Here is a 72,089-nt window from a genome sequence, read left to right on the forward strand (position 1 = left end):
ATTTCGTTTGGTTCATATACCTTTGTTTTATTTATTTTAATTACTTTTGGAAGGTAGTTTGAATTTGTTTTTTATTTTCCTGTTATTTCTTTCAATGTTCTCCAAGTATTTTTTGAGTCGTTTTTAAATTTACTAATTAAATTTGAATATTAATTTTTTTTTAGTTTTTTTATGAATTTTTTTAAATAAATGTTGGTAATTTTTATATTTTTGTTGGTTTACATCTGATTTTATTTTTAAATATTTTATATATAGTTTCTGTTTGATTTTAGAGGATTTTCTAAGTCTTTTGGTAATCCAAGGACTATTCAAGGTTTTTTTTGTGTCATTTGTTCACAAAGTGGAAAGTTTGCATTGTATATTGAGAAGAAAGTATCAAAGAACTTATTATATATTGTATTTGCGTTTTCACTAAAGTTAATATGTTTCCAATGCAGAAGTGATAATCCCACCCAGTGATAAGTGATAATACTACCACTATAGTGCCCCTTCGTGTATTTCTTGACACTGAGATTTTAGAGAGTTATAAGCGCTTTTAGAGATTTATAAGTTTATTTTTTTGTTTTGCTGGGATACAGCAAACTTTAAATAGAGCAACACAGCAATACAGCAACCTTTAAAAAGACGTGCATTAAATAAACAATAAATTGTTCTTTATAAATTTATTCTTTGTATTTGGAAATTTATACTTTATAATTTGTATTTGTAGCATATTTAAACATACTTGCTATAACTGTTTACAATTTCACTTTTTTTCTTGTTTTTGGTGAATGGAAACCATCTAGACCTTTATTACTTTATTTACACTAAGTATAGCTTGTGTGCTGAGTGAGTATAGTTTGTGTGCTGACTAAGTATAGTTTGTGTATTTACATTAAGTATAGTTTGTGTGCTGTTTGTGTATAGTTTCTGCACGGGAAACAGCTTGTAAATTTGTTTACTTAGTTAAATAAACGTTTAATTATAACTTAAGTTATAGTTAAATATTTATTTATAAGTTGTAGTTAATTAATTATAACTTTATTTATTTATTACGATATTTAATTATAACTTTATAAATATTATTAGATTATTATAATATATTATTTTTAGTTATATGACAAATTCACTCATGGGCAAATTCAATATGGCAAGTGGAAAGGGCAAGAGATTCTTTCGCCAAACCAAACTGTACAAGTTAATAAAAGGTAAGTTTATGTATATATATACATACATATATATATATGCATATATATATATATATATATATATATATATATATATATATATATATATATATATATATATATATATATATATATATATATATGCATGTATGTATATATATATATGTATATATATATATATATATATATATATATATATATATATATATGTATATATATAAATATATATATATATATATAAGTTTATATATATATATATATATATATATATATATATATATATATACATACATTCATATATATGTGTGTATATATATATATATATATATATATATATATATATATATATATATATATATATATATATATATATATATATATATATATATATATATATATATATATATATATATAGACACATTTTACGATATAATTTTTACAGTTCAAATAAATAAATATATAATATACTACTTTAGTTTGTGCATCGATGCCTTACGAATCCTATACTGAGTCTGGTGTAGATGCAATAGTTGCTGATGCATTGAAGCGGGCACCGTTTACGCATGTAAATGTGCCTTAAATTCAGAGATTTTCTTTTTTTATTAACATTTTGTAAATTTTAATTTGCAAAAAAATAACATGTTAGTAACTTTTTTATCTTTTTCATTTCTTTACCCAACAGATTATTTCAAACAATAAAGAAACTTTTGTTTATTAAATAATAATATTATTAAAAGTTCAAAAAAAGTCAAAGTTTATTAAATTAATTGTTTGTTAATCATTGTAATTTTTTTCTGAGAAAATCTTTTTAACGTTTAATTTTGGGTTTTTTTAAAACGTTTTTTAAACGTTTTTTAAAAAACGTTTTTTCGGTGTTGCCGTTCCGAACGTTTAAAAAACGTTTTTTTTATCAGTTAAAAAAAACGTTTATAAAACGTTCTTGTGCTTACAGGGATTGATATTGAAAGGATTTTATATTGTTTTCGTTGAAGACACGTTTTTTTATTATATTTAGTCTCTCAAGGTTATTAGAGGATACAGTATGAATTGTAAGAAAAATGGGGAAATGATCGGATATGTCGGTTTTTATAATTCCTTTTTGTAATTTCTTATTATAAATATCTGTTGTAAAAATATTATCAATGAACGTCGTTGAAGTTTTGGTTATTCTAGTAGGGCGATTAATTAAAGGAAGAGCTCCTGCCATAAATATTTCATCATAAAAACTTTTTACTTTTTTATCTTTACTATAAATTAGACAGTTCATGTTGAAATCTCCAATTATAAAAGTAATCTTGTTTTCTTTGCTAACTTTGTGAATGATATTACGCTGTAAAAAGAAACTAAGATTTTCAGACGCACCATCTGGTGGGCTATAACAGCAGCTTAAGAGAATTTTTTTTTTTTATTGTTTAAAATTTCAATAGTTGCGATTTCTTTATCACCGTCAGAAACGCACATGTCATTCCTAATGTAATAAACAATGTGTTCCTTAACGTAAATCAGAACTCCTCCACCCCGTTTATTTGTTTGTCTTTCTAACAAAATTGTTTCAAATCCTGGAAGATGTAAAATAGAATTATTTTTAAACTCATTCGAAGAAATCCATGTTTCTGTTAAGCAAATTATATAAAAAATATTTTCAGTTTCATCTAAAAAATCACAAAATATTTCAAAATTTTTATTTAGACTTCTAATAATAATGTGAAGGATTCTGATTTTTTGATTTTCAGTGCCGTTTTTATTAAGAAATTCTTTTAACTTATTGGGATAAAGATAAGAACAACGTGTGTTCACATCATTAAAACAGTTGACATCTGGATCTGAATTAAGATCTGATTTTAAGTATTTATCATGAAAATTAAAAGTAAAGGATTCGTAGTCATCCATTTTTGTTTTAAAATTTGATTATAGAATATTAAAAGAATTCCTTTATAATTATAGGTCACGCGTAATTAATTTATTGTAAGTTACATTAGCAAACTTACCTTTCGCTCTCAATTCTTTCACTTCTTTGAAAAGCTTTCTTCATAAATTTATTGTAAAATCGCTAAAGTTTTCGTTAACGTACAACCGCTCGTTCCAAAGCTTCATCGTCGTATATTTGTTTAACACTAGGGGTTTGTCTTTGTAGTTTTGAAATCGAACAACTATTGATCTGTTTTTTCCTGCTTCTTTTCCAACTCGATGGGTTCTATCTATTAAAATTTTTTCTTGTATTTTAAGCTTCGTATTGAGGAATTCTTTGATTTTTTGCTCACTTTCTTCCCAAGTTTGATTAGCTTTATCTTTAATCCCAACAAATCTCAAGTTGTTTCTACGGCTTCTGTCTTCTAGTTCTGCTATTTTCTCTTTTATGTTATTGTTTCCATTTTCAATATTACTTATATCTGGTGATTTTTTCGACTCTTTTTTTAATTCTGTAAGTTCAATTATTATTTTATCATAGCTTTTGCTTATAAATTCAACAGCTGTACCTCAGCTGTACCAACAGCTGTACCAACAGTACCAACAGCTGTACAGCTGTACAGCAGTACCAACAGCTGTACCTGTACCTTCTGTACCTCAGATAATTCTTTTTTTAACGTAAAGTTTTCATCTTTTAAGTTATTAAATTTAATTTCCATTTTTCTATCCGATCATTAAAAATTTTCATCATAGTATTCTCATGATTTTCAAGAATTTCTTTAAGTTGTGCTGGTGTAAAGTTTTTCGCCATTATTATGAGTTTTTTAAAACGCTCTTAAAAAAACACGTCCGTTTGCGGTGAAATTTGCGGTGGGAACTCTATCATAACTATGTATTACTCTTTATTCCTATGTGCCCAGCCAAATAATAATTTAGCTAGTTTTTGTCAAGTAGTCACTAAATATTAGTGTAACTTAGTGGTTAAAGAAAGCTAAGATAAAGCAGGAGCTGGACATGCTAAAAGAAGAGACTGAGTACAAGGCTGAACGCCATCTGATGGAAAAAACTCGATTAAAGGCCGAAATGAAAAAAATTATCCTTTAGCAACAACTTCTCTAGGCTCAGATCCAGTCTGTAACGCCTCAAAGTGTTGAAACATGCGAGCCGAATAATCTTTGTCAGTTAGAACCATAGATAAAATAGTATAGTATAGAAACGTAATCTTTGTTTAAAAGTTTAATTGTCGCTGCAAAATTGTTTGAAAAATTTTTATATTTTTATTATAAAATTCTATGTGTTAACTTAACATTAAATAAATCTGCAGAATTTCAGAGCTGCTAATGAGTTGACGGTTAGAGAATATTTTATATTTATTTCAATATAAGTTACTATCATTAGCGTCAGGTAAAAATTAAGCAAATGTCAACATCCAATAATTTTCCAGCATATCTCATTTATCTAAAGAGTACAATATAAGTAAATACAAAATTTTTTATTCGATTCAAGCAAACTATACAAAATTTATTTGAACGAAGCAGAATATAATAAACTAGAAAAAAATACAAAATTTTAGTTTCACTGAAATACTTTTTTTAAATTTACATTAGTTGAACAACTGCAAAATTTGATCGCGACGTGCACTTGTTTGAACTTCATCTTTATTGTCGTCTTTAACTTGAAAGGACAAGGCTGTGGAAGGTATTACTGGAAGATTTTCTCCCTCATCTCCCACTTTAATGCACATGTTGCGAATTATACAATTAGTTTAATTAGTTAATAAAAAACTTATTAATTAGTTAATAAGTTTTTTATTAACTAATTAATAAGTTATAAATTATATTATAAATTAATTAATAAGTTTTTAATTAATCATACGATTAGTTTTGCTGCATTTTCCACTTTACGAAATCGAATAGAAATTTGTAGAGAGTAAAACCTGTGTTTCAAAATCCCAAAACATCGCTCGATCACATTTCTAGTTTTTCGATGTGCATCATTGAACCGACGCTTGGAAGTTGTTTGGTTGTCACTGTTAGGTGCGATGAGCCAACTATTACAGGGACAGCCGTAGTTATCTAAGATAACTGCTTCTGGAAAAATTTGCTCACCATGAACTTCAAAAGCGTTCGAAATTAAAAATTATTATAATTTACAAAATGCTTAATAATTTGTTTTTTTAATTAATTCATATTTTGACGTGATTTTAATAAATCTAATTAAAAATTTAATTTGTTTTTGACAAAAACAAATTAAATTTTTAATTAGATTTTTTAATCAGATTTTTTTTTTAAATCTAATTAAAAAATTTTAATTAGATTTTAAATATTTTTAATTAGATTTTAAATACAAAAACTTTTTGTATAAAATAGTGCACTTTCGATTTAATTTCATTAGTTTACCAGTGGAATTCAACTTGACACATTTTGTTCGTATTGAAAAGAAATATTCTTGCCTCATTTCAACGATCAAAAATGTCACCAAGAAAAAACAAAACCTGGAGATATTTTCAAAAAACAAGTGACGGTGCTGAATGCAAGGCGTCCAAAAAGTCTTTGAAAACAAAAGATGGAAACACAAGCGGACTTCATCGTCACCTCGAAAAAAACAAAGCCAAGATTACGTTGAGTATTCTGAAAAAACTGACGACTCTCTTCTTCCTCCTCCTTAGAAGAAACAACGAACCATGGTCGAAATGCTTGAAACAAAGTCCAAATATGACAAAGACAATTCCATTCAAAAACAGTTTGACTCTTACTTCTGACCTTTGGACTTCTAGAGCTCAGGACAGCTACATCTCTTGGCCTTTTCATGCTATTGACGAAAATTGGAGACTACATCACTGGACACCCCATGTCTAACAGTTCCCAGGCAGACACACAGGTATCTTAATTGAAGGAAAGCTGGATTCATTCTTAGAAGAACTAAATTTGCCTTATGATTTGCCAATGTACTGCGTGAACGACCATCAAGGAATCAATTTTAGACGGTTACGTTAATCTGTTGACACAAGATGGAATAGTGAACTCGATTGCATGGCTTCTGTCCTACATCTAAAGGATGCAATTATCAGCTTATGTGCAAATGAAGATATTTTTTCTTCAAAGACCATCAGTGCATCACAGTGGAAATCAATCGAGGGAGCAGTAGAAACTTTGACACCACTTAAAGAAGCTACAGAAACGTGGTCGGCTGAGTCTATTCCAACAATTAACACTGTGGCCGATTCTCTTTATTTAATCCATGACAAAATTGATCAATTTATTGAGACGGATGGAAAAAATGGCTACGGTGTCTTGTATGCAAAAAGCTTGAAAAGCTGCATTGAGAAAAGATTTCCTCTTTGTCACACTGGAAACTTATTGAGTGCTGCAGCAAACTACTTAAATCCTGCTTTAAAAGGACATCACTTGAAGCTCTTCAAAAAATTTCAAACAACAAAAGAATGGTTAGCCTCACAGGTTAAGGAAAATGTTGAGTGCCAACCTGTCCGTTCAGCAGATTTGTCCTCTATTTCAAAACTGAAGCGCAAGTTAAACGTCAGACTTGAAACACAAGAGCCAAAATCTGAACTGAATCTTATTTTGAGCGAAATGTGCCAGTATGAATATCTCCCTGATGCCAAAAAAGACTTTCCGATTCTTGATTGGTGGAAATTGCATTCAAATACATTGCCAGAACTCTCTTCATTAGCTAGACAAATTTTAGCTATTCCAGCAAGTTCAACTAAATCAGAGAGAGTTTTTAGCTCAGTTAGAAATGTCGTCCGATCATCCAGACACAACTTACACCCAGAAAAAGTAGAACAAATTATCGTAATCAGAGAAAACATTGTCTTGTTGGAAAAGTTTGGCAAAAAAGTTCTGAACTAATATTTGAAAAAGTTGTTTACATTTGACAAATGTCATTTGAGTGTATTTGTCAAAACCATGTTTACATTTTTTTTTTTACTTGGGTTTTAATAAATTTGTTTTCAAAAATTGATATATTTCTTGTCTCGTCTCGTTCTCGGTCTCACGAGAAGTACTAACTTCTCGTCTCGGTGTTGTCTCGTTTTGAAAAAACCTAGTCTCGCTCATGGTATTAGAATTATGAAACTTTAATTTTACATGGATTTCTTTGAGTTAAAATTTTATTTATTATGAATTTATTGTTGTTAAAAATTTGCTTGTATTTTGGACATCAAGTATATATCGAAGGAATGCTGGTTCATTTTTCTAATATGTTCATTCAACTTTAAAAACCATTTTTCTTACTTCCTACCCAATTTCATTGAAAAAAAAGCATACTCAGGCACCTTAATACTACACTCCAATTAGGTAAAAATTAGTTGTTGTTTTGACATCAAGTATATATCAAAAGAAAGCTGGTTCATTTTTCTAATATATTCTCTCAACGTTAAAAACCTTTTTTCTTTCTACCTGCTAAATTTCATTGAGAAAAAAGCATACTCAGACACCTAAATATTATACTCCGATTAGGTAAAGATTTGTTGTTGTTTGGACATCAAGTATATATAAAAGGAATGCTGGTTCATTTTTTAAATGTATTCTCTCACCCTTGATAACTTTTTTTCTTACTACCTGCTGAATTTCATTTAAAAAAAGCATACTCAGACACCTCAATGCTATATTCCAATTAGGTAAAGATTTGCTGTTGTTTGGACATCAAGTATATATCAAAGTAATGTTGGTTTATTTTTCTAATATATTCTTTCACTTTTAAAAACCTTTTTTTTTACTACCTGCCTAATTTCATTGGGAAAAAAAGCATACTCAGACACCTTAACATTATACTCCAATTAGATAACTGTTTTAAGCTTCAATAATGCGATACACTCGCATATAGATTATTTAATTGTAATACCATTATATTTACCATTATTTAAATATTTTGATTTTAAATTATAAAAATTTTTTTTTCTCCTATCATAGGGCCAAAATAAAGTTTGTGTATTATGGTAAACGCAAAAAGTATTTAACTGCTAATTTTGAATTGTCGCAAATAGGCATTGACTCTAATACAGAGTGTAATTCAGTTTGTAGAAATGGACAGTTTTTTAATATTTACAAAAAATAGTAATTCGTTTCTCAAAACATCTTAACAAGTCACTAAACATTTTGAGATAGAAACATGTGAAAATCAGGTTAAGAGTCTCATAAATAAATCATCGTATTGGGTTAGAAATTTTAACAGGGCTGAGGACAGTGTTTTTTTCAATTTTGCAATAAACCTTTTTTAAGCCATATATCAAGTTTGCCTCATATTATATTATCATCAGGCTCCTCAGATGTTTTATATACCAATATGAAACGAGTGGAACATCAACATCTGCAAGTTATAGCGAATGAGATGTAATTAAACATATATTTAGAGAGAAATTAGGCCCTATAAAACAATCTTACTTATCTTCTCGGTTTGCTAACTCTTACAAAGAACGTCGGAACAATATAGCACTACTAAAAGATGAATTAAACAGCATGCTAAATCAATTATGTGTTCTAAGACAAAATGTTAAACAAAACAAAAAAAAATTAAAGCTTTAAGGGCAGAAATACCAGATCTTAAAAAACACACACAAAAAAATACAATTACGGTGAGCAGATTCATCACCTTAAATTAAATGAAAAGCATAAGTTAAGGTAACTCAAAACTAAGCATAATGCTGCTGTTTTGACAAGTAACAGGGTAATTTCTAGTTTGGAGAATGATTTGTTCCAGATTTAGGAGGAAAGAAGTGTAATTATGCCAGAAGATGAAAAAGCATATTTATTATAAATAAGAATAATAATTTATAATATGTTGTTGTGTAATATACCAACAGGTAACATTCCATATCTTATGTGCAAAATAGGGAATTATATGGGTGTTTTTTTTAATAATATTCCTCATCGAAGTACTGTTGAGCAAAGGGCTTGTGAACTTGGCAGTATTTCAGATTTGCAAGCAGCAGAGTGGGCTATGGATAATAATAATCTTACTCTTGAGTTTGATGCTACAACACAAGAAAGTGTCCACATTAATAGCATTAACTTAACATCTAAAGATAAATGTCTTGTTATTGCTCTAGATCAGTTGCCAGGAGGAACAGCATTCGATTATGAAAGTCATATATGCACTTCAATTGATTATATGGCATTTGTTTATTCAGATTTTAACCTAAGTAGCTTTGATGAATGTCGTAACTCGATTATTGAAAGTATATCTAACACAATGTCAGACAGAATTGCAGTCAACCATCTTACTATAAGCAAATTTTGTGCAACCTGGGGCAAGAATTTGAATGAGATGAACTGCCATTTGAACACATTTGAACTTCTTGACACAATTGCATTTTCATGTTGTTCAGCATTACAGTCTCTTGAGAGTGAGAGTTGCTAATTATTCGGAAATGATTGTATGGCAGTTAAAATTATTTTAGCGATGAACAAAATGAGGTTTATAGACATCAAAGGTGATCTACAAAATATTATTCCTAGATATCGTGGAAATTGGCTTCATATATTTTTTTCATACTTGTTTCATTTTTATGAAGCGTTATAGTAAGTTTAAAGATCTCCTCTCTGTTGGAACAGTAAAATGTAAAAGTTTGCTAGCAATTTTAAGAGGGGCATTTTGTAATAAAACTGCCATAAAAGAAATGTGCGTGCTTGCATTGTTTGGAAAACTCCTTACTGAGTCTTGGATGAAAAAGTTTTATGTTTTAGCTGAGGATGCAACTTTTGATCATGTTTCTAGTATTCAGTTTGTGAAAAAAGTTTTGCTAATAATTACAAATTGTAAATCTTATCCAGCTGCTCAGTTTTGCAGAAGAACATATTTCTTTGGGAATATTCTTTCCCCTAACATTTAAAAATCATTTTATGCTCCATAGCTAACCACTAAAACTCGTATAAGCTTTATTGATAACCAGCTTAAAAAAATGACTTCTGCTTGTCTTGATGCTGTGCAAGTTGTTTTGAAGCGACAATATAAAAGGTACTTCTCACTTTCTATTACAGAGACACTAAAGGAGGTAAGAGACGCAAAAGGGAGGAATAGTAGATAAATCTTAATAATGTTGTAAATTTGTTTTTTTAAATGGTTTTTTACTAAATAAACACTATTTTTTATAATTTTTATTAAACTTATTTCATATTAAAAGTTTAAAAAATTAAATTTACTAGCTTTATCCACGTCATCACTGCCATCTGGCACCCAGAGTGAAAACCAAAACCTCCTTGGTAAGTTTTTCACTGTGTTTTAATTTTTGTTTTTCATTTTAATTTTTCGAACACTCATTTAATTTTTTTTTTTTTTTATATAGGCTTGTCTAGGAGTGATTTCTTGGTTTGGCGCCAAAGCCACCCTGGGCCTAAATCAAAAAGAGTCTTGTGCATATGGGCCCAGAATGGAGGTAAAGACCTGCCTTATTTAAAATACAAATCTCCTGGTGGCAGACGGGATGGCAGAGGGTTCAGGAATGTAGTTATTAACAACTATAAATTTACTTATTAATAAGTTAATATAGATTCACTTAGCTGAATCTATCTACACTTATTGATAGGTGTATGTAAATATTTATTAAGTTGATACTTGTATATAATCCTTTGATAAGTTTGATTTTTTTAAGAAAAATTTGTGTTTTTATATAAATACTATTTATTATTACAAAAAAATAATATTTAAGTTTAAACCACCCTACCTAAGGTTTAAGAGGTGCAGAGCTTTCTAATAATACCCTCTTGCACCCTTTTCACGCGTTTATCTCTAAAACCTATCTTTTTTTGATACTAAATTGCATGCATTTAGATATGAAGATACTAAGTAATAATCTTGATATTGGGTCAGAGGGTGTGCCCGAAGCCAAAAAGATTTCTGGCCTATCAACCTAAAGAATCCAAATCATGTTTGATGGTCCCCTGTTTGAATATAAATTAATACAAATAAAAATTATAAATTTTAATTAAATAATAATATTTTCTTTAAAAAAATCTACATTTTTCAATATAATGAAAAGTTTTACGCTCTTTGTAAATACATATTGGCCTTTGTAAGACCTATCTTTTAATACCAAGTTGTATGTGTTTCGGTAAGAATTGACCAAGTTATGACGTTTTAAGTTTAAAAAACCTCAAATTTGATCACAGTTTCTTTAAGAAATCCATATATCAAAAATTCGGTACTCAAAATGCCATAATTAGAATTGTTCAAATTTGACAGTTTTTCACCTTTAAAATACTGAATTAAAAGCCTTTCTAATAATATATAACAATCTACTGTTTGATTGATATAAAAATTTCATGTCACGTACCTATTGTAACTGAAACAGTTTTGGCTATATCGAAATGTTCTTTTAGATGTTGCTGATTACTGTTTCTGTTTTTTTAATAGTTTTATTATTTAGAAATGTTTATAATATTGTAAAATTGAAGTTAGAATGCTCATTAAAGATGTAAAATTTTAATCCTGAACAACCATGACCCCATGAACACATTGAATGAACTATAGATTTTTCATGCATCTTTTTTAGGGATAATAAATAATAGTATATTGATAAAATGGAATCTTGTGGATTTGGAAATATTTTAAATGATGGATGTCACAAAATATGTTTCGTTCGAAAACAAAGATTAAAAAGCTTTTGTAATCTAGAAAAGCATTTTCAAGATACTTATATTTAGACGTCTGGCTTGCTTGAGACTACATCATACGAACAGATAAAGACTATTTGTTATCATCATGAGCAGGTTTTAGGACCAATATTTCTACTAAAAAATGATAAGTTTTGTGATGTTTTAAAAAGACACTAAAATAATATTAAAAGTAATCAATATATATATATATACATATATATATATATATACATATATATATATATGTATATATATATATATATATATATACATATATATATATATGTATATATATATATATATATATATATATATATATATACATATATATATATATATATATATATATATATATATATATATATATATATATATATATATATATATATATATATATATATATATAAATTTAGAAGAAGAGTATAATGTTTATTAAAAATTATTGATTTTATTTTAGGTCAAACAACAATATCTCTTGAAATGGCTTGTAACCTTAAATCCAAAAACCTAGACTGTAAACCAGGATGGAAATTTTGTTGCTCATGTATTCAGTTTTTGTCAAATTGTGATGAATTTTCTGATAATGAAACGTGTGAAATTGATAATGGTGTACCATCTGTTAAAGGTAAATCTTGTAATAAGCAACAGTTAGACAATTCTTTAATATCAATTGGAGTCTCACCAATTAAAGTTATGGAGTTCAAAGCATCAGTGAGTTGTAACAGCAAAAAGAAAATTAGTCAAAACCAACTCAAAAATGGAAGAAGGAGTAGCAAGTGCTTATGGAGTAAATATAGAAAACTTAAGTGCAGCCACAACTTTTCCCAGTCATCCTACAGATAAAAAAAAAAGCAAATGATCTTGATCATTTAACAATTTTAATGAAAGAAAAACTTAAAGTTGAACCATTTAAAAAAAAAATTCAAATATTAACACTTACACCTGAATCTTGGTCTAAAAAATACGCTTCAGAATATTTTGAAGTTTCTGAATATCTTATACGACGTGCTAGGAAACTTAAAAGTGAAAATGGAATTTTTGCTATAACTGATAAGAAAATAGGCAAAAAAATACCTGACTTTCTTGGAGCTTTGAGTTCAAGAGTTTTTTCAACAAGATAAACATTCTAGAAATATGCCTGGTAAAAAAGATTGTGTTAAGGTTAAAAGTGGTCCTCCACAACAAAAAAGATTATTGTTGAGCAACTTTCATGAGCTTTATATTGATTTTAAAGTAAATACCCTAATTTTAAAATAGGATTTTCAAAGTTTTGTAGTTTGCGTCCAAAATGGTGTATTAGTGTGGGACCAAACGGTACACACTGTCTCTGTGTTTGTATTTACCATCAAAACTCAATATTGCTTGTAAATGCTGCCCATTGGAATGTTACATATAAAGATTTAATGTCAAAATTAATTTGTGATACAAGCAATAATGAATGCATGGTTCATAAATGTGCCAAATGCCCAGGTTATGATAACTTAAAGGCATTTTTAGATAAGGAATTAATTGAGATTGACGAAGAAGAAATTCAATTTAATCAATGGCAAAGTACTGATAGATCACAATTAATTGAGATTGACGAAGAAGAAATTCAATTTAATCAATGGCAAAGTACTGATAGATCACAATTAATTACTCAGACAGTTAACTTATTTGAATATAAAGAACTAGTTGTTTTTCACATTAATCAACTAACTTCACATTCATATATTGCTAAATGCCTAACTCGCTATTTGAAAGAGCTAAAAAATAATTTAGGTTACAATGAATGTATTATACAGGCACATTTTGCAGAGAACTATTAATTTGTTATACAGGATGAAATACAAAGTTATCATTGGAATAAATAACAATATGCACTACATCCTGTTGTTATATATTTAAAGAAAATTTTTAAAACAAATATTCAGCATAAGTGGCTCTGTTTTTTAAGTGATGGCAATGATCATGATACATGCTTTGTGTATGAATTTCAAAAGAAAATTGTATAGTACATTAAAGAATACTTAGTTGGTATCAATGAAATTTATTATTTTTCTAATGGATGTTGTGCTCATTATAAAATCTATAAAAACTTTATAAATCTATGCCACCATAAGGAAGATTTCGAGATTACAGCTGAAGGAGTATTTTTTGTAACTAGCCATGGAAAATCCACTTGTGATGGCATAGGTGGTACCGTTAAAAGAATAACAGCAAGAACAAGTTTGCAAAGATCATTAGAAAACCGAATATTGACAGTTAATGATTTGCTTAAGTTTTGCATCACCAATATATTCACAATCATATTCTATAAAATTACCAAAGAAACAGTTAATTCAAGGCGACAACGACTAAAGAAGCGATTTGAAATAGTAAAAACTGTTCCAGGCACCATAAGTCATCATCATTACATACCCATTTCAAAATTTGAAATTAGTTTTAAAAGAACAAGCAAACATCAATGTGTTGACAGATTTATACTGTCAAAAGCAGTAATGTCTGATGTTGTAATTGTACCAAATCTAAATGATTTTGTTGCATGCAAGTACGATTCCTTTTGGTGGATAGGCATGGTTATAGAGATAGATATTACAACAAATGATATTCAAATTAAGTTTATGCACCCTTGCGGTCCTTCTCAAAACTTCATTTGGCCACAGAGAGATGATATCTTTTGGGTACCATTGTTTAGTTTAATTGCAGTAATCAAAGTCCCAACAACAAAATCAGTGAACATATAACATTGATATAAATGATTATAACACTATAACTAATAAATTTTAATTTTTTTGAGTTTTTAATTTGTAAATTTTGTATATTACTTTTATTTCTTAAACTTCTTTCCAAGTGCTCTATTTGTTTTGGAGCCTTTTTTTTTAAGTTTATTTGTCTTAGTTTGATAAATATGAAACTAATATTTTGTAAGTAATAAATTTAAGCATATTTGAAGATGTTTTTATTTTTGTTTTATGGCCGCAATCTGGTTATTTGTAAGAATTCTAACTAAACTATCTAACACAACCTCTGAAAAAAACAACTAAATTTGTGATATACATTTGCATTTATATAATTCTCCCCCTTTGAAACTATAATTTTTTAGGATCAGATTCTATAAAAATACAAAGTAAACAGAAATAGCTATTCAGCAACAACTAAAAGAACAGTTTGACGTTGCCAAAACAGTTTCAGTTACAAAACTGTCCAATTACACCCTTTTTTCTCATTTAATTTATCAAAATACCTTTTTTTTAAGCACTAAAAATTAAGTAGATTTGACCATGTTTTTATTTCTGTTTTAAAAAAGACCACTCTCCAATTCTTTTTAATAGCTATAACTTAACTATTCAGGACAAATTCTAAAAAAAAAAAAAAAAATCGAGCTACATCGGCACTTTTGTGATTAGACTCGCCCCGGTAAAATAGTGGTAAACATTTAAATTTTATGTGTTATGTTCATTTTTAAATATTTTAAGTTGCTACATTGAATTTGTTGGCCCAAAATATGTAAAGGTATAGATTTTTTGCTTTCCAACACACATATAACAGAAACTAGGACCAAAACCATTTTTAAAAATGGTGGATTTCTGTTGGTTGGAGGTAAACTTAAAATAGCTATATCTTAGGAACCGATTGAAATTAGACGATAAATTTTTAGGATGTTTACAATTTACTAAATTCTTTATGTGGTTTACAAATCAGCAAAATCTGAGACTTAAGGTTGCATGCCCTGAATGTTTTCACACAGAATCGCCCATAAGAAAGTCTTAATATGACTTGATTTGCTACACTAGTTTTTTACTAGTTTATTTTTTAAAATATTTTTATTTAGATAATTGATGAATTAGCTCTAATTCATTTTTTACAAAATCAGTAAAATTTTAACGTACCCTAGAATCAGGCCATCACCCAGGGCCATTAGCGTAAACGTAATAAATAAACAAATAAGGGTCACAAATGCAAAGAACATTCAAGGAATGGAATCGGTGGCGATTAAAGAATGCACCTTCCTCTTTTGATGGAGGGATGATTGGTATGTGACTACCGCCAATGCAACTGCACACACTTGGAATCTGTGCAACAGTGTAGAACTTATTGGGTAGGCTGCAACAGGATTAGGCCAATAAACAACTTCCTCTTGTCGACAAAACAAACTGTCCAGGACTGCATGAACTGCTCAATGGCCAGTGTCTTTTCTAACACCATGTCAATCTCACTCAACATGATAGAATGATGCAGTTCCTGAAATTTAGGAAGTCAATTTTTAAACTATTTTAAATACTATTGGGAAAAGAGCATATTTGAATTATACAAATGAGGAATATTTTAACCACACAAAAATCCACCAGAGTAAAACACTGGTTTTACAGAAACTAAAAACAAAAATTAAAATTGTAGGAATGTTTGCAGCATTTTCAGAAATATTAAATTAAATTTATATAAGCACCTTGAAACTTACTTATTCAGTACAAAAAATTAAACCGGTAAAGTCAAGTCATCATTTATACCTAGAAAATGTAGAAATATTTTAATTTGATCTCGTGGGGATAACTTTTTGTTTCTTTGAGTTGGATGATGCAGGTCATCTTTGAGCGTTTCTTCAAGATTATCTAAAACTGCAACAAGGACTCGGTACCGCTCGCAAAAGGTTTAGAGATATTCTCTTGAAACTATTTTATATATATATATATATATATATATATATATATATATATATATATATATATATATATATATATATATATATATTATATCACTACATTTTTACTAAAGAATTAAACTTTGTAATTAACAATTTGAAATCTAAGAACATACTGTTAAGAAAATACTGTTGGTTTTTACCTGTCAAGGTGGTCTGTCAGTAAATCTTTTTTGAAAATCTAAGAAATCTTCAAGTTCTGACTCTGACTCAGAACTATTCATTTTATAGGGTTAATAAAAAAAAAATTAGTGTATTTCAACAACAAAAATATTTTTTATAGTGTCATTTTTGATTGTAATTACTGCTAAACTTACTTTTGCATTTTAAAGAAAGCCATCTTGGGTTTAATTATAGCTTTACTTCCTTGTGATATAAATTCTTGACAACTTTGAATAATTTTTAATACAATTATGAAAAACCAAAAGTAGAACTTAATTATCTTAATTTGTGTATTATAATTTTTATTACTTTGAAATGCACTCTGAAGTTCTAACAAAAAAACAAATAATTACAAAATGTGTTATTCTTTGTCTAAACATCTCTCTTAAGTATTTATATTAAAAAACACTAAAGAAACAAAGGACTCGAAATTCTGCATATTATGGAATCTCTAAGATGTTTCAAATTTTTTAAAAAATGCGCATATGTATTCTTAGCAACTCTCTTACTAAGAGACTTAGCAAAATGTCCAATGTTGTTTGCAGTTTAAAAAAATCTTTTGTTTTTTAAAATAACTTTATAGATTGCAAAAGTTCCCAACAAGTAAACCAAATAAAAAATATTAATTATTTTCAGTAATTTACTTATTTTCAATATCCTTGATATATTTTTACATTTTTAACTTGATAAAATTCAATATAAATTACAATTTTACACAATGTAAAATTGTAGTTTACATAATTGTAAAGTTGTATACAAAAAATTGCCATAACCTTTTAATAGGATTGTGTAATTTTACAATGTCAGCAATGCAGATACATTGTAAAAATTTACATTGTAAATTCGCTTTATAGGATAGGGTCCATGTTATAGGGGACAACACCCCATATTATCAGCACTAGTGTGACAGTGGAATGTTGTTTGTGAATTTGTTTGCAATATCTCTTTACAAATTAAACCAAAAAATTTTGTAGACATTGTATCTTGCTTTACCCACAACATTGCCTTTTAACAAAATGATCTTTAGGTAAACCATTAAATATAAAATTATAACGAGGAAAATGATTCCAAAGCATCAACAAGAGGTTTTGTAGAAAAAATTAAAATAGTGACTCGATTCTTTTTATAAATACTTAACTTATCAAAGAATAAAAACAATAATAATCGAAAAGTATCAACAAAGAAAATCTGAAAAAAAAAAGTACTATCTTGGAAATAAGAACAACATTCAAAAACATAGAAATGCTCTAATAAAATAATCCTTATAATTGTGTTTATTAAAATTGGTGTGTTAATGTCAATATTTTTTTGTAAATTTTTATTTTAATGTAATAATACTTTTGTTATCTTTTTGGCTTTTCTGGTACCTCAAGTTTTCTGATATTATCAGAAGACCTTACTTCAAACATGAACTTCTGTGAGTTATTTGGTCATTTGTTATATAATAATATTGATATTGTAAAATACTATATGTAATAAGCAAGAAAGAAAGTTAAGTTTGTTTGTATCAGTAGTTGTAAACTAAAAATGTACTTATAATTTTTAAGTTTTTTAAAACTTAAATGATTTAAATTCTAAAATTGTACTATCCCCATAAAATTTTAAAATAGAATTAAATGATTTTTATGGCAATATTTGCAAAATGTTGTCTCTTGTTAGGATATTAGAGTTTATTTAGGCCAGTTTCTCCAGTCTTCTTTTCCTCTCTAAAAGTAATTTAAAGTATAAAACTGAGAAATATTATTTAAAAATATATAGTTAATTTGCTTTATTTAAAAGATTTTCACTTTTCAAATACTCTTCCGTTATGGGTTGCAAAGTTTTTTTTCCGATTGCGCCTTTAAATCAACACCTTTTAAGTTTTTTAAGTTTGACTTTCTCAAACGCAATCTTGAAATTTTCAACTTTCGTTTACGCTTTTGCTCAAATTTTTTTTTTGAAGTCTAACTTGTCAGACTTCAAAGTTCAAGTCGAACTTCACTCAAGTACGCTTCTTGCATTCCACCGTTTAGCGGTAAGATTATACTTATAGATTAGATTATGCATTAATAACAGTTACATATTTATTTTTTAGGACATACGGCTTCCTTATTTAAAATGATTGTGCAATTGTAATATTTATTTATTCAGAGATCCAATTTTTTTTAGAAATCATTACACTGCGTTAGCTCTGTTGACGAAGAATCGACTTTTTCTAACTGTGGATTTGCTTCAAAAGGCTTTTTTTATAGCCACTTATATGTTAAAAATATTACTAAGCAAATAGGAATACAATTCATTTAGTTTTAAATTTATTATAATCATTATATATATATATATATATATATATATTTTTTTTTTTTTTCAATTTTTTATTTTAGGTACCCCAAGAAGTCCTAACGGTCTTGTCACAGAGCACTGCGGAAGTGCATTTAACCAGGAAGTTCACGCCTCCTTCCTTACCGTGACGCGAAAATTTTGTCCAGAGCTCGTTTCGAACCTGGATCTCCTGCTTATAAAGCAAGCGCTCTAACCACTGCACCACGGCCGCACACAAAATATATATATATATATATATATATATATATATATATATATATATATATATATATATATATATATATATATATATATATATTATATATATATATATATATATATATATATGTATATATATGTATGTATGTATATATATATATATATATATATATATATATATATATATATATATATATATATATGTATATATATATATATATATATATATATGTATATATATATATATATATATATATATATATATATATATATATATATGTATATATATATATATATATATGTATATATATATATATATATATATCGCTGTTTGACAATAATTACAATAACTAAATAAATAAAAATTCACATGACAGGAGCAAAACAAAGACTATCGTTGTCTTATCACTAAGCCCCATAATATACACCATACATAGCATAGCTTTTAAAAAAATCTGTATGATAATACAAAATCTTTTAAATATTAATTAAATTTTCTTAAAAATTATATTTTAAATAAAGAAAGAAAGAAAAAAATAAAAAATAAATAAAAAAATAAAAATATAGATAACAAAAATATAATGCACACACTTACATATAAATATATGCCAAACAATTAGGGGTACTTTTTACATACGATTTCAAGAATATATAGTATAAACTTTTTTACATCCACGGTAATAAACAAATGATAAAATTAAATCGTGTAAATGTTTGCAATAATTTATTTTTTATTTTTTATTTTTTATATGTGTATATATAAAATTAATAAATATATTCATAATTATATAAAGCAAATCATAAGAGTATTCTTACTTAACGCCTTAAAAATTTAATTCATTGTCGTTTAGTAGAAGAGTTTGCCTAAGTTTTGTTTTAAATTGGTTAAGCGAAGTGAGTGTTATAAGATCATCATTTAAAAGTGTATTCCATAATTTAGTTCCTCGATTTGTAATTGAGTATTTAGTGGCTGAATAATAGGTTTTTGATTGACTAAAGTTAGTTTTTTGAGAATCTTGTGCTGTTTGTATGATTTTTTTTTTTTAATATTGAGTAAAATAAAGGCGGTGTCATTTTTTTATCAAGTTTAAACATAAATATAAGAATTTGATAAAGATTTATTTTGAAAACATTTAATATATCGAGTTTACTAAAAAGTATTTTTGCATGGGAGAGTCGACTTTCATTTGTAATAATCCTAATAGCATGTTTTTGGTTTGCAGAGAAGTTTATTTATTTTTGTAACGTTTGTGCTGCATCAAGCAATATTTGCGGAGTTTAGGTAACAATGTATAAATGAAAAGTATATATAGAAGCATGATGGAATATGTGTATTTAGTTATATTAATGTTTAGGGATAGTTTATTGAATTTAAACCATTGGTTTAGTTTATCAAGTTCTTTGTTTACTGCTAAAAATAAAATAATAATATCTTCATTAGAATAAAACAAGTTAGTATCATCGGCAAATAAAATTGAGTTTAAATCAAATCAAATCAATATATTTTCACTTTAATAATAACTGTATATATATACAATCGTGCGGGGCATTTACAAACAGTTATAAACTGGTGACGTGTAAATGATGGTATAAAAATATATATATATATATATATATATATATATATATATATATATATATATATATATATATATATATATATATATATATATATATATATATATATTATACTGATGGTATAAATTATAGCATAATGATAATAATGATAATGATAATAAGTAATAATAGGTAATAATATAAACAATAATAGTAATAAATAGTAATAATAATATTAAATACAATAGTATAAAAAAGTATAACTTGTATATTTTACTATATATATAATTAACCATGAGCGAGATCTCGTCTCGTTCTCGTTTCACGTAAAAAATGGGACTTCTCGTGAGAAACGAGAAATAGGAAATTCTCGCGAGAAGTAGAACGAGACTTAAATATAATATTATTTTCCAAATTAAGAATTATTATAATTTACAAAATGCCTAATAATTTGTTTTTTTAATTAATTCATATTTTGACTACGTGATTTTAATTAGATTTTTAATTAGATTTTTTAATTAGATTTTAAAAAAAAATCTAATTCAAAAATTTTAATTAGATTTTAAATATTTTTAATTACATTTTAAATACAAAAACTTTTTGTACAAAATGGTGCACCTTCGACTTAATTTCATTAGTTTACCAGTGGAATTCAACTTGACACATATTGCTCATATTGAAAAGAAATATTCTTGCCTCATTTCAACGATCAAAAATGTCACCAAGAAAAAAAAAAATCTGGAGATATTTTCAAAAACAGTTTGACTCTGCAATGCTGGATTACTTTTGCATTGATCTGGCATCCTTTTCAGCAGTCGAAGGAAGAAGTTTCAAGAAATTGTTTGACATTGCAAACCCTAAACTGAGCCTTCATCACAGAACAACATGTTCAAGAAAGCTTTCAATTCGGTCAAGAGAAATTCAAGCTGGAATGAAGAGCATAATAACGGAGATTACGCCAAATCTAAAAAGTACTGCATTTACTTCTGACCTTTGGACTTCTAGAGCTCAGGACAGCTACATCTCTTGGACTTTTCATGCTGTTGACGAAAATTGGAGACTACATCACTGGACACCCCATGTCTAACAGTTCCCAGGCAGACACACAGGTATCTTAATTGAAGGAAAGCTGGATTCTTTTTTAGAAGAACTAAATTTGCCTGCTGATTTGCCAATGTACTGCGTGAACGACCATCAAGGAATCAATTTTAGACAGTTACGCCAATCTGTTGACACAAGATGGAATAGTGAACTCGATTGCATGGCTTCTGTCCTACATCTAAAGAGTGCAATTATCAGTTTATGTGAAAATTAAGATATTTTTTGCTTCAAAGACCATCAGTGCATCACAGTGAAAATCAATCGAGGGAGCAGTAGAAATTTTGGCACCACTTAAAGAAGCTACAGAAACGTGGTCGGCTGAGTCTATTCCAACAATTAACACTGTGACCGATTCTCTTTATTTAATCCATGACAAAATTGATCAATTTATTGAGACGGATGGAAAAAATGGCTACGGTGTCTTGTATGCAAAAAACTTGAAAAGCTGCATTGAGAAAAGATTTCCTCTTTGTCACACTGGAAACTTATTGAGTGCTGTAGCAAACTACTTAAATCCTGCTTTAAAAGGACATCACTTGAAGCTCTTCAAAAAATTTCAAACAACAAAAGAATGGTTAGCCTCACAGGTTAAGGAAAATGTTGAGTGCCAACCTGTCCGTTCAGCAGATTTGTCCTCTATTTCAAAACTGAAGCGCAAGTTAAACGTCAGACTTGAAACACAAGAGCCAAAATCTGAACTGAATCCTATTTTGAGCGAAATGTGCCAGTATGAATATCTCCCTGATGCCAAAAAAGACTTTCCGATTCTTGATTGATGGAAATTGCATTTAAATACATTGCCAGAACTCTCTTCATTAGCTAGACAAATTTTAGCTATTCCAGCAAGTTCAACTGAACCAGAGAGAGTTTTCTCAGGTGGAAATGTCGTCCGATCATCCAGACACAACTTAGTAGAACAAATCATCTTAATCAGAGAAAACATTGTCTTGTTGGAAAAGTGTGGCAAAAAAGTTCTGAACTAATATTTGAAAAAGTTGTTTACATTTGACAAATGTCATTCGTGTCTATTTGTCAAAACCATGTTTACATTTTTTTTTTTTACTTGGATTTTAATAAATTTGTTTTCAAAAATTGTTGAATTTCTTGTCTCGTTCTCGGTCTCACGAGAAGTACTAACTTCTCGTCTCGGTCTCGTCTTGGTTTGAAAAAACCTAGTCTCGCTCATGGTTATATATAATAGTGATAGTCATTAATAATAATGCGAAATAAAAAATATAAAAATCATAATAATATCAATAACAAAAAAAATAACAGGGAAAAAGAAGGAAAGAAAATGGAGAGAAGTTAACGACTTGAAAAGAAAAGTCAAAGTCCTAGAAAAGTATGTCAGAACAAAAACTATTAGGTTGAAAGTCAACTATTTTTAAAGATTTATTCTGAAGATTTATAAGGGTTTTTTTATAAACGGATGAACTTTGTCCCCATATCTGACAACCATAGCGTAGATGGTAGTTAAAAATGACATGCCAAGTATTCACAAGGGTTTCGTAATTCACAAAATGTCTTAGTTTGGTAAGTATTCCATTTTCTCGACTTTTGATATGGATTTAATTTGTTGAATGAACAAAAGATTTTTATCTTATAATATGCCCAGATATTTTATTTTATCTACAATATTTAGTTTTTGACAATTAATTCTAAAATTAAGTTTTTTGGTAATTTTTTTGCCTTAAGATTTAAATAGAACTAATTTAGATTTTTTGACATTCATAGATATTTTTTTTGATTGCAATCATTGAACCAGTGATGCCAGGTCATAATTTAGGTACTTATTTAGCTTTTTTAAAGACTTATCAACAATCAGAAGGTTAGTGTCATCGGCAAAATGATACACTTTTGAATATTTAATAAAAGTGTTTAAATTATTTACGTAAGTAAGGAAAAGAAGGTGACCCAGAGTTGATCCCTGAGGAACACCTATTGGCGTAAACTTAGTAGTAGATGAGATATTACCAATAGTAACACTTTGTGGACGATGGTTTAGATATAACTTAAACCAGTTCAGAGCAATTCCCCTTACACCATAATGATACAGCTTTGATAATAGAATTTCATGGTTGACAATATCAAAAGCTTTTTGCATGTCAATAAACACTCCACCAGCAAATTGTTTTTGATCCAAAACCTCGCGTATGGTTTCAGTTAAATCTATGAGTGCTTGGTTAGTAGAGTCTTTCTTTCAGAATCTAAATTGCAGACTATATAAGCTATCTGATAGATTTAAAAAACTAAGTAGCCTCTTATGCAGAAGCTTTTCAATTAGTTTTCCTACATTTGAGAGTAAAGATATAGGCCGATAGTTACAAGGATCTTGTTTACAGCGGCTTTTAAAAATTGGAACAACTTCTGCAACTTTAAATAAGTCAGGGAATATCCCTGATTGAAAAGATTGATTTATTATAATACTCAAGGGGAAGCTCAATTCTTGAGATAATAAGGTCATTATTTTTGAAGGAATGCTATTGGGTCTGGTGCTTTTTTTTAGATTCAAGAAGAGATATAGTCATTTACTTCTTGAGATGTAACTGGAGATATAAAAAAGGATCAGAATTTTGGTTTTTTAGATAGTATCTGAAGTGAAATCTAGGAGGTATAATATGTTTTTTTGAGTATCGCAGTAGGTTACTAATTTGATTTCTATAATATTTGAATTTTTGAAAGTATTGTAACTTTAAATTCTCATTTTTACATTTTATAAATTTCTTGCGCAACTTATTTTTAATTTGTATTGACGTAATAATTCCATTAGAAATCCATGGCTTTGATAAAGATTTATTAGCTTTTTTGGTAGACATTTTGAAAGGGGCATGATTATCAAGTAATCTTTTAAGTGCATCCAAAAACTTAGAAGTAAAGTTATTAACACAATAGTTCCCTTGTTGGTTTATTGAAAGCCAATCAGTTTTTTTAAGGTCTTTAAGAAAAAAAATTTCATCAAAATTTTTAAAACATCCACGATATAGTTTGGGATGTTTTAAGTTCTTGCATAGAAAGGATATGAACTGAATAAGATGGTCAGTATTTTGGGTGTGAAATTTCACAAATATATTATCTATGAGTGTCTTTGATTTTGAAGTAATTCTGATTGGTTGAGTAATTAATGGGAAGAGAGAGAAAGAGCACATAAGATCTAGAAAGTTAGAAGCATCATTACAGGAGTCATTTTTTAAAAGATTAATGTTGAAGTCTCCTAAAAGAACTATATTTTTATTCTCTAGTGGTAGAAAAATTAAGATCTTAAGTTATTAGAAAAATTATTTAAATCATTAATATAAACTAGAAATAAGAGGGGTCCTAGTATTGAACCCTGGGGAACACCGCATGTCATATTATCCGTTTTTCCACCTTCGTATGAAATATGATGCTTCCTGTTAAACAAGTAACTTTTAAACCAAGACAAGTTTGATTTTCTTATACCGTAGATTTCGAGTTTGGATAAAAGAATTTTATGATCAACTGTATCAAAGGCTTTGCTTAGATCTATAAAAACACCGAAAGTATACTTTTTTTCATTAAACCCTTTAAATATATCATGTACAAGATGTAAGATTGCGTGATCAGTTGAATGACCAGATTTAAAACCAAATTGTTTATTGTACAAAATATTATTTTTGCTTAAAAAAGAATAGAGTCTATTATACATAATTCGTTCTAGAACTATATATATATATATATATATATATATATATATATATATATATATATATATATATTATATATATATATATATATATATATATATATATATATATATATATATATATATATATATTTATATTTACTAACTATATTTTAAAAGAAGTAACCTTTTCTTTTTTGACAGGGTGTGAGTCTAAATTGATTTAAATCAAATTTAATAAAAATTTATAATAATTTATAAATTTTTGTTATAAAATTTTTTATTTGTTGTTAAAAATAATTATTTTATTTAAATAAACATTATTTTTTTTTTTTTAAAGTTGTGTTATTAAAATTTAAACAAAGCAAAATAATTTAACAATAAAAGCTATTATTAGAAAACCCAAACTCGAATTTTAATTCCAAACGGAAACAAAGTAAAACCTTCGAATTTTAATTCCAAACGGAAGGAAACAAAGTAAAACCTTCGAAAATATTTCTTTATGTGCATATAACTTCCAAAGTTTTAAATCGAACTCAATTTATATTACCGAACTCGTCAAATCATTTGATATTATCTTTCTATTGGAACATTGGCTTTTGAATATTGAGCTTTTTATGCTAAAAAACAAAGCATTGCCGACACATTAAGTATTTTTTCATGCGGCAGTAAAAAAGGCCTATGGAAGACCATTCAGAAGAAACGCAATAACTGTTAAAAAAGATGTTCTATTGTCTCCTCATATAGTTTATGAAGATTATAATATTCTCGTTATTAAAGGTAAACAAAAGTGTCAAAATCTAGGCTTTATTGGTATTTATCTTACTTCATGTCGAAATAACGAGGAATCCCTTTCAAAGTACATACAACAATTAAACCTAATTACAGTCATAAAAAACTACGAAGATGTAAGTGAATGTATTATTGCAGGAGATTTTCAATCATATTCCGAAACAGCTTACGATTTTTGTGTTTTTTTCAGGTGCCCCAAGAGGTCCTAATGGTCTTGTCACAGAGCACCGCGGAAGTGCATTTAACCAGGAAGTTCACGCCTCCTTCCTTACCGTGACGCGAAAGTTTGTCCAGAGCTCGTTTCGAACCTGCATCTCCTGCTTATAAAGCAAGCGCTCTAAACACTGCGCCACGGCCGCACAAGCGTGTTTTATTATTACGATTCTGAAAATCGTAATAATAAAACACGCAACAAACTTTCTAATCATCTAACTAATTTGATTAAATCAAATAAGCTCTCTTTAATTGATATAATCAGTGACGCTGGTCCAACATACACTTATCAATATAAAACTCTCTCTAACTTATCGTATATCGATCACATCGTAGCTCTAAAAGAGTCATCCTTATCTTTTATATATACCAAAGTTATTCCCCCTTCTCCTTTTAATTTACTTATCAATTGCTACAAGTATCGTCGTTACACATACACATAGGTCGTTACACAAACTATCAACCGTAATAAATAGCATAATGCATAAATATAATCATATTCTAAAATATGCATGGAATATCGTAAACTTCATCAACTTGCGTAATTATAACCTCTCCATAGCTTTCAATAACTACACCTTCAATGAAGAAAAAATTGAACAAGAATTAAAACAAACGTGCGAAAAAATCAAAAATCCTGCTTTTTTAGCAGTAAAGCAGTGCTTTAAACAACGCGAAATCTGTAAATATTCCACATCGCGGTGGACCACGGACCTCACAAAGAAAACTTTTATTTAACTATAACCAATGGCAAATATTTAATTATAATAAAGCACAACAATGCATTGATTACAAAAAATACATCCTTGCACGTAAAAACTTCCGTAAAGCGATTAAAGCAGCTCATAGCAAAAAGATCTATAAAAAAACTTTAAATATTGAAAGTCTTCGAACTACAAATCCTCAGAAGTTCTAAGGATTTGTAGGAATAACATTCGTAAATTAAAAACTAAAGTGAAAACTCGATTACTTAAAATTAATAAACTGAAAAACATAAAAGATATCGTTAAATAACGTAGACCGTTTCTCTCACACTCAAACATTATTTAATAAACTTAATATTCTAAATGTATATAAACTAAACCTTTACCATATTCTTATCTTCATGTTTAAACTTGATAAAAAAATATCACCAATGTTATTTAATTCACTTTTTGAAAAAATAAACCACATATACCTTACCAGATTTTCAAAAAACAATTACATTCAATCCAAAACACATTATTCAGCAACCAAATTCTCAATTGCTAACCGAGGTACTAAGCTGTGGAATACAATATTAAATAATGAGCTGAAATCTAATTATTCTTTAAACCAGTTTAAAACAAAACTTAAGCAATTACTGATGATACATGAAAATGAATTAAAGTTCTTCTAAAAAGCTTTTTAAACTAGCAAACAAAAACAAAAATTAACCTACTAATTACTCTTTAATATTATATTTAATATTCTAAACAATAGTCTGCTATTGTAAATGTATTTCTTATCTTATAAGTTTTGAATTTACAAACGATTTTTTTAAGTTTTATTATTTGAAATACTAATTACTAAAAATATTGTAAAATTTTATAATTTCAATTTTTATTAAAAAAAGTTATTGTAAATTCTTTTTGTAATATTAATACTTATATATCATCTTATTTTACTAATCAGTTCTTAAATATAAATACTCTTTGAATTACTAAATATTTTAAACGTTATATATTTTATTTTTTGCATTTTGTTAAAACATTTTATTTCATGAATATGCATTTTTTTGGGGGGGGGCTTAATGATAAGATGAATTTTGTCTTCTTCAAGCCCCAGTCATGTAAATATTTGTTTTTATAAATTACGAATGTAAATTATTTTCAATCGGCAAATACAATACTAAAAAAAAAAAAAAAAAAAAAAAAAAAAAAAAAAGAATTTAGACAGCATTTTCAAACTCCACTCAATACGCCTCTTATCGCAAATAATAACCATAATCCTCCACAAATTCCATCTCTAAGTAACAAGCCTAATTTACTAGTTATTACATCAGCTGATATTATAAATTGCATCCCACAATTAAATAGTAATAAATCTCCAGATAGCTGTGGGTAAGTGGTGAACACCTTAAAAACTCTCATGATAACAATCTTTTTTTGTGCTAAATTCTATAACATTATTCTAACAAATGTACCAACGATCTATCAACTTCAACAATTATTCCATTTGTCATATAAAAATCACTTAATAATCAAGTTAATTACCAAGAAATTAGTATTTTACCTATCTTTACTAAACTTTTAGAACATCTAATACTACTTATACAGTACCTACTCAAATTATTAGACTCAAAAAAAAAATTCAAGATTTTGTTACTTTTTTGGATTTTGTTTGTTAGGTAGGGGTTATTGCTGTTTACTTTTTATTATTTATATGTAATATAACTTCCCGTCATTCATTTTTTGTTTTAGATTAAAAACATTTAGAAATATATATACTTTTAAAAAATATTTTCAACTTTATAAAAGGTATGATAAATTTTAATAATATAAAATTAAAAACATTCAGTTGTTTTTATCTTTTATAACTCAAGTTATATGTCTTTATATGTTCAAATTATGTCTAAATTATTGCAGTCTGTCTTAAAAACTCAAATAATGAAATTTTAGTTGTTTTTAAATGTGTTTTTTTTAAAGTATCCTTGTCATATAATATCTTATTAAATGTTGTTGTGGTTTTAGGATTAATAATGGGTAAAGCTAGTGATGTTTCCCCACGTAAATTAGCTAAAGTAGCTGTTCTTCTGCAAGAAACAAATCACAGTCAAAGAAATATTGCCAAAATTGTCAAAGTCTTACAGGCTACAGTTAGAAGAATAAATTCTAAACTCAAAATGGGGGTCAAATTCGAAGCACAGCGAACAGGCTGCTGTGGCCGAAAAAGAATAACAAGTGCTAGAGATGATAGAAAGATCAAAAAAATTATTGAGCAAAATCGTAAAATGCCAGCAATAAAACTGGAAAGCGTTTTGAAAGATCAAGGAATTAACATTTCATTTGGATCTTTAAGAAGGCGAAGTTACGGGTTAGAATTCAAGTGCAGAAAGCCACTGAAGAAACCAGAACTTACCACTGCGATGATTAAAAAACGTCTTGCTTGGGCTAAAAAACACTCTTCTTTTTCTCAGAATGACTGGAATAAGGTAGATTTTCCATTTATTCTCTCCTTAAACTTAAACAGATAATATTTTATTATTACAAGTTTTCAAAAGACGCTTTTGCAATAATATCTTACCACAATTGATTTTACTAATACTTTAAATATTATTAAACATTAATATTTATTGCTATATTCAGGTTGTATTCAGCGACGAAACTACGTTTCAAACTTTAGAAGACAAAGCCACGTTTGTCCGCCGCAGACCACGAGAACAACACAAGCCAGAATGTATCGTAAACACGGTAATACACCCAGCATCCATAATGGTTTGGTCATGCATATCAAGCATGACCAAACCATTACAATTGCTGGGCGATTGCTTGTATTGCATATTAGACACACAAAAAAGATAAAAAGCTAAAAATTGAGTTTGAGTCTAATAATATGAGTAGGTACTGTATGTCATAACAGATAGCCGTTCCCATTAATATGGTTTTTAAAAAAACAGCTCTACATTCCACGCAAAATTTTTATTGAGCGAAACTGTTTAGCATTATAAAAACAATAACATGTCTTTATATATATGTAGTTTAGATGCAAATTAAACTTTTATACTTGCAACTGGGATTTGAGGAGCTCTATTTCCAAAAAAACTTCCGTTGTCTGTAGTACACACATCTCATCGCTTTATCTTTCTGGTACTGCAAACATATCCTATTAAGGAGTTACCTCAAATCAACTCAGTCTGTCTGGGGTGCGACAAGGGTCTATTCTATCGCTACATTTGTATAAAATCTATACTGAAAGCATCCTAAATGAAATAATCTCAGAATGTAAAGTAGGATCAATAATAAATGGGGTATACTAATGTAATGCATACGCAGATGAATCTCTGGTCTGCAAGAACTGGTTTCAAACATACGGAGTAGCAAACCTTATCAAGCTTAACACTGAGAAAACGGAATTTCTGATTTCTTAAAAAAACATTATTTCCAACAACGTTATTTAAAATAATAGAGCTTATATATACCTTTAGAATTAAATAAAACATCGGAGTTTCCGATGGGATAACGATACTAGCAAAAACAAAATTGCAACACTCCAAAAACAAATTTAAATGAGCGCATATCTCAGTTTCAATCGGTTGCAATTGCTCTAATCGACAATGGGATTTGTTACTGCCAGCCGTCAACAATAGTTCATTTGTACAATACCTTAACTGTGCCAAAGCTTATATATGGTCTTGAGCTATGCAATTATAGTATTAGTTTTTTTAGCAAAATAGACGCTGTTGGAAGAGCAGTCTTAAAATTATTTTTCTGTATTTCTAAGTACAGTAAAAATTGCTTTTACTCGTTTTTTTAAATAGAGGATTTTTCAACTATTTTGCTTAGAAACAAAGTAAATCTTTTTATATCAGGCTGTTGAATTTAGAAAAGTTAAATATTTTTATTTAAAATTTATTGACAAAAAAAATTATGAGAAAAAATGCTAAAGACTTTAAAAAAAATTTTAACAAAATGTTTCTCAGCAATAAAACAAAAAGTACTTATTTTTATTACAAACAAATACCATTTTTAAAATCTCTATGAAAATACGCTTCTTTTGAGACCCAGTTTGACATACTTTTGAATAACTTTTTTTTCGACAATATTAGGGACTTTACCTTAAATACTAAAGATTTGAACCCAATATCTTTACAACTTGACGTGATGGTGAAAAATGGTGTGCATATTTGAAATCAGCATATTTAATTTGTTTTAAAAAACCACCTAGTTAACAAGATATGCACAATAAAATTTTATTTGTTTATCAGTGTAATCAATCAATTACAGACAAAAATTCTTTACAAATGAGGTGTTTGAAGCCTGCAACACACTTGGCTTGAACTTCGTCTAGTGCATGATAAATGGCAAAAAAATAAAATTCACGCAACCTATCGAAGATCTGCATGCTGATGTTGTGTCAATATTGAAAGAAACGTTCCACTTTTAGAATTTAAAAGAAAAGAGAAAGCTGTTTAAAATTTTGATGGAGGAGAATGTTCCGTGAAGTCTGATCCAATAATTTGTGGAAAACACACCGGCTGATTATTAGCATTTAATGCTAACAACTGCGAGAGCTGTGTCGTTTTAGTTGATTTGAATTTAATTGGTGACTATTTTATTATAATTCATTATACCTGTAATTTATTGCCGGTGTTAAAGAGAAAATATACTAAAAAAAAGTACCGTGAGCCGGACGCCACTTTCTCATGTTGGTTGCAGTTTTCTTGAGCAATCTTGAGCAAGTATAATGAAATTTTAGTTGCTTAAATAGGCATAACCTTTTGTAGAACTATTCATTTTTTATGAAATTTTCAGAAGTCCGAGTCTGGCATACCTTCCATCGTTTTCCTTTTATCAAAGCAATGGCGAGGATAAATTCAAACAGGTGGTAAGACATGACCAGCCGCAGTTATGATTCCTGTATGTGTTACCAACTCTCCTCTCGCTCTCGAAAAGTCTCTTGACCAAGTTGAAACAGGTCATTCGAGCAATACTTGAAGTTTCGGTTATGAATGACAAGTTCTAATTTGATCTTGCAGACTTCCATTTCTTCAATATTCGTGGATACTTTATACAATTTCTCTCCACATATTTAAAGGCTAAACGTCTTGTAGCTTTCGGTGTTAGAACATGGAACACTACTGAGCATTTAACAAAATATAGCTAACGAAGCTTTCATAAAAGGAGAAAAATTTTGACTTTCCTTGAAATTAGTTGTTACATCAAAAGTCATTAAATCAATGTTCAAACTTTTTTGATATGGTTGAAGAGTCTTGACTTGCTAAACACTGTGCTAAGCAGCACTCTTTCTGATGCTCAAATTATTTGTTTGAACACTTTTACGGCTACCCTTAAATTTTGCGGCTACCCTTAACTTGCTTCTGTACAAATATTTTTTTTTAATTGTAAAGTTAAGAATGAATGCCAATGAGGTTACTTTAAGATATTATAGATTTCATTAACCATGAGCAAGACTAGGTTTTTTCAAACCGAGACGAGACCGAGACGAGAAGTTAGTACTTCTCGTGAGACCGAGAACGAGACAAGAAATTTAACAATTTTTGAAACCAAATTTATTAAAATCCAAGTAAAAAAAAAAAAATGTAAACATGGATTTGACAAGTAGACACAAATGACATTTGTCAAATGTAAACAAACTTTTTCAAATATTAGTTCAGAACTTTTTTGCCAAACTTTTCCAACAAGACAATGTTTTCTCTGATTAAGATAATTTGTTCTACTTTTTCTGGGTGTAAGTTGTGTCTGGATGATCGGACGACATTTCCACCTGAGAAAACTCTCTCTGGTTCAGTTGAACTTGCTGGAATAGCTAAAATTTGTCTAGCTAATGAAGAGAGTTCTGGCAATGTATTTGAATGCAATTTCCATCAATCAAGAATCGGAAAGTCTTTTTTGGAATCAGGGAGATATTCATACCGGCACATTTCGCTCAAAATAGGATTCAGTTCAGATGTTGGCTCTTGTGTTTCAAGTCTGACGTTTAACTTGCGCTTCAGTTTTGAAATAGAGGACAAATCTGCTGAAAGGACTCTAGCAACAGGTTGGCACTTAACATTTTCCTTAACCTGTGAGGCTAGCCATTCTTTTATTGTTTGAAATTTTTTGAAGAGCTTCAAGTGAAGTCCTTTTAAAGCAGGATTTAAGTAGTTTGCTGTAGCACTCAATAAGTTTCCAGTGTGACAAAGAGGAAATCTTTTCTCAATGCAGCTTTTCAAGTTTTTTGCATACAAGACACCGTAGCCATTTTTTCCATCCGTCTCAATAAATTGATCAATTTTGTCATGGATTAAATAAAGAGAATCGGCCACAGTGTTAATTGTTGGAATAGACTCAGCCGACCACGTTTCTGTAGCTTCTTTAAGTGGTGCCAAAATTTCTACTGCTCCCTCGATTGATTTCTACTGTGATGCACTGATGGTCTTTGAAGAAAAAATATCTTCATTTTCACATAAACTGATAATTGCACTCTTTAGATGTAGGACAGAAGCCATGCAATCGAGTTCACTATTCCATCTTGTGTCAACAGATTGGCGTAACTGTCTAAAATTGATTCCTTGAGCGTCTGATTCTGATTCAAGCAACTCAGCTGCAAACGTTGACTGATGAGTTAAAGAAGTCAAATCTTTGCATGTTTGCAACGCATTATCCATTCCAGCAGTCATTCCAAATGAGTCTCGAACTGCACATTGCAAAGTATGATTGTTGCACAAGTATTGGTCAAGGCGCTTTGACAATTTGACTGCAAGTTTAATGTTTCTTGCCTGGTTGTTCAAGCAGTACATTGGCAAATCAGCAGGCAAATTTAGTTCTTCTAAAAAAGAATCCAGCTTTCCTTCAATTAAGATACCTGCGTGTCTGCCTGGGAACTGTTAGACGTGGGGCGTTCAGTGATGTAGTCTCCAATTTTCGTCAATACCATGAAAAGTCCAAGAGATGTCGCTGTCCTGAACTCTAGAAATCCAAAGGTCAGAAGTAAATGCAGCACTTTTTAGATTTGGCGTAATCTCCGTTATTATGCTCTTCATTCCAGCTTGAACTTCTCTTGACCGAATTGAAAGCTTTCTTGAATATGTTGTTCTGTGATGAAGGCTCAGTTTAGGGTTTGCAATGTCAAACAATTTCTTGAAACTTCTTCCTTCGACTGCTGAAAAGGATGCCAGATCAATTCAAAAGTAATCCAGCATTGCAGAGTCAAACTGTTTTTGAATGGAATTGTCTTTGTCATATTTGGACTTTGTTTCAAGCATTTCGACCATGGTTCGTTGTTTCTTCTAAGGAGGAGGAAGAAGAGAGTCGTCAGTTTTTTCAGAATACTCAACGTAATCTTGGCTTTGTTTTTTTCGAGGTAACGATGAAGTCCGCTTGTGTTTCCATCTTTTGTTTTCAAAGACTTTTTGGACGCCTTGCATTCAGCACCGTCACTTGTTTTTTGAAAATATCTCCAGATTTTGTTTTTTCTTGGTGACATTTTTGATCGTTGAAATGAGGCAAGAATATTTCTTTTCAATACGAACAATATGTGTCAAGTTGAATTCCACTGGTAAACTAATGAAATTCAGTCGAAAGTGCACCATTTTATACAAAAGGTTTTGGTATTTAAAATCTAATTAAAAATATTTAAAATCTAATTAAAATTTTTTAATAAGATTTTTTTTTAAAATCTAATTAAAAAATCTAATTAAAAATCTAATTAAAAATTTAATTTGTTTTTGTCAAAAACAAATTAAATTTTTAATTCGATTTATTAAAATCACGGAGTCAAAATATGAATTAATTAAAAAAACAAATTATTAAGCATTTTGTAAATTATAATAATTTTTAATTTGGAAAATAATATAATATTTAAGTCTCGTTCTACTTCTCGTGAGAATTTTCTATTTCTCGTTTCTCACGAGAAGTCCTATTTCTCACGAGAAACGAGAACGAGACGAGATCTCACTCATGGTTAGAATTCATGATAAAACTGGAAATATTACGTTTAAAACAGAATTTATTCGAATTTGTTGTTTAAGCAGTCCACTCGGTTGAAATAATGAAACAACATTTAATTGTCATTGGAATATCGATGAAAAAAAGTTTTATTGCATCTCATGGAGCGTCAGTAAGAAGTATATTAGAAATTTAGATTTTGTCTGTCAATTACGTCCTAATCGTGGTCTTCATCTCGGAGTATGTGAAAGACCGAGAAAAAATAAATACTGAAGACGTAGACGGCGCCTGTGATAATGATAATAATAAAAATGATTCTTCTGACATTGGCATTAATTTTGATGTTATAAACTATGAGTGAAAAGATAATGATATGATAACAATAAAAATTAAAATAATTTACTTTAGAACGTAAGGTAATAAAATACGTCAAACTAACAACTGTTTGAAATTGCGCCTTTTAATAAAAAATCAATGTTCTTTTTTAATCTTTTTTTTTTTTAATAATCCGCCTCTGTCCTTATCAATGGTATAAAGACAGAGACGGGAACTCAAAGAACTTTATTGGAATTTTTGACAAATTAAAAATTACTCAATAATATAAACTGCTTTTGCGTTTTTAACTTGCTGTTAATAATATTAGTGTAACTAGTGATAAATAAAAAAATATGTTTGATATCTTTAACCGTTAATTTAAAGCTAATAAATATTTTCATTAAAGTATGTGTGACCATATGGAAAAAAAAATATTATGGATACCTGAGAGTATTATGATTTGGAGTAATGGCGTTGTTCAGTATCAATTAATTAAAACATTGTTGTTGAACACTTTAAATATAAAATGTTAGTTAATAAAGTGATTAATTAAATTAATTTAGTAATATAAATGCAATTTATATATAAAGCCTATTGTTCGCTTTTTTTTTTCACACATTCTTTTATTCACATTCATAAATTTGGTTAAAAATTAATTATTTTTATACATAATTTCAAGTCATCGGTTTCTTCATTACTTTTTCTTATTAAAAATTTGTGGACGCGTGTAGTTTGAACGCGAGGTGTGAACCAATGAAAAGATTTTTGAATTTGATGAAGTTCAAAATTAATCTTGAAAAAGTTAATAAGTAACTTTACAGTTTTTTTAACCAAATAATTTAATGGTCTCTGAATATAATCTGTTCTTTTGCTTCAAAAACCTTCACACAAAGGTTTACTATGGCTGGTTGTAAATAAAGTTTCAGTTTGTTTTCTAAAAAAACTTTTTGCTGCATGTATTGGACCCAGTGGGCACAGGACCTAAATAAGACGTCTTTTGAACGTTTAAAAGACGTCTAAAACGTTCAAAAGACGTTTAAAAGACGTCTTTTTTACGTCCTGTGCCTACTGGGGAATTTCAAAAAAATTCTAAGTGCTCAATTTCTTTTATAAAGATGATTTCAGTTTTATTAAAAATTTTAGTAAAATTTTTTATTTCATGCTTGATATAAACATCATATTTCATGTCATCTGAGGTACAAAATAACATAAGCATTAAATATTTTTAAAGTGTAATACAAGTAGTTGCATTGTGTGCTTAATGTTATTCACATAAAATATTTGGACCTCATCCTGGACCAAAAAGCTGTAATTCTCAGCACAATTACCCTGTAAATTATCAATTTTAATTTTCTATTTTGGTATAAAGAGCGAATAACACACCATTTTGGCTATAGCGAACAAAATTTCAAAAATTTAGTATTTGTAATGGGAATTTGATCTAAATTTTATAAAAACCTGCTTAATGTAACGTAAAATTAATTTTTTAATGTTGCGTTGAATTAATTTTTTATTTTATTGACATATTAATTTGTTCTTATAGTTGTTAAAAAATGAAATGCAACTTGTTTTTGAAAAGGACGTTAAAACGTTGAAAAGGACGTTAAAACGTTGAAAAGGACGTTAAAACGTTGAAAAGGATGGTAAAACTGTTCAAAATGAATTTTTAAAAAAGTAACTATTTAAAGATGTATTTTTTTTAAAAACTTTACAATTCAAACGTGTCTTTTACTTTGTTTTTTATGTTTTTATTTTTGGTTATTTCTATTTTTAGATTTTTGTTTTAAAACAAATTTTCTGTAAAAAAAAACATATTCAAAATTTTATTTTTGAATTTGTTTTTTTATTTATTGATTTTGTTAACTTATTTATTGATTTTTTTAATTGTACAAAGTTTAAAAATAATAAACTATTTGTGGTTTAAAAAATTTTAAAAATTTTTAGTTTTAATAAAATTACTCAACATTATCCAATCATATATATATATCATCATATATACAATCATAGAGTTTGTTAGAATGGTTAGAGTGGTTGGTTCTAAATTTTGATGATAAAAATGATTCTACCGCCTTCCCACGCCCCTTCTCGTACCCCCCCCCCCATCCCTCCTCCTCATTTCTCCTCCTATAAAGAAAATTTTTTTAAATATAAAATACTAGTATTACTATACTAGAATGTCGGCTAACTTTGTTCACCATGGTAGGTTGCCAACTTCTAAATGTTTACTGATGGTAGATTTTCCACTTTTAAATATTTGTTTAGGCATTTTTTTACGATCTATTCTTGTGAGTGATCCACGGTAAAACAATTTTCTTATTGCATTTGATAACGTAATTTTTTACGTTTTATCTTTGCGTGCAATCCACAGTAAAAAAACGTAACTTTTTACGTTTTATCTTAGTGTGTGATCCACGGCAAAAGAACGTAACTTATTACGTTCTTTATTTCTGTGCAATTGGTAATTATTCTTTATAACGCATCAGACAACTTTTTGCAATATGATTACTTGCAAACGTGATAACTTGCAAATTAACCAGAACTTCAAAAATTCGAAGTTTGTTTAAACGCACACATTAATAAAAAAAATGTGTTAAAAATAAGTTTTCAAAATTTAAAACACTAAAAAGTAAATATAAAACAATTTTTGCGTAAAAATATTATTATTCATAAATTTTTATTTTGAAAAAAGAAATTATTTTTGATAAGACATTGAAAAATATTTTTTTATTTAAATATGAAGTTTAGTATATTAATAAATATAATGTAGTATATTATACATAAATATAATGTAATATTCTCTTTCTAGTATTACTCGTCCAGTTTAACATTTTAGCCTGGAGCTTTTAGCCTGGAGGTTTATACAATTGTTGTGCAACGTTATTATGAGTTTTCGTTTTATAATATAAAATTTCATTGTTTTGGTCAAGATCGAGCTATCCTTTTTTCAGTAACAATCAACGTGTTTTTAGGGATCTTGATCAATCTTCAATCAATAATTAACGTCATGATTGAGGTATAAGAAATCTTTTTTCGAACGTCATGATTAAAAAGTCTTTTTTCGAATTTTTTTACTCAGACTGAAATTGTCTTATAAAATTTTTTTTTAAGAAATTCTTTTTTCTGCTTTATTTTTTTCTAAAGAAATACTACTTCTTTTCGTGGCTACACCACAACAGTAGTTTGAACAATGAGGAAGGCAATTTGTCCTGCAACCTTTAAAGCATGTTGGGTTTGGGTATTTTACATTATTCGATTTTTCACTCCCAATATCTTTTCTTAAATGAACTATTGATAAAGATGGAACTTTTAAAAAGTATGGCTTCATCGGTTGCAGTGAAAATGTAGTTTTTTTATCATCAAGAGGGCGAACAATTCCTTCTTGGCTGGTTGGAGATTGATTTGAAATTGGATTGTTAGAAAATGGCTGATTCATTGTATTAGCTCCTTGAAACTTGTTAACAAATGGTGTCATAGTTAGTTGTTCATTAACACTATTTTTTTGAAGAGCAAGGTTGTATTCGTTGTTGGTGTTACCACTAATAGCTTGCACTGCTTTTGTATCATGTAGAACAAAATCAGGCACGTGATTCGAAGGTTGCGACGAGTAGAGTTGATTTTGTGCGTTCATAAACATTAGGTTATCATTTTGTGGATTTTTAGTTAAGTCAAACACATTGGGTTGTCTGTTGATTAACGTATTAGGACCTGAGATAATTTCATTATTGTTTGGTAATATCGGCGTTGCTCCAATTGGCTGAGAATGAGAGCCATGTAATTCAGATAAAAACAAAGGTTTTGGTGACGGATATTTTATTGAAGGTGAAATGTATGACTGGTCTAAGGCTATAGTATCTTTAGTACAGCAAACTTGATCACAACTTGGTGCGCAGTGTATTGGGCAACTTGAGGCGCATATATTTTGATCTTCAGAAGTAACTATGTTTGGATTTTGCACTCCGTAATTGTTAACAATACTGGAAGACGTAACGCTATTTATATTTGAATCACTAAGAAGTTGTGGAGAGTTGACATTATTAGCATTGTTTCCTTGAGGTATGATATAAACGTTTTCAATTGTGGAAGAATTTCCTAGTAGAGGTATAGTGTAAGACTTCCATATATTGTTGTCAGCAATAGGTTTATCAGCATTTGTTGTGTAAGTATTTAATTGGTTACTTGTGCCAGGGTAATTAAATTGGTTTAAAGTTAAATTTTCAAATGATTGATCATATTTCTGTTGAGCATTGTTATTAAATTGTGCAGTATTTGATGAAAGTGAGGTACCAGAAGGTATTGTATTGGGTTCATTAAAGGTTTGCGGAAACAAATACTGTTGAGAGCTTGTTTGGCTAAATGGTTGGTTTTTAGTTAAGTCTGGTAAAGCAGAACTGCTTGATATTTGAGGGGACACTATATTACTTAAAGTTTGGGGAGATGGAATGTAGCTTGAAGTTTGAGGTAATACAGTATTGCTTGAATATTGAGATGGTGAAGTATCACTTTGAAATTGAGAAAAAACAATATTGTTAGCAATAGAAGGCCCAGCAGTTTTGCTGGACAGTATAGGTAGTGAGGCAAAAGGTTGCTCTGATGGAGCATTACTTTGTGTGTAGTAAGGTTCAGCATGAATGCTTGCAATGTTACTTGCTACCTGGTTGTTTGGTAGATTATTTGCACTATTGTTATTTTCAATTAGAGAAACGTTTTTATTTTTATTGCTGTTAAAATTGTATTGGTTATTTACTGATTGGCTAGAAATTCCAGGAAATGTTTTACCAATGTTATCATTTCTGTTACTAAAACGATTTTCACCGTTGAACTGCAAAACCTGTTGATATTTACTGTTTCCAGTCAGTTGAAGTGAAGATTGAAGTGTAGATTGAAGTGTAGATTGAAGTGTAGATTGTTGATTCTGTGGGTTTAAAACCTCTTGAACTGTATTAAATGTTTTTTGCTGTGAAGAATTGTGTTCAACATGAGTTACATTTTTCCCTAACAATTTGATTTCTTCAGATTCTTCGTCAAAGTCGTCATCTTCATCAAATCCATTACTTTCTTGATCAGCTGTTTAAAAGAATTTTTTTCATTTTTAAACTTAAAATAAAAATTTATTATTATGCGTGCGTAAAAACCTGCCTGCAGTATTGTGTGCGTATAAACTTTGAGTACAAATAAAATAATCAATACCTGCAAGTAGTTTATCTACCCAATCTCCACTGACATGATTTTCCTTCTTTCTTTTTTTACGATCGTCGTTACCAGACTCAACTCTTCCTCGATCAACTTCTTTAACAACTTTTGCACGATCAACTTCGTTATCAATTACCTCATTGGTTGATTTTATATCATCTGTACCTGATGATGCAGATGTTTCTTGATCGCCACTGCTGTAAAGCAATGGCAAAGGTAAAATTGGAAGAATTGGAATATGTGCCAGATTTTTCATTGGAGAACTTGAGTGAGTACTCATGGAATGTTTCCGAACACCCTGTTGTTGAACATCTAGGTTTTGAACACCCGTTTGTTGAATACCAAGTTGTTGAATGCCCGTTTGTTGAACACCCAGGTGTTGAGAATCCTGTGTTTGCAGCGAAAACTTTTTGTTCGATACTACTTTTTGTATTTCTTTTTTAGTATTTTTTTTGTTTTGAGGTATTGTTTTATGTGAATCAGTTTTTATAAGTTCTTCTCCAGATGTTGAAGCTTCATCAACATCATTTGAAGTTTTATATGCATTTTTTTGTATTTTATTTTCAGTTTCTTTTTGCTTTCTTTTGCCATATACATTTATTCCATAACCGTAATTTCGACCACCATATTTGTATTTCTTTGAATTTTGAAGCCGAGTAGGCGAGTAAACTATATTTTCATTTTGGCTGATTTCAGCCATCTCATCTTCGTCGTAAACATTATCATCGTCTTCTGCTTCATTATATCTTTCCATTAAGATAGGTTTCCGTTTCTCAACTTTAGCCCTGGTACTACCAATAAAATTTTTTTCTTTTAAATTGCGATGTTGTTCAAGTTTTTCTTTAAATAATTTGTTAAAGTGAAAATTTTCTTCAGTAAAGGTTTTAAGAAACCCCAGGCTGTCTCTTCGCTGTGCTTGCTGAACATTATGATGATGACGACGATGGTGTTGCATAAAATTGTCTGGTTTTACGGGAAGATAATTTCTTGAATATATACGGTTTTCAACATCTTTTTTGTCTAAATTTATTAACAAAAGTTTGTTTGGTAAAGTTTGTTAAACAAAATTATTTAGAAATCAATTTTATTGAATTTTATTTTTGCAAACTTTTATTAGATTATTTTGATTAGTTCAGTGGTTTCTACTTATGACCTTGATTATTTTAACATGATTAATTCTACTTAGAAAAGGATTTTTTGCCGTTAAATTAAATCTTATTTTGGATGAAGTTACTAAAGAAAAAAGGCTAAAATTTCATGAGAAAAAAATTTTTAACAAATTTTGTAAAACTAAAGTCTTAATCTTAGAGAAATATACGAGAGGTACCGAAATTATAAGAGAGGTACCGAGAATAAACGACAGGTACCGAGATTGCATTAAATCTAATGTCTTTATTGTTCATTAAGAAAATCCTTACTTGGACTTTAGTTACATTAAAAGTTCAAACTTTCTCGTTCATTTACAAACTCAAATTATTACTTATTTTTCTACTAACTTTTAACTGAATATTTTATGTTTCATCTTTCCAAAAAAGACTCCAACAATCATTTTGAGAAACACTTAATTAACCAAAAAAAAATTTTAAGTTATAAATATACTTATTTATAACTTAAAACTTATTATAACAAAAATAAAAACAATTATAATAATAACAAAAACACAATAAAAATGACAATAATAGTCATAACAACAACAACAATAATAAAAGCAATAATAATAACAACGGTATAATGATAATAACATAGAATAAATAGTTTTAATTTAAAATTTAACGTGGTTAGGCTAGTAGGGAAACCTGTTGTATCTTGGACCACGTTGCACCTTTGGTCACTCTACTCTGTCGGCTTACTATTATTATTTTAAAAAAACGTGAACTGCCATTTGAAATAATAGTCCAGAACGACTCTCCTTACCGTAAAATATCATACTTGGGATAGATGGTATCGATCCATAATTAATTATAAGTTTTGGCTCTTAAAAAGTAAATATTTGTGTAAATCTTATTCTGATTTTAAAACTGTGATAAATTGTTGTTTGATTCATCTACGACATTGTAAACATTACCCAACAACATTTTTTTGTTATGGAAAAGTTTGGATGATTACATATGACTGTAAATGGGGATTGAGACGATAATTGTTGAAGAAACCCATCTCGTGTACCTTTGACCAGACTAGGAAGTTGTACCTTTGACCGACAAAAACTGTTTCCTCGGTAATTTGCGGACATTAAGAGGAAAAATTTATAAAATTTATTATATACTTTATTAGGCGTCTTTGCTTTATTGGTTTTTAATGCAAAATTGTTTCTAGTATTAGGGTAATGAAATAATTCCATTGAATTTTAATGCAATTCACTTTTTATTTTTGGACCACTACTGCACTTAGAATAATAAACTTTGTTAATTTAGTTAGTTGGACAGCTAAAGCTATTAATATTATCAAGTTTATTTCATTACCTTATTTCTGCACAACTGTAGGGAATTAAATTTTTTGCAAAAAGATTTTCGAAACGGGTATGCTTAATGCAGTGAATTTTGTGCTTCAACAAAAAATGTGTTTAAGTGAAGCTGCAAGACATTGTAACATTAAAAAATCAACTTTGATATATCAGTTGAAGCAGTTTAAAAAATCTGGTAGTTGCGAATATTTATATTTAAATACCACACCAAAAAAAATATTCTCAACAGAAGAAGAATTAATTTTGGTAAACTACTTAGCAGATGCTGCAAATATGCGTTATGGACTTACATTAAAGCAGATAAGGTCCTTTGTATATGAGTATGCTTTAGCAAATCATAAAATATTGAAACTTTATGGATGAAAAATAAATGTGCAGGTGAGCAATGGCTGCGAGATTTTCGCAAAAGATATAATAACAAGCTATCTCTACGTAAACCATAACCAACAAGTCTTGGTAGATCTTATGCATTCAATAGAGAAACCATCAGAGTTGTATATAAGAATTACAAAAATGTTTTAGAACGTTATCATTTTGACCCATCAAATATTTGGAATTGTGATGAAACAGGAATTACCACAGTTCACTTACCACCAAAAATTCTAGCTCTAAAAGGTAAAAAACAAATAGGGATGACTAGTGCTGACCGAGGTAATGCATGACTAGTGCTGAACGAGGTAATAATAAAACAATGATTGCAGTCATTAATGCTACTGGAAATATCCCACCATTACTTGCATTTCCACGTGCTAAATTCAAAGACCACATGTTAAACAATTCTCCTCCTGGAAGTGTAGGAGCAGCTAATAAGTCTGGATGGTCAAATGAAATCATTTTGTGCAATTTCTTGAACATTTTATTAGTAATGTGCTACCATTAATTGAAAAATCTGTTCTTTTATTAATGGATAAGCATAAGAGTCATGTAAACATTTCTGTTATTGAGTTAGCAAAAAAAACAGATTTTATCCATTTAATGAAAATATTTTTACTGATATTGACTTTTTAGCTGCAAATGTTACTGATAGGCCAATAGAGAATACTGAAGCTTGCATTTCTAATGAAAGTATTGATCTTAAAATTGCTCTATTCAGTTTACCATCAACATCATCTATTGTTTTAGGGGAAATCCCTACTGTGAGTTTACCATCAAAATCATTTATTGTTTCACCTGAGATAATACAACCTCATCCTAAAGCCAAATTAAGAAAAACAAATACTTCAAAAAGACGTCAGGGAAAATCATGTATTTTAACTGATACACCTAAAATTAAAGTTATTCTAGATTTAAAATCTAATAACCAACAACTTAAAGAGTCTTCTTCAAGCAAAAGGAAAAAAATGGCAAAACAGATTATTTTTAGTCAATCTGACACTTGTTTAAATAATGAAAGCTCTGATTAAATTGATTTTGGAGTAAATATACTTGATAATGAAAATGAAATTGTTTCTGGAAATTTTTTAATTGTCAAATTGGTCAGAAAGAAGTACTCAGATTTTATGTAGCAGAAGTTATAGAAGTTGTTGGTATAGTTTACAAAATTAACTATCTTAAGAAATCAGGAGACTTTTGTAACAAATTTATAAGAGATGACAATCTTTATGATGTGGAACTTGAGGATATTATTATGAAACTTTCACCACCAAGTATTGGTCACGGTTCATCAAAACGTCAGTATCTTATATTTGATGTTGATCTGGCTATTTGTAATAATTAAAGTATTATACTCTTTTATTATTGTATTTTTTGTTGTCATTATTAAAATATTTCCTATAAAAAGCATTATGATCATATGTAAATGAATATAGACCGCCAGCTAATATAAGTTATAAAAATATATTTTTACTTTTTTCTTATCTAAAATAATAAAAATAACTGTATATATTAGACAACATGTTTTGTAAAATTAAGCATCTAACTAAAGAAAATGTGACATTATCCAAATAGTTATAATAGCTGATTTTATTTTAAAAAATTACTAATACCATTAGTAATACTGAGTGAGTATCGTAACTTCGATACACAAGTCTTTGCAAGGTTGTAATGAATATTTTTTCTAATTTTTTTTAAACAATTAGGATTGATTACAAAATAATTAGATTTGTTTTTTTATTGATATAAAGTAGGCCAGAGGTTGCTATATATTATATAACAAGCTAAAATAATAAAGAGGTTTATTGCATGTTTTTTTAATAATAACATTTTGGTCAAAGGTACAACGTATGTGTTGACCAATAGACTTCTTTTTTTTAAACGCGGGAAAAAAATACTTCTTAATCGAATGAAAAAAAAGTCCTAAGTATAATTTTTTTTGGTCATTTATTAAATTTCCGCTCAGTGGTCAAGAAATGTCGCTTTTGAGAAAAATTGTATTTGTACCATTTTTGAAGCAAACTTTATGAAACTTTAGGTAAATAATTATTATACCCTGACCTATTATAATTATTATTGTAAATTCTCTCATAATACCTTAAATGGTGTTAGATGGTAAGTTAAAGTAACATCTGATGATTGCCATATTTGTGAAACTCGGAGTCGTGTTTCCTTAACTACTAGATGTTATTATTTAACTTTTCATAATGGCCAAGATCAAGAGCTTTTTTTTTTTTTTGACTAATTAATTTTTTATTTTTTTTGCCATATAAATTTATTAAAGTCGTAAACCATAATATAAATACAAATAGCAGGGGCAAGAAGAGGACATAATTGGTCTTATCACCAAGCCCCTTAATGATCAAAGCCAAAAGTTTTAAGGTCAAGGACAAGTGTTTCAAGGCCAATGTCTACGCAAACATTTTCAAAATTAAAGAATTAATTTTTGGCCTTACATTAAGATCAGTGGTTAGCAAAACTGCAGGTAGCAAGTGCTGTTACAATAAAACCACTTGTTGTGAAATTATATCAAGGTTATGTGCAGAATTCGACGAAGTCAGTAAGAAAATAAATTTGAACATAATATGAAAGCCAAAAACAAAAATACATATAGACGATATTTCGTCTAACTTTTTTTTCCCGTGAACTTCAAGTCAGACGAGAAAATTTTGGTTTTTGCGCTGACGCATTTTACAATCAACCGGAACAAATATGTTCCTGCGACTTTACTTTGATGTTATAAAAAAACAATGAATAATTGCGTAATGTTAGGGAGTTTTTATTTTTTATTTTCTATATTCTATATTTATTCTATATTTTATTTTATATTTATTTTATATTTTTATTTTCTAGCCTTTTGAAAAGATTTAAATTTGTTTTTAATTAGGTTTTTACAGTTGTTTTATAATAAAAATAAAAGATGTTTTAGATTAGGAAATAAATAAAATTTCTTTTAATCTATACATTTTCATTTAACTCTTTACAAAAGCAGTTTAGTACCCCTGTTGTTAAAAATGTTTATTAACTATTTTTCTGCATGATTTTTTAACAGAAGTTTTCTCATCTAACTTCCCAAACTTCACGGAAAAAAGAATTCAGACGAAATATCGTCTAAAATACATAAAAGTAAACAAATAAAATTTGTAACTCTTTATTTTGATGTATTTTTGTGCTAACAACTAATATTAACGTCTATTAACAAAAACTTTTTATAAAAAACTTTAAACTAAAACTTTTAAACTTTTAATTAAAAATACGATAAAAAAAATTACGCACACTGTGTTTACCTAATATCACAAACTAATCGCTTGCGATTCTTTTTCTAAAAATCACTATTGAAACTTATTGCATAATGGCATAGCAGTAAGCCCAGCTCCTTAAAACTTCCTTATAAAATGTACTCTTGTTTTGTGATAAGACCATTAAGTCTTCTGTGTACTGTGTACCAGTCTTCTAATTAACAATTTATAAACAATTAAAATTAACACAAGAAATTTCAGCATTTTCTTCTAAAGTTAAAAAATTAAAAGATATAAGTTGCATTAACTATCACTATATAGCCTATATAGTGTCTTTGTTACATTTAAGAAACATCTAAGTTTCAAGCAATAAATCAGACATACGAGCTCTATGAGGAGGCATTATCAATACACTCTGACAAAAGGTACACTTGACAGGAGCTGACGCTGCAGGGACACAAAAATACTTGTCTATATTTCTAATGTTTGTATATATTTTTATTTTATTTCGTTTTTTAGGTGCTCCAAGAAGTCCTTGCGGTCTTATCACAGAGCACCGCAGCACAGTTTGTAGATTTTTGACCTAACCCCAACGAAAAGACCCGGAAAAATCCTTTTGAGGGATGATAGTACATACCAATAGGAGTTCATAGCAATAAATCTTAAAATCAGGGATTACCGTCCGTGGGACTTTATTAAGTTTAGAATTTTATGTAGAACATTTTTTGTTTTATAAAGTTTTTTGTAAAACTAATGGGAATTAGTTTTACAAAAAACTTTATAAAACAAAAAATGTTCTACATAAAATTCTAAACAACTCTTATCTTATTCATATTTTCACAAAAACGCGTTTTTAACCTTCAAAATTCGAGACAAAAAATCGGCATTTTGTCTACCTGCGTGACATTATTCACGCTGAAAAAATATCTTTTACAACCATCGTGTCACACTGAAAAACGATTTTTTGACGATTTCATCTAGTCGCACGGAAAAACAACGCTTTGTTTTGGGAAATGGCACTTGAAAAGCTTGACTAAGCTTTAACTTTTGACTCATTACGACCAAAATGCCTAATGCATCAAAAACACATGATGAATGCAGAAAATCTGTATGTGTTGTGTGCATGAAAAAAAGTGATAGAGAACTGACAGTTGCAGCAAAGGAAAAGATTCTTCAATTCATTGAACCTGATTTAGACTTCAATGATGACAGGGTTCCAATAGGAATTTGTGTTAACTGCAGATTCAACTTGGAAAATTGGATGGCTCCATGAAAAAAGTTCCAACATTTTTCAACTTCCAGAACATCTCAAAAAAACCTTCAACTCGCTCATCACTTATTTGTGATTGTTTGATCTGCCAAATAGGTAAAGGAGCAACATTCTCTGAACAAACTTGAGGACTCCTCTGAAAAATCAATCAAGCCTGAAAACCAGAGCGTTGAAAAGAGATGCACCAAATGTCTTTCATTAATTGGTCGTGGACTCCCTCACAACTGCACACCGGGGACTCGCCATGAAAGTTTGAAAAAAATTGTTGAAGCTGATGGAAAGGGCGCAGAGCTAGTAGCTTCAGCAGTTATTGCTTCAAAAGATTCATCTCCTAATGGAACAATTCGTCTAACTCAACAAGCTGGAGGCAAAGCCATTCTACTGCGAAGAGGGGCATCAGTAGCACAACAGCTGTTCAAAACCCCGCTTTCTACTCAGGATATGGTTCACATTCAGCAAAACACTGGACTCTCCAATAATGGTATGCGAAAGCTTGGCTTCACTTTGAATCAAATCAGTCCCTTACGGTTGGTAGAACCCAACTTTCAACTGAAATTTGCTCAGGCAGGAAAAAAAGTAGCAGACCACTTTACAATTAGCAGCATGAACCTGTCAGAAGACAACCAGAACAGGGAGGTTGTGCACTGCCATAGTCTCATTGACTCAGTGTCAACGTACAAGTTTCAAGAAACTTGGGAGATTCAGTCATCTTGAAGCTGGGAATAGATGGAGGTAGATCATTTTTGAAGGTCAGTTTCACTCACATTGAACTAGAAAAGAATGAGTTGGAGCCACAAAGTCCTGTTCAAAAAAACATAAAACTAACTTCTCCACTTTCAGCCAAAGTAACAAGTGTCAAGCAGCAAATGCTTGTTGCTCTCTCTAAAGACACACCTGAAACTTACCAGAATGTCAAGCAGATTTTTGGTCTCATCAAAATCCATGAGAAGTCTTTGCTAGACTCTTTGGTTATTTCCTGTGATTTGAAGCTTGCTAACATTCTCTGTGGAATTCAATCACATAGTAGCAAACACCCTTGCTGCTGGTGTGAGGCAGAGAACACAAACCTCATCAGATGTGGCCATCCAAGAACCTTCGGTCAAATTCGGAAGCAATTTGCAGAGTTCATGAAATCAGGCGGTGACATTCGCAAGTCGAGAGATTTCAAAAATGTTGTTCATCTGCCCTTCCTTGATTTTCATGATGACATGCTTGTGCTGGAAGCCATTCCACCTATGGAGCTTCATCTACTTCTTGGTGTGGTCAACCATCTCTTCAAAAACTTCTGCGATCTTTGTCCAGATGCAAAGCAATGGCCAACCACACTGCACCTTTCTATTCAACCATTCCATGGGGCCATTTTAATGGAAATGATTGCCTTAAGCTGCTGAGAGGATTAGATTGCCTGAAGCAAATTACAGAGCAAAAGCACTTCAAGCAGGCCGATGGATTTATTCAAACTTTGTCTCTGTTCAAAGATGTTGTTACATCTTGTTTTGGAACCACTTTGGATCCTGATTTTGAAGCAAAAATTGAAAGCTTTGAACAAAGCTACATTAATCTTCCAGTCTCTATTACTCCCAAAGTACATGCTGTCTTTCATCATGTTCCTCAGTTCATCAAGAGAAAAAATATGGGACTAGGACTTTTCAACGAACAAGCAACTGAGGCTCTTCACTCAAATTTCAACCCCTTCTGGGACAGATACAAAAGAAATCCAGAGAATCCTGATTATTCCAAGCATCTCCTCTCTTGTATCATTGAATACAATAGCAAAAAAATATAGTCTCAGCAAGTCAATGGTAAGTTATAGCTACAGATTGCTAAGTTGCATCTTAAAAAAAAACGTAAATTTGGGGGAAAACCCTGATCAAAAATGATTTCAAAGAATAGTCCAAAGCTTTTTTTTCAGTTTCCTCTAGAACTAAAGGAAAGGTAACAAGAAAGAACAAAAATGTCAAAGAATCAAGTGAGAACGAGCCAGTTGAAGAAGAATATTCGAACTTATAGAAAAATGTTTTTTCAAGGAAAACTAATCAAATTTTGGAAAATATGAATAAGATAAGAGTTGTTTAGAATTTTATGTAGAACATTTTTTGTTTTATAAAGTTTTTTGTAAAACTAATTATTGAATTCGGAAAATAAAGAAAACTAACTTCCACTCTAATTTAGAACTTTAAACGCAAAAAAGTCCCACGGACGGTAATCCCTGATTTTAAGATTTATTGCTATGAACTCCTATTGGTATGTACTATCGTTTACATTTGTACATACTCCTATTGGTATGTACTATTGGTATGTACTATCATCCCTCAAAAGGATTTTTCCGGGTGCTTTCGTTGGGGTTAGGTCAAAAATCTACAAACTGTGGCAGATGAGCATTTAATAGGAAGTTCACGTCTCATACCTAACCGATGTCGCAAAACTTGTTCAGAGGTGGGGTTTGAACCAAGGATTTTTTGTTTCTAGGGCAAGTGCGCTACCAATGCGCACGGCTGTAGTATATTTCATTGTATACAGTTTTTTTTTAAGTTAACTCTTTTGATTAAAATCTAGTGATTTATTCGTTCAAGCTAGTTTGTCAAAACTATTTTGTTTGTAAAACATGCAAGGCCGGATTAAGGGATTTGGGGGCCGGGAGCCAAAAAAATATTTGGGGCCCCATTCCTAAAAATGAATGAAAAAAACATAAGGTTACTTTTTTATTTAAATAGAAACTTTTCTTGCTTTCACATTTACAAAATCAATTACAACATCTTGACAATTTATATTTTTTAACAGTGTTCTTTCAATTGTCATTAAACAAAGAGCATTTAAACGATCATTTAACATTGAGGAACGGAGATCATTCTTGACTATTGCCATTTTTGAAAATGCTCTCTGCACTACAATTAGTAATGGAAAGAGTAAGAAAAATCCGATATGCGATGTCAACATTGGGAAAAACTGATTCTAACTTATTCCTACGAATTGCTTGTAAACATTCAAGTGCTGATATATTCTTCTCATTTGCCATGAACTTAGAAAACTGGATAATTTCATCAGGGAATTGCGTATCTAAGTCTGAAGGATAAATCGTACACAAAGATTTGGCAGCTGCAACAATGACAGGAACGGCCATGATCTGAAAACTAGTTCGAAAACCAAACTTTCTCTCTGCAGACTCGTAAGCAAAAAGCCTTTCTTTTAAGCACATTTTTAACTTGTCTATGATTGGGAAAAAATACTTGATTTTAAATTTTTCATTGCTACTAAGAACCGCTTCATTCTTGCTATTTTCACCAAACCCTAATTTGTGCGTCTTCTTTCTTTTATTTTCATGCTTGAACTGATTAGAAATAATGCTTGAGAATCTTTTAGCGCTTTCTTGAACTTCGAGAAAATTTCACGAACTGACGTCACATATTCCAAAAGAGATTTAAGCAATCGAACACCAAGATCCAGATCTGCAGTTTTATTCTGAAGTTTCATACTAGTAGCATCAAATCGTAACATTATTCTGTACCATAGCTCCGTCATAAAAGCAACATCCAAAGTTTTCATTTTTTTTAAAGTGCAGTGGCTTCGTTTTGTGTCTGACGTTTTCATCTTTATCCAGAATAATTGATTCTAATGTCTCAAGGATATGATTGTAATTTAAATGTAAAACTTTAGTAGAAATTGCTCTTGCTGACCACCTTGTCCCAATCAGGCTTTTAATGGTAACTTTCCTGTCCTTTCCCGCACCACCTACAAGACCTGAACAAACTATCTGCCATTTGTGAGTTGAAGAAACACATAAGTTATACAGCGATTGGAGAAACCCAAAGAAATCGGATGCAGCCTCACAGCTGTCAACAGCATTTACGCCAACTAATTTTAGAGAATGTCCTGCACAAGGAATAAATTCAATGTTTGGGTTCTTATTTTTCAGTAGTGCTTGCAGGCCTTTGTATTTTCCTGACATGTTAGATGCATTGTTGTATGACTGACCACGAGCATCTTTAATGTTTAAGCCAAGCTTATCTAATGTTTTCTTGGCAGCATCTGCTATAGCCTTTCCGCTATGTCTATATGAAGATTCAAACCCAATAAATCTTTCTTCCACAACAGCTTCCTCGCTCACATATCGAATGATTATTGCAATTCGGTCACAGTGTGAAGTGTCAGTTGATGAGTCAACAATCAGTGAAAAGTATTTAGCACTGGCAATTTCGCTGCTAATGGAATCTAGAACTTTTTTTGCCATTAAGAAGACAATTTCTTCATAACTTGTTGATGAAATGTATGAAACATTTTCTCTGCCCTGGTTTCCTCGACTTTCTAAGTGTTTAGCAAGGAATGGATCAAATTTTGCTAAGAACTCCGAGGCCCTGAGAAAATTTCCATTACTGAAGTCATCTATTTCTTCTGAATCACCTCCAAGAGCTAGACCTCGACTGCACAAAAACTTTAAGCATTCAACAACCCTTCTTAGAACTTCTCTCCAGTAACGCTTTTCATCCTCTAACTGCTGCTTTAAATGAACATCAATTTTTCCTTTTAATGTAACTTTTCCAAAATAGCACTGGACTGCATCAGAATGCTGCTTGCTTTGTTCGTGTCTATGTATAGAACGCAGTCCATGTGCCCAGCCGTTAAATCCAGATCTGAAATTGTAGTCTGAATCTTGAAAAAGCAAGCAGAAGAAACAAAATACTTTTTCCTGTGGATGGTGAATAAATAAGCTTTCTTTCGAATTTCACTATTTTTCAACTTAAAAGAAAAATAGATGAGTGCAGCACTATATTTTGGTGTTTGTTACTTTTTTAGATTTTTTAAAACTTTTGTCTTCAACGTTTTGATCAGGAATTTCTTTTATAGAAATCCAGTAGCGCTGTGCTTCTTTAAAATCCGTCCACAATGCTGGGTCAGATTGACATATTAACAAACTGGACTAAAACAAAAAACAACGGTGCAGCTTAAGTTAACGATTAAAGATAATAATACGTTTAATAATATTATAATAACAATAATAATAATAACAACATTAATAAAAAAAATGATAATAATGGTAATAACAATAATAACAATAAACTTAATTACTTATTCCTTCCTCTAAATTCCAAGGTATTCTTACATTGCCAAATGGCACATTTTCTTGCTGCGCTGTTGAATCGGATAACACCGATACATTGTTCATTGAAGAATTATCTGTTACGTTCTGCAATTGTGAACTTTCTGCAGTTGGGTTTGATTCAGTTGAAAAATATTGATTCTCCTCTAATGCTTTATTAGGAGATGGAAAAAATTAGTCAATTTTGGGATTTTTTTAATGTTGTTTGCTGTCTGTCACATTTATTTTTTTTCAGTTTGCGTTTTAAATTTCCGCTTAGATATTTTCTGTACATTATTGTACAATTATTTCAAAAATAATTGTAATCTTAATTTATAATTCTTTAGTGGTAAAAAAAAAAGAAGTAAAAAACTGATATTTAAAAAAACATATAAAATATTTAATACATATTTACCAATAAATATAAAAAAATTAAAAAACAAACAACTATTAATTTAAGTGATATTATTTGTTCTCAAATAAAATAAAAAATTCAAATCAAAATGTCAATTCGCATTTCTTGATAAATAATTAAGCAGTTCAGCACTTAACTTGTATCCGTTTATTTCATTTTTTCGAGTAAGTAAAAAAAGATAAAAAATTGTTCGAACTTTTTTCCAATACAGTTCGAACGTGTTCAAGTTCGAACTTTTCTTTAAAAGTTAAGAGTTTTTATTTTTAATTTCATGAGAAATAATGGAATTAATTTGATTAGAAATTATCAAAATTAATTTCCTTAGAAATTAATAAAATTAATTTAGAATGTCAAGTCATATATAATAAAAAAAATGATATAAACGTTACAAATCGGGGGCCCCACTGATACCCTAATTTTTGGGGGCCGGGCGTTTAGGCTCCCAGGAACCCGGGTTAATCCGGCATTGAAAACATGATTTATTTTTTAGTGACTATTAAAGAAGGGTAACTAAACTACTGGTTATTGATGTTTTAACTAATACAAAACGTTAATACAAAATGAGGATATATGGATGTATTAAATTTTCGTTAACCAATCATGTCATTGATTGTTGTTTAAAATGGTTAATCAAAATTGGCAATTTAAACTGTGACATAAAACACAAAATTAATCTTTCAAGTAAACGAAAAATAACTATCGTAAACAAATTCAACTGTAGTACAATTTTTAAAATGCAAACTCAGAAAGTTCTAAAATTAATACGAAAAGGTGGAAGACCAAGGCCAAAATGTTCATGGCCAAGGCCAGTTCAACAGTTTTAAGACCAAGGCTCTAATTTTTTGCCTTAAGGCAAGGCCAAGACTAAGACCAAAACCAAGATCACAGCCAAGGACTAACAACCATAATATATATATATTAGGGCTGGTACTGATTAATTTTTTTTTGTTCGATTAATCGTCTAAAATTTTGATCGATTAATTTCGATTAATTTCGATTAATTCTGAAGTCGACAGAATAACCTGCTTTTCACCACTGGTGAGGTGAAGTTGTTATCGGTAAACGTTAACTAACTACAGTATTCACAAACCTTAACAAACAAGACACTTAATGCCTGCTATACTGTATTCAGTTTAATTGACAAGTACAAGTAGGCATCACTTTAGCCAGTCACGTAAACAAACGAGGACGTTAACGTTTTCTGGAAGTAGACAAGATCGCAGTTTGTTGACAATGTACTCTGACGAACTAAACAGTCTTTCACAAGAAACAGAAGTGGCAGGTACACACAGAATTGTCTGCACAAAACTGCTCAGGTTAGGGTAACGATGCCTGTGTAGTTGCCACCAATGAGGGGATTCTCAGTTTCTGGAATTACACCTTCTTCTTGATATCGTGTAAGTTCAGCCATCATTAACCCGCAGAAGTCTGCGCAAAAATGCTTCTAACGGAAGTACAGCCGAACATGTAGCATACTGTTCACTACCAATATACTCAGTAGCATCTGCAAGTGGACCCAATACCGAGACAAATTTTGACATTTTCTCCCAGTCCAACTCCCTTAGTTTATCTCCAGTGTAATTCTCGGGATGGTCAATATGATACTGCTTAATGGCATCTTTCACTTCCAGCAATCTGGCTAACATTAGGTAGGTACTGTTCCACCGCGTAGCTACATCCTGCTGCAATTTGTGAAACTTCACATCGTCAGACCTGTTAGAGGTAATGGCTTGGCTGGCCTTTAGCTCTGATGTATTCCTTGAACTGCGCTTAAAATGTCCAACTAGGTGTCGACATTTAGCCAGAATAGGAGATGAATCAGCTGCTTTCAAACCTGCTAGTATGCTCAGTTGAAGACAGTGTACAATACACGGTATATGGCTGTAATCCGTCCGTCCTATAGCAGCAACCATATTTCGTGCACTGTCCGTTACGATACAGCTAATTTTTTCAGCAATGTTCCACGTTGCGGCAAACTCTTCATAGAAACTGGCAACATTATCAGCAGTGTGCCTTTCTTCAACATTTATGCAAGCTAAAGCGACAGACGTCAGTTTCCACTCAGAATCAATCCAATGACCAGTTATCCCACAGTACGATTCATTGTTGGTGGAGGTCCAAAAGTCAGTAGTTAGAGCAATACTATGAATGCACTCTAGAGCTTTCTTGTGCTCATTCAACTTCTCATTGTACATCTCTCCAATGACAGTGTCGATTGTACGGCGACTGGGCAAAGTATAAGTCTGGTTTTGAAGGGCAATACGAAGCACCGCCTCTAGTCCAGCATCTTCTACAATTGCTGTTGGACGTCCAGAACTGGCAATCCAATGAGCTATTGCCACCTTCAGGTCGGCTGAGACCTTTTCACTGACAGGTTTGTTTGACTGACACGTAAGTAAATTGGTGATTGATTTTATCTGAGGGGTCATCTTACGTTCACTGTCGACAACCTGTTGATATTTCAGAGGATGCTTGCGCTGAAGGTGATAAGTCAGCGATGTGTTTGAGCCACGGAAAGCAAACTGTTTATTGCAGTGAACGCAGTATATTTTATCACCTTCGTCTACTTTACCATCAGCATTCAACTTGAAAACAAAATGCTTGCTTAACTTTCCAGTTAAATGTTTGACAGAAACGTTGCTTTCATTAGTTGCCGCAGCCATATTTGCAAAACAAACTTTGTTTACTTTAGAAACGGATATAGAAATGTAAGATAATGTTCCCAGGTCAGTAAGTATTTTAAAATATGACAAAATTTTTAGTCGAGATTTTCAAGATACGCGCTTTCAAAATTAATTTTATATTTATCGAATTCTATTGAAAAAATCTAAATTTAATACTCTTTTTCGTCATGGCTAATGACTTTGAAACAATTGATTTTGAAAAGTTGCGTTTAGACGTTTTTAAAACTTTTAAAACTGAAAATAACTTCTTTGCGAATGATTTATATGAAAACGATATATTTTTTTTATAAATTTTTATGCTTAACATTTATCAAATTAACAGATATCAAAATATATTGTTCATGCTAAAATTTAAATTAGGCCAAGTACCATACCACTACACAATTAATTTCTTTAAAAATAACGTTAATAAATATAATACAAGAGAAACAGGTAATCTTGAGTTTATTCTAATTGAAGAATATTAAAGTTAACTTTAATATTCGAGTAGTTTTAATACAACTAGTTGTACTTAATATATAATATATTACCTATATTGAACATAATATATATTATTCACTTGTAAGGGCTTCGTGATAAGATCAGTACAATCTTCTTGAAGTCCTGTCTGTACTATTTTAATTATAATTATAATCTCGTTTATATATTTTGACTAAGGAAACTTGTAAATATTACTATTATAAATTACGAAACTTGTAAATATATATATGTACGGCAAAAAAAAAAAAAAAAAAATAAGTAACGGTAAACCGGCAAAAATTAATCGAAATATTACAGATTAAAGAAATTTTAATCGATTAAATAAATTAGCGATTAATCGATTAATTAATCGTTAATTTCCGCAGCCCTAATATATATATATATATATATATATATATATATATATATATATATATATATATATATATATATATATATATATATATATATATATATACATATATATATATATATATATATATATATATACATATATACATATATATATATATATATATATATATATATATATATATATATATATATATATATATATATATATATATATATACATATATATATATATATATAATTTAAAATTAGTTAATAACAACAGGTTTTAAGGAAACATTACTCGTAGTTTCACGCATAAGGCATTCATTAGATGTTACAAAAAAATCTTAACGACAAAAAAAAACTTTGATGACGTTTAAGTTATTTACAAAAATTTGTTTTCTACGGCGATATTATATTATTACTGTGTGTTTAATAACATTAGTTTGGTGTTATTATATGGTACTTTTCTGTTAAGCAAAAGTTGTATAATTTTCCTCCGGGTTTTAGCGGTTGCGCTTTATCAATTATTTTCCACGTTATAATACAATTCGCGGCGTTAATTTTTGGCTAAAAATCTTTCAACGCGAATCGTTCGCGCGACTATTAAGACTAAATGTTGTTTAGACTGGAATATTTTTACGTTTGGTTCGGTCTACACTAAAATATGCAGTTAAGTAACTAAGATTCATGACTTAATTGGTCCAAAGTTGAATGTTTTAATGTGTTAATATGTTAAAATATAAGTTATATTTTTTTTCATGGAAGAATATATGTATTTTTACACATTCTCTGTATTATTCATGATAAATAAGTCTACAAATGCAGTAAAAGATAAGTATGAGGTTATCTCAAATGTTTCAATGTGACTTTTTGACTAGTTTTCAGAAAATTGGCAGCCATTTAAAAAAAAAAAAAATTTAATTTGTTTTTAAAAAAAAACTATTTTTTAATAAAGACTTGTTTGAATGTAAATTTATTTATCACTTAACATTTTAAAAAATTTTTTAAAAGATTTTAATAAAATATGTTTTGTAAAAATAATATTTATTAGTTTAATTATTATATTTATTACTACGTGTAATACTTTCAACGTGTAACTGGCTACACATTAGTGCTGTTCATGTTTAATCGAGAAATGCAATCAGATCATTTTAGAAAGTAAGTTTATATTTATTATGCTTTATCGTGTTTTAAGGACATTTAAACACACTAAGTATTAGTTTCCATTTTACTTGGCTAAGATTGGCATTATTTTACATATACAATTTTAAATTTAATTTTCATTCAGTATAATTTTAATTGGAGTGTTCAATTTTTGTAAAATTTTTTCTGCAAATATCAATTGATACTATGTTATTATATCCTCAAAATATAATTTAAAAATGGTCAGATGAGGTACATAGACCGATGATCCATACGCTTTGTTTTCCTATAAAATCAAATTCAAGCTTAGCGCAAAATGTCTGTACCGATAGGAACCACTCTTAAAAACTTATATTGATTGTTATATTAAAATTTTATTGTTATATATACATGGTTTCCACTTACTTATGACTGTAGTTGAAAAAAACGCGCAAACTGGCAATCGAGTGATTTTTGAATAAAAATAAACGCCGTGATTTGTATATCTTTTTTTTAATTTTGTTTTTCTCTCGTTGTGGAATGAGTTTTTGTGTTTGTACCAACGGTCTTTTAAAGACTGTTGGTACAAACCTTTTAAAGACCGTTGGTACAAACCGTACAAATCTTTTAAAGACCGTTGGTACAAACACAAAACCGTCTATACAGTACAAAGGAAAAAAAAAGGCTATTGCAAGAATTATTGGTTAAATATTGTATGAAAAAAAAAGGAAATCGGATAAAAAAAAGTTAAATTACTTTTAGTCACAGGTCTTAAGCCTGAGAACAAAATACCCAAAAATAAAATTAAGCTATATTATATAAACTAAAAACTTAGCATAAATTTGCAATTGACAGTATATATGGTTTCCCTGAGAGGTCGGTTTTGAATGATAATCTCAAGAAACTTTAAGCAGAGGACTCAGTAAGAGTGTTGCCATTCATCGGTATAAAAATATCATTATTATTGCAAAAATTAAAAGCAGTAAAAATCTTTACTACATTTTGATTGGTTAATTGTTAATTGCTTTAAAACATTGGGTTATTGTTTTAAAAATAACCGATAAACATTTCGGGGTATAGTTTTTAAAACGAGAGTTTACCATTGGTTTATAGCTTTTAATCTCGTTGACGGATAGGATGTTAAAAAGTGCACCTTAGATTGTTATTGATGTCAAACGTGCATCGGTTATAATGTTATTGGTTTAAAAAAATCAAAACTTATAATATTCTTCAAACTCTTACTTAACAATACAAGTAAACTTACCTGCAACGCGGACTGTACTAAATACACCAGTAAGAAAACTCAAAAATATTTTTAGTTCCATTACATTTATATTATTGCAATCATTTCGTTATTTAAAAGTGAAATTAGTTATCATACCGAAGTAACGAAGGTAGCATAGTCCCTCAGTGTGAATTTTTCGGCATCGATGATTTTCTGTATAACATGCTGAGACTAAGAGTAATAGTACTATATTTTTCAAAAGTTTTTAAACCAACTAAATCCATCAAATGAAAGCATCTTTAAGTGAAACAAAAAGTATTTTTATTGTATGCGATTAAAATTTTATAATAATAAAGATAATAATGTCTCATGTGATTCTCAGAAATGCTGATACGTAGAAACTTCTGCATATAAAAAAGTATTTTATTCTTGCAATAAAACCACAATAATACTTTGTTCTCTCTTGTAAACACCTTTTGCTTTTAGAGTAAATCAATTCTATTTTTATTTACTGATACTAGTTTTGCAAAAGGTTTAGTAGCTATTAACCCGCTACCGCACCAAAAAAATCAATAAAATACCACTATAGAGTGGTATTTTAATGATTCGGTTGAGTTAAGGCTATCTAATCTTTGGTGGTATGAAATTATTCATAGAATACAATTATAGAAAAATATATAAGATATTAAGTGTGTAGTACATTTTCTTCTAAAGCGTCCTGCACAAAAATACGTGGAAATTTTTTTTGGGGAAAAATTTTGTCAGTAGAATGTGTTTTAAGGTGATACAAGCTCTTTCAAAATTAAAAAAAAAAAAGAAATTTTAGTTATGAGTTTTGTTACATCAAATATTGTAAATATTAGTACCAAGTCCTAATTATATTTTTGCTATTATTATTATTATTATTATTATTATTATTATTATTATTATTATTATTGAGTGATCAAATACAAATACAATAATCTATTTATAATTTGATGAAGAGGTGCTACACCAGGCCCCCCGATGCTGACAAACATGGAGATACAGAAGCTACAGACAAAGCAGCAATTGTATCTATAAAGTTACTTTCTTATGTTGTTTTTGAAAGCGTTGATGGATTGAGCGTTCACTGCTTCTTGCGAAAGCGCATTTCATGGGGCGACAATTCTATTTGAAAAAAAGTTATACCGCTCCTCGCAGTTTTTTACCATCTGACGTTCTTGTTTATGGTTATGGCCTCTTAGAATATACTTATCTTTACTTTTTGAAATTTTTTGCGGGACGACAAAACTAACAAGCTCGAGTTTACGAGTGATTTTGATTTGCTTGATAAGATCTGCTCTTTTGCGGCGTCCTTCAAGAGTTGTTAAATCGAGCCGTTGGAGTCATGTGTTTAATAGTCGATAATGTTTTTGTTGCTCGATGTTGGACTTGCTCGAGAATGGCAATGTCTGATTTTAAATGCGGTGACCAGGCTTGTACAGCAAACTCAAGATGGGGGCAAATGTAAGTGAGATACAGAGTGCGCCATAAATAAAAATTGCGACTACGAAATGTTTTTTTGAGTCGCTCTAGCACTCTTTGCTACTAATGCGGCTGACTCTATTTGCGGTCTAACCTTAAGGTCGTTCTAGACCATCACACCAAGGTCTCTTTCGACTGCAGTTTCTTCGAGAGGACGACGGGTGCCATCGACGTTTGACATTAAGTATTTGTACGTTGACTTGTTACATCCGCGCCCAACATGCATTACTTTGCATTTCTTAACGTTGAAATGCAATTGAAATGCACTGTATGTATATAATATATTTAAAGTATACTTTAAAAGTTTAAAAAAAAGAATTACAATTATTGTCGCTTATGCAATTTTTTACTCCTTAGCTACGCCATAGCTACAGATAAATAACTTAATCATCCTTTATTTCTAGAAGTAATTTTTATATATTTTGTAAAAAAATGTTTATGCAACTTCAGCTGTTGATCTATGTTACTTTTGCTATTGTTATGCAAAAAAAAAAAAAAAAAAAATGTTTCAAAAGCTTCATAATTTTAATGTTAATAAATTATCAACCTATGTTGATAAAATCGTATTTGTTTTTTTTATTAATGTAATCTCGACCAAGCAGTAGTCAGGTTAGTAAAACATATTACCAATGGATTCAATGATGACTGTTTTTGACACCGTAAATCAACTCGCGCAAATCAAAAAACTCAAATACTGCGCAATATAAAATTTAAACTTATTTTGGTCTATAAATTACTCGTCAAACAGAAAACAATACATTCATTAAGAAGCAGTAGAAACATTTAAAAAACAATAACGTGGAGGATTCCTCAAGGGTTCTCCATTTCTGAAATCTATGCTACATTTTGTATCTTTAATAGGTTAGATGCAAAAATTAAAATCTGGGATTTATATTTTGCATCGAATCTATTAAAGTTTGTTCTATTCGCAGATGACTCTAATCTTTTTAATTCTTATGCAAATATCCTTTACGCTGCACGGATTATATATCAACAAAACTTATATTATTAGACAATCATCCATGAGTTTTTTCATTTCAATTTTGATGAAACTTCATCGCGAAAATCTCACATAAACTCAATTGCAAATAAAACTTATATTAAAATACAATCATCCATGAGTTTTTTAGGTGTCAATTTTGATGAAACTTTATCGTGAAAAATAAACTCAAATTTGAAATAAAATTTCAAAAAATACTACTATATTATAAAGAGTTGAACCATTTTTTTATTTCCTTTTTTTTAAACCATTTTTCAGAAAACAGCTTTCATGTTGCAAAAATTTTTCAAAACTTTGTTCTTACTCTATTCAAGATGGCGGACTTTTTTTGTTTAAATAATTTTTAAAAATGTTGCTTGAACAAATTCTTTTCAGTAATTTGAAACTGAATTATTATTATGTATTTCACAAAATATAAATACAAATGAAAAAATACGTTGCGTCGTTAAATTACACTTTTTTGTTACATCACAATGTAATATATGCAAAAAATACATATATAGATACAAATATAAAAAGATTTTATATTATTATTATTTTAAACTTTAATTCATTAAGATTTCAAATTTCAAATAAATAAAAAGGAGATAAAACATGAACAACAAAAGAGGGAAGTTTCGAGCTAGTATTATGAACAATATTTATATATTATAATGTGAACTTCATATAAAATTATTTTTTTAAAAACTTTATTACAAAACAAAAAGTTATAGTTTAAAAATTGAATTTAATATATAAGAAGTAAATTTATAAGAAATAGTTAAATATAAGAATAAACTTTTAAAAACATATGAAACTTTTAAGAAACTCTATTACACAGAAAACAATATTATAGTATAAAAATTGAATATAATATACAAGAAATATATAGGTACTCACTTATTTACACATTTCTAAACACATATTTTATAAAACATATTATTGTTACAATTGTTTATATTTCAGATTTATAAAGATTTAGATCAAGATCAAGAATAAAAATTATCAAGAATATAATAAAAAAATAACAAAAGAAAATTAAGTAAATAGCAAGTGATTACTCCTATTTAAAAGTTTTAGAAGAAGAAGCCGTTTTTGTTGTCAATTATCAAACGTTTTGTTTAAGTTTACTTTTAAATTGATCGCAGAATAATTTATTTTTGTTTAAATATAATTGTTTTTCAAAAATCGTGTTAGGTATAAATGATTTTTTTTTTTTTTAATGAGTTAAATAAGGTAGGTGCCACTTTATTATCAACTTTTAACATAAATATAAAAAATTGATAAAGGTTAAGTTGAAATACATTGAGTATTTTGAGTTTATTGAAAAGAAATTTTGTGTGTGAGAAGCGATCTGTATTTCCAATAATTCATACAGCAACAGAGTTTCCAAAATTAATGCATGGTCAATATTAGAAGAAGTCGTACGTTTATTTAAAGAATTTGATTCTTGGAAGAAAAGAAATTGTATTTCAAGAACATTTAGCTTCTATGGGTTCACAGTGTATTGATAGTAAGATTTATTCTAAGGAAATTATTATTAGATCTTTTCAGTATTCTGCTACGTCCAGAAGTTTGTATAATCAATTGCGAACAGATTACCCATTGCCTTCTGTAAGAACTTTGACAAGAATAACTTCAAAAGTTTCTAAATTAAACGAAAAGCTTTTTTTGACAAATGTTTTCCAATCTATTGAAGAAAAATAGAAACTTTGTTTCTTATTGCATGACGAGGTTTATGACGATGTTAAAAAAATGTTATTATATCATGGTGGTACATTGTTTGGAAAAGCAATGAATGATTCAACTTCTCTTGCAAAAACTGTATTAATTTTTAATACAGTTTTTGCAAAATATATATATATAAATATATATATAAATATATTTTGCAAAACTATTTTAAGTAATGAAAGAGATTTAGGTATTCCATCGGTATGTTTTATGATTAATAACACTATTCATTTGCAATCACAAGTTAATTGCTTATTCGGTGAACCATCGCTCATTACCAAAATGATACCTGTAAGTAAATTAAACTCACAATTTCTTTTCGAACAAATTAGCATTACTACCCAATCAATAAAGGAATCATCGGGTCAAGTCAAAGCCATAATATGTGATGGAAATAGAATTAATCAGGCATTTTTTAAAATCTTCGAAAGAACAGTTCCAAATAAACCCTGGTTGACTAATGATAGTATTATCTTAATCTTTGATTATGTATATTTGCTTTAAAACATTAGAAATAATTGGCTTACTGAAAAAATTGGTCAACTTATTTTTTATGATGTAGGAGTGCATAAAGTAGCACAATGGGATCATCTTAAAAGGAGTACATAAAGTTGCGCAATGGGATCATCTTAAAAAGCTTTATGAACTTGAATCCAAAAATTTAGTTAAATAATCTAATTTAAACGAGGTTTCAATATTTCCAAAGCCAATTGAGAGGCAGCCAGTTTCTACCTGTTTAAGGATATTTTGTGACAAAACTTACCATGCTTTGATTAACCATCCAGGACTGCAGCATATAAAAGAAAGACAAGACACAGCAGATTTTATTAACATTGTTGTATCGTGGTGGAAAGTTCTCAATGTTATGGGAACAGGTGCAGATATTAGATTTAATGATGAACTTCAAGCAGTAATTAGAGATCCTAATGATAATAGGTTGGGCGATATTTTAAATTTTGGAAATATGGCTTTAAAGATGGGTGGAAAGCAAGGTAAAGGAAAGAAACAACTTACTTGTGACACTGCACAATCAATTTACCACACGTGCAATGGTGTTGTTGAATTATGTCGATCATTATTGAATAGCTCACATCAATATGTCATTCTTACTGAGTTTTCTACTGATCATTTGGAAAAAGAGTTTAGTAAATTGCGAAAAGGTTTCGGAGGCACATATTTTATAACAGTACAACAGGTGATTGAAAAATTGAATATTTCAAGAGCCAAGCTTTTACTGTCACTTGATAACCTGGCCATTGACAGTCTTGATACAACCCATTCTTGTTTAAATTGCTGCTTTTTATTGGATGTTTGACAACTTACCAGATCTTGAATCTTTCATTTCTTCTGATACAAATATGGCACTTATATACATATCGGGGTATTTAACTCGTAAAGATATCGAACTATCAGAAAATGAGCTGCTAGAAAAAACCACTTTTTACCACCAAAAATATGGACAATACATAGACTCAATTGATCGTGGTGGACTTAATATTTCCACTGATAATACCTGTCAATGGGTAATATTTTCTTTTATAACTTTTAATGCGATAAAGGATCAAGTATGCAGAGTTGCATTGAGCAATATTCTAATGATGGTATCAGAGTTTTACAACTTTGAGATGCATTGACATCACGGAAATATTCTTTCAAACATTTTTTTAAATAATTTATGTAAACTTCTGACTCCTCGTTAAAATAAAGAACCAGCTCAAAAAATATTAAAATTGTCATGAATTCTTAAATTATTATTATAATCTTATTGCAAACTTTTTATTGTAATTTTATGTATATGATTATTAACTTGTGTTTTACAAATAAAGTGTTCAATGTCTTTTTTCTTCAACTCTGAGTTTCACCATTACTGGATCTTCTGGAAGAGTTACTAAATCTCAAAATATAATAGGATTTGAGATATAGTAACTCTTCCTAAAGAACCAGTAATGGCAAAACTCAGAGTAGAAGAAAAAAGAAAAAAAGTGTTTTTTCTAATATATATATATATATATATATATATATATATATATATATATATATATATATATATATATATATATATATATATATATATATATATATATATATATATATATATATATGAGGCATGACTTTGATCTTTATTTTATTGTTTTGTTTGAATAATTTGAGAAAAATTTATAAATGAAGAAATATTTTGTTGGAATTTCAGTTTGTTATTTTAAATAAAACGTTTTGAGAGTGAAAAGTTTATTGAGTTAATATAAAATGTTAACGATGTTTGCGCGATGGCAAGGCCTTCAGTATAGATCGCCGTGGTAGGAGGCTTTTATTTTTTGATATTTTATTTTAGATTATACGCATGAGCTCCTTCCACGTTACATTTTCATCTAAAACGACGAAGAATGTTCTATCTTGACATAAGACTTGTTTAAAAAAAGATTAGAAAATTTTAAGGGAATATCTTTTTTTTCATGAAGACGAGGGAAGAAAGTATATTTTGTTTTTTTAATATTTATGGATAATTTATTCGGTATAAACCATTCACTTAGTTTCACAAGCTCTTTGTTTACTGTTGCAAATAAAACAATAATATCTTTATTAGAATAAAAAACGTTAGTATCATCGGCAAACAAAATTGAATTTATGATATTTGAGAGTTTACTTAAATCATTTATATAAATGAGAAATATAAACGGTCCCAGAATTGATCCTTGGAGGACGCCGCAGGTAATTGCCATGAAATCCGTTTTTACACCATCATATAAATTGTATTACTTCCTTTTTTTTAAATAACTCTCAAACCAAACTAAGTTAGAATTTACAACACCATAATTTTTAAGTTTGTATAAAGAATATAATGATCTACGGTATCAAACGCTTTTCTTAGATCAATAAAGACACCTAAAGTAATTTTTTTTCATCAAAAGTTTTCCATTTTTATGTACCAGAATAATGATTGCGTGATCGGTTGAATGACTAGATTCAAACCCAAATTGTTTATTGTAAAAGATATTATTAGCATTAAAGAAAGACTAAAGTATATTACACATAACACGCTCCAAAATCTTGAAAAAATAGTTAAGAACTGAGACCGGTCAGACATTAGAAGGATCACCTGATTTAAAAATTGGTGTAACCTTGCACTCTCTAGATTTTCAGGAAAAACTCCTTGTTTCAGAAATAAATTAAAAATGTGTAAAAGTGGTATTGTTATATACTTTATTGATTTAATAATGAGATTACTGCTGACATCATCTAAATCTGAACTTTTGTGAGGTTTTAACAAAGATACTGAGTTAAGTAGTTCCTCATCAAAAAAATCACATTTAGGCATAACAGCGTTATTAGATGTCAAGTATGATTGAAAGCTAACTTTAGATAAATTTTAAAATTTTAAATTGAGTTTAATTTCACCTGCTAAATTTTTTCTAACATTAACAAAAACAATATTAGGTGTTACTGCTACCGTAGATTCATTAACAATTAATTTATTATTTAATCTGAGATTTTTTGGAAGAGCATTTCTGTCCAAATTTTTCTTGCCAATTACTTCTTTAAAAATTTTTTTTTTTTTTTTTTTTTTGTAATTATTTATTTTGCCGTTTAAAAATGTTTACATTGCAAATACATTTATATAAACTATTGGCTGGAGCAAGAAGAAGGCGCATTCAGCCTTATCACCGAGCCCCATTTAAAAAAAAATAATAGCAATAAATTCTACATTACCGTAACGTAAAAATATTTATAAAATAACTAATAGAAATGAAAACCGAAAATAACTTATATAATTAGAAATAAAAAATATTTTTTTTTTTTTTTTTTTTTTTTTTTAAGAAGTGTTGAAAACAATTGCTAAAATGTTTAACAAATATATTAATAAAAAATAAAAAAGTCAAAAAAATAAAATCTCTTAAGGATAAAAGACAACAAGAAATGAAATTTCATAATTAATATAATCACTAGATAAATTATTAACATTATCAGTGATATTTTATATATATCTTTTTTTATTTGAAATATTTTGTATTATAAATTATATTAGTCACTGATACAAATAAATCTATTTTTTATATGATTGTTTTTAGTTTGAAATAAACATTTAAAGTTGGATATATCCATGAATAATAATAATTGTTTAGATTCGTCCTTAAATTTAATTGAATAGGAAGTTAATTTTAATTTATATTTTGGAACAATAAAATTGTTATCTGAAAACTTTGTTGAGTATTTATGGTTAATTTTATTAAAATAAGATTGAAATATTTTTGGAGATAATCCATTTTTTGTTTTAAACATAAATAATAAAACTTGGTGTAAATTAAGTTTTTACGCATTTAAAACACCAAGCACACGTAGAAGTGGTTCGCAAGGAACACTTCTGTCGGCTCCAAATACTATTCTGCACGCATGTTTTTGTTTGTTGTAGAGTTTCTTTAGCTTTGTATGGTTAGTACTACCCCACACAATATTACAATAAGACAAATAACTATGGATGAAGGTAAAATACAATTTTTTCAAGGATGATATATTTAGAAAAGGTTTAGCCCTAAACATCATTGCAATATTTTTTGAGGTTTTTTTTTCAATACTATTTATATGTGAATACCACTGTAAATTTTCATCCAATTTTACTCCTAAAAAATTTATGAATGATTCTCTTTTAATAAAAGTGTTATTAGTTTTAAGATCTGGTAATTTGAGAGGAATATTTTCAGATTTACTTACTTTATGAAAAAGTATATATTTTATTTTATCGGCATTTAGTGAAAGTTTATTACTTTCAAACCACTCACTAACTTTACATAGCTGTTCGTTCACTATTTTAAAAATTGATTTAACATCTCTGTGAGAAAGAAAAAGGTTAGAATCATCAGCAAACAAAATTAGGTCTAAAAGATTTTTTGATAAGTATAAGTCGTTTATGTACAACAGGAATAAAAGGGGTCCTAAGATAGATCCCTGAGGAACCCCGCAAGTTATGGAGTATGGAATTGTATTTGTTTGATCATAGTATAAAAATTGCTTTCTGTTTGTCAGATAATCTTTGAACCAAAGTAAGTTTTTATTTTTCACTCCGTAGTTTTCGAGTTTTGTTATTAGAATATAGTGATTTACGGTATCAAAAGCTTTGGACAGATCAATGAAAACTCCTAATGTAAAACAGTCATTATCTAAGGGGTTAGATATTTGATTGGAAATTTCAACTACTGCGTGTTCAGTAGAATGTTTATTTTTATAACCAAATTGTTTGCAATACAACATATCATTCTCAGTTAGATGATTATAAAGTCTGTGTAAATTATTCTCTCTAGCAACTTTGAGAAACATGGTAATATTGATATAGGCCTGTAATTTAAAATATTTGACTTATCTCCAGATTGAAAAATTGGTGCAATACGGGCAATTTTTAACTTATCAGGAACAATACCTGACTTTAATGAGAGATTGAAAATGTGAAATAAAGAAGGTTCAATGACGTCAAATACTGATTTTACAATATCGACACTAATTTTATCAAAACCTTCACTTTTTTTACTTTTGAGACTGCTAAAAGCAGTTCTCAACTCACTCAACTTTAAATCAGTTTCATCCATAAATTTATCTCAATTTTTTAAGTATGAATCGAATGGAATGGAATTATTAGGAATTTTAGAGGCCAAATTCGGGCCAATATTAACAAAGTAGTTGTTTAGTTCTTCAGCTATTGATTTTTCATAAACTAACTTTCCATTAATTAAAAGTTTTTTTGGCAGTGTGTTTTTGTTGTAATTATTTTTTCCAATTAAATCCTTAATTACATTCCCTATTTTTTTAGTGTTTCCTTTGGTTTTTTCTAATAACTGAGCATAATAAAGTTTTTTGAGTATTCCCAGCAAGCACACAACGTTGAAACAACGTTGAAATAACGTTGATCGACGTTGATCAACGTTATTTCAACGTTGTTTCAACGTTGTGTGCTTGCTGGGATTTATTGGTTTTTTCATATATATCTTTATAATTTTTGTAAATTATTTCATTTTTACAAGATTTTTTTTTAAGATATTTTATATATAATTTTTCTTTCTTTTTTTGAAAATTTTAGGAAACCTTTAGACATCCAGGGAGTTTGGAGCGACTTATTTTTTTTTTTTTTAATTTTATTTTTGGAAACGCTATTTCATATTGTTTGCAAAATTGATTAAGAAACAATTCATATGCATTATTAGCATCATTTGATTGCAGTACTAGATCCCAATCAACGCAATTTTGTTAACAGTTTTTAAATTTTTTTAAGGAGTTTTTATTGATCTGTCGCCGAATTAAGGTGGATTTTGTGGAAATATTGTTTATTAAAAGGTTATTTGTAGCTAAGAATGTAGGAAAATGATCCGAAATATAGTCTGTATTATACCTGTGTAAAGAGGGTAATTATGAAAGTTGTTAGTTATGATGTTATCAAGAAGAGTAGAAGACTTATTTGTTATTCTTGTAGATTTGTTTATTGTTGGGATAAGGTTATTTTGTAGAAGAGTGTTTATAAAATTCTTAGCATTAATATTTGAGGCATAGATAATCAGGTTGATGTTAAAATCTCCGACTATATAAATATGTTTTTTTTATTTATAATTTTGTTTAGAAATGTTTTAAGATGAGTTTTAAATTTTTTTTAAGTTTCCAGATGGCGGTCTATAAGTCGTATTTATAATTGCGTTTCTTTCTGCATTATTTACTAATTCAATGCACAAAGACTCACAATCTGTTTCATTGACGCAGAGATCGTTACGTAAGACAAAGTTTATTGAGTTGTGGATATAAATACAAACGCCCCCACCTGCATTTGCTTCACGTGCTTGATGAATTGATGTGTAATTATTAATTATTTCAAATTCATAATTTGTTTCACCGCATTTACATCAAGTTTCTGTCAGACAAATAATTTTAAAATCGTGTTTAATTGTATCCAATAATACTTTTAAGTTTTCAATGTTTTTATTTAAACTTCGAATATTGATATTTAAAATTGAAAAAGTGTTTTAAGTTTTTCTTAGATATTGTGATGATTCATAAACTGAATAGTATTGACTTTCTAGCATTTTGTGACTAAAATAATTTGAACCAGTGCTGTTATCATCGATGATGTCATTTTCATTTGAAGGTTTAAATATGAAATTTTCCTCCATTTTTAAAAACAGTTTAAATTAAATATGCATAGTAATAATGAAAATAAAATTGCGTTAATTAATGACAAATATTATAAAACTTGTTGCTTTTTTTTGCATCCCAATCGCAAATTATCAATTTATCGTAAGATATGAAGGCAAACTTACCAGCCGCTCTTTCGATTTTTATTTTTTCCCTTAAATCTTTCCGGATTTGTGTCGTTTCGAAACAGAAGTCTTCGTTTATATAAACATTTTTCCCTTTTAGTTTACTCGACTTCCTCAAAATTTCGACTTTATCTTTATGATCTAAAGGTTTTATTACTATTGTTCTTGGCTTTTTAAATTCTTTGCTGCGAGTTCTATGGGCCCGCTCAATTTTGACATTATTAACAGATAAGATATCTTCAAAAACTTTTTTTACCTTTATTTCACTTTCCTCCCAGCTTTCACTTTCATTTTCATCAATTCCATCTACTCTTAAATTATTTCGTCTCGACCGATCTTCTATCTCCCTTAATTTTTTTTGTATGCGTATACTTTCTGAATTCTTTACTGCAAACTTTTGCTTTCATAACTTTTTAATTAATTAGTTGTTCTTGAAAATTCAAGCGTTTTAAATCGTCAATGTCTTTTTCTACTTTTTCTAATCTGTCATTAAATATTTTTAAGTTTCCACTAATTATACTAATAAAAACTTTTTCTTGTTGCTTTTAACATCAGTTCAAATTCTTTTTTGTAATCTTCAAATAATTTTGTTGTTTCTAATAATGTAACTGCCATATTATATAAAAAAATATTTATTTTCTTTAGAAAAATAAATAAATAAACAAATTTAGCTTTAACAAAGTCGTTTGAAAAAAAACAATCGCGATGATAATAAAACGTTGTATCCTTTTAAGACGTTGTAGCCTTTGTTTTCAATATTACTGATCTCACTAAAGAGGGGTGCCTGAAAAAAACGTCTGCCTTAAGTTAGTTTATTTTTATTTTAATAATGCACCATGTGTGTTGTGAACCATAACTACTTTTCATTAAAAACAAAAAAAAACAGTAATTAGCGCCTTAAATTTGACTCAAGAGGCCGGGTGAATAAAAATGAGCAATTACTTTTGCTCAGTAATTGCTCAGCTTTACGTGAATAAAAACTTGTGCAATTTTTTTTAACTTTTTATTCACGTAAAGCTGATCAATTACTGAGTAAAAGCAATTGCTCATTTTTATTCACCTGGCCTAAGCAAACGTTTATAATTGTTATAGTTAGTTTCATTTTTTAGTGGTTTTTTCTTAAGATATTAGCAATATAACCGCTGTTTTATTTTTGAAGATTTAATGATTATCTTTGTTGTGGGCTTAAAAGTCTTTTTACTTTTATTAATTTTGAAACTTTAGGAAATGTTTTATTATTGTGTTTAAGAAATTTAGCTAAGAAGCTTGATCAGCATTTAGGTTTATTAGAGTTTCGTCCCATTTTTTAAATGATATGGTATCATAAAAAGATTTAATGGAGGTATCGTTTATTAGTCGTTTTGTTACTTTCCTTTTGTGAGAATCAGGCTTATTGCATTTATATGATATAATAAAAATCGGAAA

The 72,089-nt window shown here is 29.0% G+C and overlaps 2 protein-coding genes across 2 annotated transcripts; one reads left to right on the forward strand and one right to left on the reverse strand.

The window, feature by feature from the left end:
- Positions 1 to 6,106: 6,106 nt before the first annotated feature.
- On the forward strand, positions 6,107 to 6,943 carry LOC136087493 (uncharacterized). Its single transcript, XM_065810379.1, has one exon. The coding sequence runs from the start codon at positions 6,107 to 6,109 to the stop codon at positions 6,941 to 6,943; it is 837 nt and encodes a 278-aa protein (XP_065666451.1).
- Positions 6,944 to 38,387: 31,444 nt separating this feature from the next.
- On the reverse strand, positions 38,388 to 59,346 carry LOC100210862 (GATA zinc finger domain-containing protein 14). Its single transcript, XM_065809772.1, has 3 exons — positions 59,199 to 59,346; positions 40,479 to 41,501; positions 38,388 to 40,355 (listed from the first exon to the last, which is right to left on the reverse strand). Exons 1-3 carry the CDS (start codon positions 59,257 to 59,259, stop codon positions 38,395 to 38,397), a joined length of 3,045 nt encoding a protein of 1,014 aa, XP_065665844.1. The 5' UTR covers positions 59,260 to 59,346; the 3' UTR covers positions 38,388 to 38,394.
- Between the last annotated feature and the right edge of the window lie 12,743 nt (positions 59,347 to 72,089).

The sequence above is a fragment of the Hydra vulgaris genome, chromosome 11, assembly GCF_038396675.1.
Source record: "Hydra vulgaris chromosome 11, alternate assembly HydraT2T_AEP".
NCBI lineage: Eukaryota > Metazoa > Cnidaria > Hydrozoa > Anthoathecata > Hydridae > Hydra > Hydra vulgaris.

Bases quoted from the DNA above. Each gene is read 5' to 3' on its own strand.
- LOC136087493 (XM_065810379.1), top strand. From the start codon at position 6,107: ATGGCTTCTGTCCTACATCTAAAGGATGCAATTATCAGCTTATGTGCA.
- LOC100210862 (XM_065809772.1), bottom strand. From the start codon at position 59,259: ATGGAACTAAAAATATTTTTGAGTTTTCTTACTGGTGTATTTAGTACA. The intron at 41,502-59,198 runs GTAAGTTTACTT...TAATAAATTTAG, and splicing joins TAGTACAGTCCGCGTTGCAG to ACAAAAAAGATGTTGAAAAC. The intron at 40,356-40,478 runs GTATTGATTATT...TCTTTTAAACAG, and splicing joins GGTAGATAAACTACTTGCAG to CTGATCAAGAAAGTAATGGA.